Source organism: Oculina patagonica, chromosome 2, assembly GCF_052425735.1.
Source record: "Oculina patagonica isolate OP01 chromosome 2, crgOcupat, whole genome shotgun sequence".
Taxonomy (NCBI): domain Eukaryota; kingdom Metazoa; phylum Cnidaria; class Anthozoa; order Scleractinia; family Oculinidae; genus Oculina; species Oculina patagonica.
In genome coordinates this window covers 8,628,570-8,696,847 of record NC_135759.1, presented here as the reverse complement: position 1 = coordinate 8,696,847, position 68,278 = coordinate 8,628,570, and the positions used below count along the sequence as shown (strand labels likewise).

Below are 68,278 nucleotides of genomic sequence, written 5' to 3'. Positions count from 1 at the left end.
TAACGAAAATAAATAGAATTACCTAAAATACCGTGACCTAGCCTCTTTAACCATGTTAAGATACGTTTTCCTGACACTTTATTTTTAAAGGATCTATTCACGTCAGGGGAAAAGAAAAGAAAAGTGTTTTGGAAACAAAGTCTTCGCAAGGAAGAACTAACACGTATCTTGAAACGTAATTATTATCTGAAAATGAAAGCAATTATTTCTGTCAAAAAATAATAAAAGGAAAATAGATGCATCCCGTTTAATTAGAAAATTCTGGTACTTAATTACTTCAAGGTTGGCCAACCGTTTAATTTTGTCCAAAACAAAGCCATGAATCTTTTAGGACGTTATATTTAGTCTCATGAAATTGCTTTGAAGTAGACACAGAACGTTTTTGCAGTGACAACCACTCGAAGTGCTTATCGTTTGGACTCCGGTAAAAGAGAATTAAGTTTACAAAAAGAGTGTCGTAAGATATAAAGGTAATGAATCTTTCCAAGATTCTATCGACCATTCTTCTTCTTTCATTGTGGGATCTGGGAAACGGGCAAGGTAAGTAATATTTTTTCTTTTTTTTTCCTTTTTCTTCAGGTCTGTTTCGTCTGTCAGTTGACTATTTCTTCAGGTCTTTAATGAATTAAATTTCCATGAACTATGGTAGATGTCTCTTTGAATCCTGAACTTGAAGCGCGATTTATTTCACTGATGTAACGTATTTTTCAAGACAAAATATACTACGGTTAATTTTTTTTTAACAGATGCCAATATTTTTTTAATCTTTTCCATTCTTAAATCTTGGATTTAGGAATAAGACTGGACAGGCAGATTGCAGTTCGTTTTTTTATTGATAATATGGCTTGTTTGTCTGTTTTCTAAACAATTTTTGTTTGAAATAAACGATGCTCAAATATGAAAATTATAAACAGAGAATCTCCAACTCAGAACATGAACGGGTAAGTTCATTTTTCTCCGTGGTCAAAAAGCTATTTAGCGGCATCAATTATATCGGTGTACTACTGGTGAATGTACGTACACATCCCCCGAGAATTGTTTGCTAAAAAATGACACATTTTTGTTAAAAGAGGCCACTCACATACAAGATACGTTGTCTTCCAACAATCCAAACATATATTAACCCTTTTTGCACCTACTTTAACCTTTGTAGATTTGGGTTTTTAAACAATGCTGAGACCTGCGTTCGCCCTGGTACAGCATTTTAAACACGTCCATTTTTTTTATAATTTTTATTGATATTATTGATATTGTCGTCTCGATCATTGCCATTGGATGTTGGTTGTTCAGTTTTGATAACGTGGCTTCTATGTTTAAAACTAATCAAATGAAATAGATGCGCGCATTATATACGTTCAAGAACAGAAAGTTAGATAGCTGTCAAGTTTAAGTGGCTCATACAAGAAAGAGCTAACAGGTACATTGATAAACGTTCTCAGTGACCAGCAGGGACATTATGTTAGCAATAAACGACTGTCATATTGAGCAAATAATTGGCAGGTGATCGAGAAGAAACACAATGGCACCCATTCACAAACTGTGTCAATATATATCGGTTGTCTACCTTGCCACAAGTTAATAACCATTCTGTTGCCTATATATGAATCTACCGATATTTAACACCTTTCCATATAACAATATGTAAAATAAGGATAGTTAGATAATAATTATATAGATTTAGGCACACCTAAAATCGGAGCTCCCCATTTATTTATTTATTTCCTCACTGGAATTTTAATATAATGTTTCCATTCTGACAAATAGGCGGCCAAAGTATTAAAAGTATACGGTAGCTCATAGGTGCTAGACAAATTTAAACCGCCCATGGTGTCGCGAAACAAAATGCTCGCAGCAAAACGAGTTATCTTGAGGCAGTTGAGGCGCAGAAAAATAAACTCGTGGCGCTTTAATAAAATAAGATAAGAGTTAATTCTCTGCTTTCTATCAATGTAAAGTAGTTTCGCGATCCTCTTATAGATTTGTTTTCATAAGAGACGTTAAAGCTGATTTCCAGTCCGTACTGCGCAGACTCGGGGTTTGTTTACGTTTTTGTTTTGAATTCGTTGAAACGTTACACTTCGGTGACAGCATACATGAAGTTTTTTAGTCCGCCATTACAGTTCGCTTCGTTCAAGAATTTCCGATGAGCTGAAACGTCGGTTTGAAATAGCGTCAAGGTTCTTCTACTTGTTATTATTTGTTCTGCAAGGATATCTGGCGTTAATAATGAAGAAACAGGTAAGTTTGTCACGTAATTTTTAGTTTTGCTTTGTTTGTGAGGCTCACATAAACATTGCAGCCGAGATTGCGCAGTACGGACTGTAATTCATCTTTAATATATAATATACGTTAATTTGGCTTGTTTTCCTGTTTTCTAAACAATTTTTGTTTCAAATAAATGATGCTCAGATGGGACATTTATAAGCACAGCTAAACGAGTCAACTACATCAAAGCACTACTGGTGAATGTAAGTACACATCCCCCGAGAATTGTCTGCTAAAAATAACAAATTTTAGTTAAACAAGACCACTCATACACAAAATACGTTGGCTTCGAACAATCCAAACATTTATGAACCCTTTTTGCACCTACTTTAACCTTCGTGGATTTGGGCTGTAAGCAATGCTGAGACCTGTGTTCGCCCTGGTACAGCATTTTTTAACGCACCCGTTTTGTTTCTTTTGCAAATTTTTCTGTCTAGGAACTCATCTGAAAGATTATTGATATTGTCATCTCAATCATTACCATTGGATGGTGGCAGAAACCCATAAGGGTTGAAACGTGTAACGCGCGCGCACAGCGTTTGAATATTCATTTTGCTAAGTACCATATTTGGAAACACGAAGAATTTGTACGCGAATGCTTTATACACGTAATGACACACGCAACATAATTTTTGGTTTTGCGGTAAGTTGCTGAAATTTCGACCTAAACGCCGTAAATTTCTTACAGAAACTAAAGAAGTACATTAAGTGTATCAAAGCGAAGTTCTCTAGACTACTTCAAGAAGATGAAACAGGAGAATTTAACCAAATTTACCTTTATTCAGCCAAGCTTGTTCAAAAACAAGATTACGCCATCGAGCTCGAGCTAGCGCCCGCTGTGAATTTAATCCAAATATGGTAATTTTGATTGGTTAAATGTTTCTCGTTATTTTCCAAATATGGTGTTTAGTGTAAATGAATGTGCAAACGCTTTGTACAATGCGAATCATAGGGGGTTACACGTTTCAACCCTTATGGGTTTCTGATGATGGTCATTCCGTTTGATAACGTGGCTTCTATGTTTAAAACTAATCAAATGGAATAGAGGCGCGCATTATAAAGTTCAAGAACAGAAAGTTAGAACGCTGTCGAGTTTAAGTGGCTCATACAAGAAAGAGCTAACAGGTACATTGATAAACGTTCTCAGTGACCAGCAGGGATAATATGATAGCAATGAAACGACTGTCATATTGAGAAAATAATTGGCAGGTGATCAAGAAGAAAAACAATGGCACCCATTCACAGACTGTGTCAATATATATCGGTTGTCTAACATGCCACAGGTTAATAACTAACCTTTCGCCTGTAAATGAATTTAGCAATTTTTTTATAACTTTCCATAGTAGCTTAACCCTATTCAGAGCGGGCTTTTTTGAATCTTTTTAAACCGGGGAAAGAGGGATACGCCCTCCCCCCCCCCCCCCCCCCACCGTAACTTCCAGAATATTAATCCAGAATAAGCAAACACGAAGAAACTAAGAGGATATATAGTTTGTCCAAAAATCTTTATTTTGATATATGTCATGTGGGATGATGACGACACATCACGTGACAACAACATCATGATGTCAAAACAGCCGCCATCTTGGATTTCAAAATTTTTCCAAAACGTCAGAAAACCGCCCAAAATTACTGAAAAGTACTCAAACTAAATTTTCTTTACGAATTTCTTCTGCGACCAAACTTACGGCTTAAAGTTGGATTGAACTCGTACCAATAAAAATGAACTCTGACAGGACGTCACGGGGATCAGAAAATCAACTTTCGGTAAAAGAAAATCAACTTCCGGCAATTAATAACCAGAAAACCCATAGCGAAATAAAGGCAACTCAGGGTACCAAACACTTGACTTAAATAGACTTAAATTTTTCGTTTTTGAATTTTTTCTGCGACCAAATTTATGGCTTAAAGTTGGATTGAACTCGCACCAATAAAAAATAAACTCTGACAGGACGTCACGGCAAGGAATCAAAAAATCAACTTTTGGTCAAATAAAATCAACTTAAGGTGGCTCGACCCAGTTTTTTTCTTGCGATAACTATCAACTTTGAAACCCTCATACTTAAAGGAATTAATGTCAAAGACATATCCACTATATCACATGGATTACACATAGACTGAACTGCAATATGATATAAATTTTTGGGAGATCGGAATGAATATCACGTGACAATGACGTCACACAGGTTTTTGCTCTGAATCGAATTTTAGCCCTTAACCGCATTTTCTCTGGAGATCCTCCACGCTACGTCTACCTTGGGTCTTTGCCTTCAACTCTGCGGAGTTTCATCGAAATCTACAAGAGGAATTTTGAAATATCTTGGAATTTGTTTTTAGATGGTATAATTTATGCGTAAAATAAAGACAAGACTTCATATAAAGAAATTTGCTTCTTTTTTATGTTTAATGGGAGGCTTTAGCCCTCATTCCTTTTAAAAATGTCCCATATCCGATATCCAAACCGTAAAAAGTAGGTAGACTTGCGCGATTTCGAAAAATATGAAATATACGAATCATAGTGAAGCTCAATGTTTAGCTCTATTTACCAATTTTACGCCTACTTTCGCAAAAAACACGATTATTTCAAAACTCGTCGATGAATTTTCCCCAAACTTTTTCAGGGTGGCAATTGATCAGCCAAGCGTAGTCATTTTACGCGTGGTGCACAGGAATTCGATGTTGTGCTCAACTCGAAACAATAGGAAATCCCAGAGCACAAAATTATTCAAAACTACGAGATCGCTTCAATATTTACTCAATTTTGCGTTTATATTAGACAACCTTAGAAGTTTTCAATGAGCATCAAATTCAGGGATTGTGTAGTGTACTGATCAATTGCCACCCCGAAAAATTTTGGGGAAAATTCATCGAAGAGTTTTGAAATAATCGTGTTTTTTGCGAAAGTAGGCGTAAAATTGGTAAAAAGGGCTAAACATTGAGCTTCACTATGATTCGTATATTTCATATTTTTCGAAATCGCGCAAGTCTACCTACTTTTTACGGTTTGGATATCGGATATGGGACATTTTTAAAAGGAATGAGGGCTAAAGCCTCCCATTAAACATAAAAAAGAAGCAAATTTCTTTATATGAAGTCTTGTCTTTATTTTACGCATAAATTATACCATCTAAAAACAAATTCCAAGATATTTCAAAATTCCTCTTGTAGATTTCGATGAAACTCCGCAGAGCTAAAGGCAAAGAACCAAGGTAGACGTAGCGTGGAGGATCTCGAGAGAAAATGCGGTTAGGGGCTAAAATTCGATTCAGAGCAAAACCCTGTGTGACGTCATTGTCACGTGATATTCATTCTGTTCTCCCAAAAACCTATATCATATTGTAGTTCAGTCTATGTGTAATCCATGTGATATAGTGGATATGTCATTGACATTAATCCCTTTAAGTTTGAGGGTTTCAAAGTTGATAGGTATCGCTAGAAAAAAACTGGGTCGAGCCACCTTAAAATCAACTTAATTTAAAATAACCAGAAAACCCGTATCAAAATAAAAGCAACTCAGGGTAACAAAGAACTATATTAACTGTCTTTTTCTCAATAGCGGCATGTAAAGCTCACGTGGACGTGGTATTTCTTGTCTTATCACATGCCAGTATGTCCAATTATGAATACAAGCAAGAGAAGGCATTTGTGATCGAAGCAGCGAAGAGGCTAGGCATAAAACCAGGTCACGGTCACGCAGCCGTTGTTCTTTACGGTAGCTCGGCATCAGTAAAGGTAAGACTCGGCAAGCCGGCGTCTATCACCGTGGCCGATTTCGCCAAGGCTGTCAATGCTCTGCCTAACATGTATGAACCGCATCGACGAATGGATAAAGCGCTGCGTGTAGCACGCTCAGAGCTCACTCGAGGAGGACGAGGAGACCTTCCTAAGCTTGTTCTGCTAATAACTAACGGCTTTTCATATGCAGACGCTAATGACTTGCGCCAGAGTTACCAGCTTGTAAGGAATGATAAGGCTTATGTTGTTGCCGTGGGACTTCAAGATAGCCTCAAAAGTGAACTCCAATTAGTGACAGAGACTGATGACGACATCTTCATGTTGAAGAACTTCCAATTTTTGAAGGGCGATGTTGGAAAAATAATCAGCAGGGCCTATTATTTGATTGGTAAGTGTCGCTAAGGGTGCGGTGTAGATATGATCCCATGTGCTTGAAAAAAAAAAAAAAAAAAAAAAAAAAAAATCCCATGTGCTTAATTTGTTTTAAATAGGTCAAGTTTTTATTGACCTCCAAGTGATTTTTTTGATGCCATGTTTGACTTAAATTTGTTGTTGTAGTATAATTTAAGGAGGCTCACAATAGTTTTCAGCACTTCCAGCCCTCATACTTTGTTGGGTCAGTGATACAAACATTTATCAGTTACCACGACAAAAATGGTATCAAACGAATGTTCAATCATTGCTGAACAAGTTGCGGTCATTTTTGTGAAGTCACTGGTTACCATAGCAACGTTTTCTCTTTATTAAAGTGCTTATAACTCAAAAACGAGTCCAGTGACTTTCACTTTTTATTATTGAACAATGATCAGCATGTTAAGATACAACTTTTTGCAAAGTTAAAAAAATTCTCCGGAGCGGTTTCAGTGCCACTTTAAATGTTCGAAAATTTAAGGTGGCTCTGAAACGGCTTCGGGGAATTAAAGAATACTCTTTTCAGCGTCCTAAATCATCATTGGTTTGAGAAACGTTAATCGAAAGATACTAAAAGTAAATCGTAAACCTAGGTTTTCTATACACCCCCAAAAAAATTTAATCAGTGCAGCAAAAACAAAATATTACATAAGCTTTACTTTAACCATTTTCACAATCCCCGGAATTAAGGTTTCAATGCACTTGTAAAGATCAACCTTTACAATAAATACAGCATAACAATAAAGATTTTATTTCCTTCTTATTTTCAGACAAATGTGCGAGCAATCCATGCCAGAATGGAGCTAAATGTACTAATCTTGCAATGAATTATCGCTGTGATTGCAAATCAGGATATTCTGGAAAGAACTGTGAAACAAGTAATGTATACCTTACGTTTGAGAAAGTGATTAATCAGGGCCGTACCTAGCGGGAGGGGGGGGGGGGAGCGGAGGGAAAACAGAAAAAAAATTAAGAAAAATAAAGAAAAATAAATAAAAAGTAAACTAAAAACACCCAGTTGCCCTCGCTGGGAAAACTTGCCCCCGCTGACAAAAAATCCTAGGTATGGCTCTGTTAATATTTTAGTCACCGTGGAAAATTTCAAAACCGTTCGCAAAAACTGCATATTTGGTTAAAAGGTCTTTACAGACATGAGATTTAAGCATGACACACAAACGGAGCTTCAGATACACGCTTTTTATGACAGGCGTTTTTATTGGTAACAATTCACTACATTCAATACAAAATGTTATCAGTTATGAAGTTACGAGAGAATAACATATAAGCTAGTCAAATTTAAATTAGTCATACGATCACAGCGTTTGTTTAACCTTGGAAATATGAGGAAATTGTTTCATTGGTGAACGGATTTCTCTTATTAAACAGGCCCCTGTCCAAAGTGGAGTGCTATAACTCAAAAGGAAAGCCTTTTTGTGGTAGTTGGAGGAACCGTGTTTGAAGATCCGGGCGTCTCTGGTTCGGATGGGTGTTACGACTTGATTTCTTAGCATGTTGTTGGAGGATAACAGACAATTACTCCAATCCGGTATCATGTTTAGGGATGAATTCCTGCCCCTAGATTTGGTAGTGGGAGTGGAGAGTCATTTACCGGGGAGAAGGTTAATTTCGAAATTTACCAACAGTTTACGAGATGAAACGATTTATATCTTACTGACGATAATTGCAGATATTAACGAGTGTGCCTCCGCGCCGTGTAAGAATGGCGGGACATGTGTAGACCTTGTTGCAAGTTACCGCTGTGATTGTAGAATGGGATATTCCGGCAAGAACTGTGAAGCAGGTGATAACTTCTCATCTGATCTCATTTCTTCTCATCTCATCTCATCTCATCTCATTTCATCTCATCTCTTCTCATCTCATCTCATCTCATCTCATCTCATCTCATCTCATCTCATTTCATCTCATCTCATCTCATCTCATCTCATCTCATTTCATCTCATCTCATCTCATCTCATCTCATCTCATCTCATCTCATCTCATCCCATCTCATCTCATCTCATCTCATCTCATCTCATCTCATCTCATTTCATCTCATCTCATCTCATCTCATCTCATCTCATCTCATCTCATTTCATTTCATTTCATTTCATTTCATTTCATCTCATCTCATCTCATCTCATCTCATCTCATCTCATCTCATCTCATCTCATCTCATCCCATCTCATTTCATTTCATTTCATTTCATTTCATCTCATCTCATCTCATTTCATTTCATTTCATCTCATCTCATCTCATCTCATCTCATCTCATCTCATCTCACCTCATCCCATCTCATTTCATTTCATTTCATTTCATCTCATCTCATCTCATCTCATTTCATTTCATCTCATCTCATCTCATCTCATCTCATCTCATCTCATCTCATCCCATCTCATTTCATTTCATTTCATTTCATCTCATCTCATCTCATCTCATCTCATTTCATTTCATCTCATCTCATCTCATCTCATCTCATCTCATCTCATCTCATCTCATCTCATTTCATTTCATTTCATTTCATTTCATCTCATCTCATCTCATCTCATCTCATCCCATCCCATCTCATCTCATCTCATCTCATCTCATCTCATCTCATCTCATCTCATCTTACATTATTTTACCTTAAATTACCATATATTTTCTTCAGGGGATGGCTGTACGTCTATGAGTGTTGGAGATCAAGCATTCAACAAGGATGTTGACTTCGTTCCAATGGGCTGGTTTGAAACACCTTCAGTTGTCCATGATGGAACAGGTAACACATGAAAGATTGATCGACCAAATGATTGATCATTTGATTTTTTACTATTATTATTTTTTACTATTATTGCCATGTGTTGACATTTATAGTTCTCATACTTTCTTTTGGTCACATTCTGATCTAGTTTAGTGGTGACAAGTGCATGTCTTGATTGACATTTGTTTAAAGTAAAAGTAGTCACTAAATAGTTCATACAGGGTGATTTTACAACAAACTAATTGCTGTAATTCCCATAAATGCTGGATGCGTAATGTTGAGGCCGTTAGCATAACGGTAAAGTCAGTAAATCAATGGAACTTAAATAGCAGAGGTCGCGGCAGTATCCCGAAACGTGACTTTTTAACTGACTTAGCTCACATTTTCGTTTTAAACGAAGTTTTCAAAATCATGATTTCATAAAGCCTGGTTTCATAGCGAGATGACGAAATAACAAGCTCGACTTAACGACTTGTAAGAAAAAAATGTAATTTTTTCTCACCCTTTTTTGTTAGCCACGTGACACTATGCTCCTTCTTTGTTGTAATGCTGTATGATTTACACAGATGACACAAAGAAACAAGAAAGGTAGTTTTGCGTCTGTATGACCTTGAAATTACATCGTCAAGTCTTGTACTTAGTCTTCGCCATTTTCTCGGCCATCTTAATTCGGACATTTCCAATGTTAAAAAGAAATTCTTGTCCATCCTTGTGCGTTTGCCAAACCGAGGTCTTAAACTGCCATGGATACTTTTAAAATTATCGGTGCTTATTTTTTACAGTTATTTTTATCGTTCTTTTAATTTGTTTGCTTGAAGTGAAATTTGTCAGCTAAGCGTGAAGGACCTAGCCAGCCTCCGCCATTTTCGATGCCATCGAAATTATGGATGGCAAAGGAAAATCTTATTGCATTGCTATAAGTCATGTTTCTGGAATTCTGTTTTTAAAATTACTTTCAAGCAGTTTCACTGTGATCTTTTTCGTTTAGACACGCTCCGCGAAAAATTTAATACCAAAACTCTTGTATGTAAACAAAAACAAAGGCGTAGCTGACTAAGGTCCTTAAACAAAAGTCTGTAGCGATTAGGTGGAATATAACGCAACATTCGTTCATATTTTAACTCATTCTATTATCTCACTTCTAAGCCTAAAAGTGCTTCTTGTTTTTATTTATAGTAATACGTTTAAATCCCCAAGTTTTTGATTATATTCTTTTTTGTGTTGCCCATGCCTAAAGGTGGCTACCAAATACTTGGTAGGCATATCCACATGGATTTCATTCAAGAACATCTCAGAGCAAAGAAAAAGATCAAAATTGGAGATACTCAAGCGTCACCTAATAATATTCGGCTAAAAATTCTGGCCGACACGGTGTATGTGAAGGTAAATTTAATGTTGTTAAAATAATTTCTATCTAAACGGCCTAAAGCGTACATTTTACCTCGTCCACATATCAAACGTTGGCTAAGAAAAAAGAAACATGTTTCTATGACAAAATTAAAGCCTGTCTTCTTTGAAGAGACGCCAGGGTTAAGCCTTACTTAGCCTGACTTTTTTTTAAAAAAATAAAACAAAGGCAGAGACGTTCCAAAACAAACGCATGTTAAACGGGCATAAAAAATCCTTTAGGGTGCATCTCTTTTAGTCCAAAATTTGAAATGATAAAGCTAACTTGAATTTGTTGTTTCCTATAACTATTTACAGTCTATTCTGTAACTAAATACCATTGAATTGGAAATCTGACTTCAAGTTGGGGATATAACAATGTTTTATCGGATTGTGACAAAAGAAAACAAATTGAAATCTCACTTGCCGTTCAAGCATTTAATGAGTCTTTTTGTTTTTTCCATTGCGTTTATCTCTAGGGCAACGTCCAAATCAAAGGGATAAGGGGGGGGGGGGGGGGGGGGGGAAGGAAAAAAGGGATAAAGAACTGACCATTTTCAGTCGAAGAGTGGCATTTGTAAAAGGGAGCCAATTGGATCTTAGTGCACCAAATTTGTCCCAGAGATTTGGGAATCTCCCTGCTGGCGCTAATGGTGGAAACGGAAAACAGGGAGCTAACGGACCAAAAGGTTGGGCTATGGGCGGGAAGTTGTTGGCACATGACGGGACGAAGCATTAAGCATGCAGTTTCTGTAAAAGCGGTTTGGTCGATCTTGAAAATTGACCGCTCATTTCTTGTGTGTTGCAAGACTTTAATTTATGTACTTATACTAGATAATATACGTATACATCGCATCGTCTTTAAAAGGATTTTCAGTTAACCCGCGTACGCTCGTAATAATTAAAGCTACACTCCGCGCCATAATTCCTTGGACAGTCATCTTACCAACAATAACGTGACATTTCGTTACGAATTCTTAAAAACTACTGGAGAACCCCTTGTTGTAAAATAGAGGGAAACAGGAGGCAATTTTTAAGTACACAACATCGTTGCAGCACTACGTGTAATTTGCTTTAAGAAATTCCCTGACGTTCACCCGAGTACTTGGAAACGGTTTTTAAATAGTTATATTTCACCTTTTGAAGGGAGCATTTTTCTCCACTGTTATTTTCATACTGCAAAGTTAAAGATACACACCTACCGAAATACCATAGGGATGCCTTAAAGCATGGTCATCTTTAAATGGTGGCGGACCTGTCACATATCGTGATATCATGAATTAGATAATTTGGAACATTCATTTAATATGCATCAATAAAATGTCGGTCTATATGAACGACTTAATAAGACTCGGTATTCTTAAAATTGGAGACCTAATAAATGAGAACAATGTCTTCTTACACGAAATTGCTGACGTTCAACTCTCTCCTGAGCAACCCCTTTTTATCATGGGTTTTGTGCATTTCCTTCCAGCAAAATGAAAAAGGACAATCGAAACTTCCACAAGCCCAAAATTCATTATTCCCCTCCCTTGTACACCTCTTTTAAAATTGAAAAGTAGCTCTATCCCTATCAGTGAAGCCACTGCCAAAGAGGTCTATGAAACTTTCTCGAAAAAAAAAAACAAGTCCCACCAACAGCTAAACAAAAGTTATCGCCAAAGTACCCAGACACAGTTTATAATTGGGAAAAGGTCCACTCTCTTATATTTTGTGTTACAATTGAGTCAAAAATCAGAGAATTTCAATACAAAGTTTTAAACAATATCGTCTTTACTAACAAAAAACTCTTTCCTTCCTTTGGTCTGGTACAATATCCAAACTGGACCTTCTGTCAAGAAGAATCCGAATCCGGCCTCGAGTAGTTACTCTTCCCTTGTAAATTTTCATCTGAATTCTGGAAGCAAGTTCTAAAAATATGAATTTTTAACGCTTCATATGACCGCGTGCTTTCACATCAAACCGCCTTCAAAATTCACGAAATCCTGTCTTAAAGAACCTTAGTTTTCAAATTTTTACTGGCAAGGATACTTCCAATATCCTTATACAAGTTAGTGACAGCGGCGCCCATAACATCGCTGCTACGCCTCCCCTTTCCCCTCTCACTCTAATTAATCACATTTTTAAGTGTGAGGGTGACCTTATAATTTATATGTGATACCCACAAAACAAACATTTATGGATATTTTTTATACCACACATTGTGAACTTTAGCGCAGATACTTTCGAGAAACAAACGCCATGCCCACGAATGCATTGTTCCTTCAAATCATTGGTAATATGGTATGCTGATTTTATACCCGCATATGTAAAAAAAATAGGAAGACGATGATTATGCTTTTGGCTGTGGGTGGTTTTCCTTAGCTTCGATTCTTTCGTTTTGATTTACCTTAATATTTACATCAGTGTTTCATTTGTTGTTTCACAGTCGAGTTTTACGCCGATTTGTTGGAAGGCTACGTAAACATTTTAACAAATGGTGGAAATGGACTGAAAGGACAGAGTGGCGCAAATGGCAAAAGGGGCATCAGCAGCTATCACAAGGTAGAAAAGTTAAGGAGAAAGATCCAGTATAAAATGGATGGCGCCTTTTTTCCTCCATTTAAGTGCCATAGTCACTAAAATTCAACAAAATTGTGCCAACAGTCAAAATATCGGATTTTGCTCATACTTTAACTGAAAGATATGAAGTCAGTTTTTCCAAATATTCAATTTAACGGCAGAAAGCCACGAATAACGGTTATCGTACTGGAAGCTCAAATTTCACTTGTCGACGACCCGACCGGTGACCGATAGCGCTTCAAATCTTCTAATATTTTAACCAAAGAGAGTCCAGTCGTTGAATTTTAGGTTTATGGTTACAAAAGTGTGGGATCTAGTAACAGTTTTGAACGAAGGTCGATCAAAGGTCGACAAAGTTACAATTCCGCGCGATTCACAGCGGTTTAAACGTCTGGGTATTACGAGGCTGGAAAGCGTGAAATTTCGGATTGTCGAGAACTGAAATTTGAGCTTACGGTACGATGACCGTTATTCGTGGTTTTTTGCCGTTAAATTCAGTGTTTCGAAAAACCAACTCCATATCTTTCAGTTAGGTACCTAGGCTTTCAGACTGACAAAGTATGAGCAAAATCGAATTTTTTAAACAACCACTTTTTTGGAATATTCTTTGATTTTTAGTGACGCTCACTCTTAATTTTTCATTGCATTAGCATTCTTGCTCTATTTTTTAATCATATTCCGTTATTTTCTGAATTTCTAAGCAAATAGTAAAATTCAAGACTGTGTATTCAAGATGGAGGATCCAATGACGTCATTTGATGGCATATGACGTCACGACCAATAAAAAATACGTCATCTTGTATAGCTTCTACTCACTGTAAAATAATTTCGCCGCGACCGTAAACTTTCAAACAAGAACTGCCGACAAATATTTTTAAAAACAGTCTTTATGGTATTTACTTACAATCTTATAAATATATTTTACTTTAAAAGCAAGCAGACCGTAGTTTATCTGAATGTAAATATGGTCTCACAAAATGGGGATGCACAAGGTTTTTTCCGGGACATCGCGGGATACAAGGAGGTGCTGGTGGAAACGCCGGGAATGCTGGGATATCAGGTAAATAAGTTAAATAAATGGGAATCTGTAGTGTCATTTCCACAGAGTGGCTCTTCATCCACAATCAGCTCAGGTAACAAGTTTACGGAAAACCGACTTGAAAAATAGCTCGTTGGTTCATGGCAAGCGTTGTATTAAGAATAAAAAAACCAAAGCCAAATGCAGTGTGTTGGGCAAAATTGAGTTAAAGATAAAGAAATTGCAAAGAGACAGCTGGAAAGTGGTCGTGTTGGAAACTTTATTTACGCCTTATAGTTTACGACAACTGAACTGTATAAATAAACAGAAGTTTATTTTAAATCAGGAAACGGTGGTAATGCTGGAAGCCTAACGTTCCACGTCCGGAGAGTGCAAGGAAAAGCAGCGCTGAAAACTTGTCCTGGTAAGGGAGCCGCAGCAGCAGAAAGTGGAAAGGGAGGGGCTGGTAAGCCACCTTTTTTCTCCTCTATTTTTTTTCCTTAAAAAGTATCTTATTGACCTTTACCCTTGCCGTTGCTTATTTTCATAGCAAAGGCAATTCTGACCAACAAAGCTAAAAAGAACAAAGTGAGAGTATTTTTGCAGCTAAGAAAGCTAAGAGACCAATTTGGGGTTCACGTCATTTGTCTTTCTTTGTTTTGTCGTTTGTAATTTTTTTTTACCGTGAGTAAAGTATGTTTTGCCGTATGTTAAATTGTTTTGCCGTGAGAGTTGTGGGCCACTATAGGGGCGGGGAGGGGGAGAAGCTTAGTCTTTTTATGGCTCGTTTGTTTTTAAAGTTAATTAACATAAATATGACTTGCTTCACTGTTTTACTCATACATTGTACTGACTCATTCCAGGTGGACAGGGTGGTCGTGGTGGACGCGGGGTTAAATGTAGATATGAAAAGAAGTGCAATCATGGCTTTGTATCCTCTAATTGCTGGGATGAGTGTTTGCCAAATGGTGTTACGGGTGAAGCGTCCCGCGGGCCAAGTGGAAGAAAAGGGAACGATGGACAAGGTTAGTATGACATTTCAAATCCACACCGCTTTGCACAATGAAATAGTCTTCAACTTTGATCGAAAGATCGATTGATTGATTTATTTTGTTAGTTTGTTTATTGCTTGTTTGTTTACCCCTGACTGCACAAGGAAGATAGACGCAACCATCTTCATCAATGTTATCATCATCATCATCATCATCATCATCATCATCATCATCATCATCATCATTCATCATCATCATCATCATCATCGTCGTCGTCGTCGTCGTCGTCGTCGTCGTCGTCAACGGACAAATCACACAGGCGTACTATCCACCAAATCATAAATTTATAGCTCTCTAATCAAGGATAATTTTTTTAGTAAGTTATCTCACATTTTTCAGTTTTCATTTCATTTTTTTCCTATATATTGCTTGTGTAATTATTACTTTTAGCTGGTGTTGCTGGCTCCGATGGTTTTCTTGTAGCCCCATACATCCAAAAGTCGTTATTCGGCGAGAGTGAAATGAAGAAATATCCGTTAGCTTTACTTAAACTGATGACGAGATATGCGGAAGACCTTATTTGGGCTAACAAGATTTCTAGCAGCGAAGCTGTGTTGAACTTCATCATTCAACTGACGGAAGGCAGAACGGATGCATCTCACCTGAGAAAAGGTTAGTCTGTCCCGGAGCTGCAAACTGGTTGGACAAAGTGGACAGGAAATTAAAAGTGAACCCATTTTCATATGCGTATTTCAGTGTCGCTACCAATCAAACAATTGATTAATAAATTATTAGATCGCTTTAGCAAGTAAGACCGGCACCTGGACTCTCAAGAAAAAAGTGTCATGCGTTGCTGATTTTAAAAACTTTTGATGAGAAACCGTCATGAAATAAAATTATCAGAGTTTTGTTTTGTGGCTATGGCACGAGGTCATTCTCCAGTTTCGGTCTTAGCTATGCCATACAAATACTTAATCTAGAAAAAATATTGCAATGAATTAAATGTACTCTAAAGGGAAACTGCTTTGATCTCTTAACAATTTTTCCCAATTTATGGAGCACCAGTCAGAAGAATTTGCATGCGGAAAGAGTTAAACAATTTTCCAAATATTGAGGAAACAACACCGCAATGACACTGTTGATAATCCTAATGCATGGCTCTTGTCTTTTATCCTAGTTGCAAAACGAAGGTTATATTTCCTTAACAAAGATGGGTTTGACAGATTTGGTAAAAACAAGCTGTTCGCCCCTTTAATGAAATGGGATGCATTGAAGAAAAAAATGGCAACCATTAAAGTTCGCGCAAAGTCCTATGAAGATGCTTACAACAGCATAGCGACATCGATTCAAGATGAAATTTCTGAGTTAAAGAAAGTGCTTCCAAACGCGACGTTGATTCAAGTCCGTAAGGAAAATGAGAGAGTTGTAGAGTCCAGAAGAATAGCAATAAGCCAGAAGGGAAATTATGTCGCAGTAAGTTGAACGATCAAACGAAAAAACATCGAAAACATTTTTGTTCTTAGGTCCCCAATGGGCTTCTTTCGATATGTTTAAAGTTCAGCTATAGAGTTCTATGTTTCCGTCTTGCTTCAGAAATATGGAAATGTGCGATTTCGTCCTGTGAAAGCATATTTCAATTGCCTTCGTTTAAATGTCGATGAGGTGGAATATGTTCGATTGCTTAGGTTGTTTGGTACAGGGTGCACCGCTTGCCACTTGATTTCAGGCACATTTCACGCCAACGGAAGTAGTTTCATTTGACATTTCTCGCTGCAAAAAGATTTGGTAAAGCACCATAAAACTACCTAATAACACTTTCCCTTTTATGTTAGCATAGTTGTTGTTGTTGTTGTTGTTGTTGTTGCTCTTTTTATTACCTTTCATTGAACGCTTGTTACCACAGGCCATTAGGGAATTGGAAGCAAGTATGAACAGCTCTTTCGCGGCCATAGACGTACTGTTGCCTGATGTGTATGAGAAATCCAAGTTTAATAAAGAAGACCTGTTTGTAATACTACAAGGTATAGCTGGGTTTTTAAGTGCAGTTAAAGGAAAAGATCCACTGGCAGCAACCAATGAAGTTGTAGGAGTAATTGGCCATTTTACTACTAAGTGTAATACTGGTACACTCCAGAGTATCAAGGGCAAAATTAGCAAATGGGTGACATTTGGGAAGAAATACGAAGCTCTGAAAGATTCGAATGATCTGGACTTTGACCAAATGGACGTTACAGCTGTCCCAGAGATGATGAAGGTAATCGATCACTTTTTGGGAAATACAACAAGTTGAGGAAATCGTGATTAATAGGTACGAGCGATATTTTGAAAGTTCCCAAAATTGCAAGAGCCTTAAGCCGAGTGCAATTTGAGAAATTTCAAAACATCACGGGTGCCTATCAATCACGAAGAAGTTCGAGAAGTTCGCGAGATTTTTTTAGTATACTCAACAAAATTACAATTCGGACTAGTAAGCTTTACAATTCCTCGGTTCGTCTTTAGAATACTTGAGTAAACTCCAGCCTTCCTACTCTTCTGGCCGACATCGAAAATCGTCGGAAGACTTCGGTTCAACTCCAAAAGTCTTCGAATCACTTCGAAATCATCAAATTCGGGTCAGTGGAATCTCGCACTGTTCGGGTCAACTTCGGAAATTTTCGAAGTGTTTGTCTACTTTGGAAGACTTCGAATTATTTTTGGAAAGACAAGCAATAGGTACTTCTGGGGAGTACAATTTGAGATTAATTAATCTGCTCTCGTCCTATCAGAATCCAGTAATTTTGTTGAGTGTACTATAATTTTACTTATAAACTTTTTTATTCCTGTTATTTTTTTAACTTAGATTTCCTTCGTCTGTTTTCAAGTTAACGTTTTAAAAGTTTATGAGGAAATCGAAAAGGGGGTGCTCGTAAGATTTCCAACGTTCTAAAAGTAAACGAAGTCACTTAACAGATATATCCTATGACGTCGCACGACAGGTGTTGTGGCAGGCGTTAAAAGCTGAAAAGAATTATAATGTCCTATCCTAGAAAGAATCCTCCACTGTTGGAAAATAAAGCTTTTAAGTTGACGGGAAAATAATCTAAAACGAAAATTTGTTGAAAACAAGTTAAAACTACTTACTACAAATATCTGCGATTTTCGATTTTGAATAACCCGCCTGCTTCCATTTTAGATTTGATGACTTCATATGGTTGCCCTTTTGTTGCAGAATATTAAAATTGTTATGTTCCGGTTGTTTAAATGTAACGAAATAGTTCCAAGCTGGTGGCGTGCGAGAAATTTTAATCCAAAAAAAATGGTTGATATTGGTATCGGATTTTTGTCCTACACATATTTCAGCAACGTTTAAAATAAGACTATATTTCCAATACTTTAACCGCATTTTTTTCAGTGATAGAGATTTTCTTTAAATAGTATGGTGGAATGTTGGCTTAATACATTTCATGGTTCGTAAAAACCTTTTAAATTCTTTGGTAAAACTGGCAAGGTGACTAGTTCCAGTGTGGCAAGCCGTTAACGGGGTTTCGAGTTATCGGGGTCGATTGAGTATTTATTTTGCCAAGTAAACAGCACTTCAGTTTACATTTAAGTGCAAATTGAACTTATCTCGTCAGAAACTCTAACGCAATCATATATTCCCATGGTAAGAGTGGAAAATTACTGTCAAATAAGTGATCTATCCGTTGCTCTAGTCAGAACCGGAATTCCAATTATCGGGGTAAATTTGATCCAAATTTTGATCAAAGGAAACGAAATTTAGTTCACGTTAGCAGAGTTTTCGAGGTATCCGAGTTCCAGTTAACCGAGTAAAAATGTCTGAAAAGTGGGTTCAAATCCAAGGGGAATGGATGTTAGTTCGAGTTAGCAGGGTGTTCGAGTTATCCGAGTTCGAGTTACCGAACTCTAAATCTATTTTCCGGCTAATTACCATTCTAACTTCCAAAGGCTAACCTGGAAATGAACAAGGCAGGACTAGCAGCGGACCTCGTCTGCATGCTGGAGGAGAGATCATTACCTCGTAACAAGGCAAAATTGGAGGCACAAATTGAGCGGTTCTTCATTGCTGGCTCAGCAAGGATTGACCTCATAGCAAAGGTCATCGACTTAGACAACGACATTGGCGGATATAACTTTAATATCCGCAACTTGAATGAGACAGCAAATGATATTGAAAAGCTTTTTGATTCTGATGGTAAGGACTAGTTGGTGTAATTTTGCTGTGAATTCTTGTCATCGAATCAGCGACACTGAGATCTGTGAACGTATTTTCTATAAAGGCAAAAGTGCGATCATATCAGTAGCCGCATAAATAGTCGAATTATATTTATTCATCACTTCTGACGAGATTACTTTTCCCTGGCCATAAAGGTTTTACTTGTAAGACACCCCCCCTGACCCGGCTAAATTTGAAAACGAATATTTTTTTTCACCGGTTAGGCAAACCGTCCACACTGAACCGGCGTTTTCGGTCACCGAAAACGGAGCTTTTCAAAAACGCTCACCAAAGAAACGATCCTTTTTTAAATTTACCCCGGTTAATGTGGACGGAAAACATTTTACGCGGCGTTTTTAAATTTCCGTTTTCAAATTTACCCGGGTCAGTGTGGACAAGTGTGCAAGCATGCAACTCTCTGAAGTGTTGACAATTTTTAGTGGAAACTGTATCAACTGAAAATACGTTTTTAACTTTTTTAATTTTATTCATCATCATCTTCATCATCAATTTACAGGCTCGCAAATTGAAGATACCGTCAAACAGATGCTTCTCGATGATCTGTTGACTTCTTATCAAGAAATAGAAACAGGCTTTGCTGAGCAACTGTATCAGCTCTACAAAAGCTTTGAGTTCCGCTCGCTGTGGAACGTCAACGACAGACTGACAGCATTTCAGCGACGTGCAAGTGAAGCAGCAAAAGGCACTGGAAAGCTCCAAGGAGTCGTTGAGCTAACCAAGGCTATGCAAGAATTGGACAAGATCGAAAGTAAAGGTCAAGACTGCTTTACCAGGATGCACTACTCCACTGATACACACAAATGGCATTTCGACAATGTAAAAGACAAAGTGGTATGTGAGCAGATGCCACAACAGATTAATTTTGTAAAAAAAAAACTTTCAGCAAGATCACCATTCCTTTCTGCCTTAACCCTGTTCTTTTGATTACCATATAAATTTCGCGTAACAACGTAATCATTTTCCTATTTAGACCGGGTATATTCATTTGCAGTCGAACCTATTTTACACTATTTAGACCGGGTTTTTTTTGGACTTTCTGGGACCGGGGGGGGGGGGTCCCCATGTAACTTCCAGAATATTGAAGCAATCGTAATGAAACTAATAGGATGTATAGTATGTCCGAACATTTATCTTTTGGTATATGTCACGTAAAATGATGGCGTCACATCACGTGAAAATTACAACATGATGTCAAAAAAGCCGCCATCTTGGATCCGCCATCTTGGATTTCAAAATTCTTCCAAAACACCGGGAAACAAACAAATTACTGCAAAGTACACAAAATCAATAAAAATGTGTTTAAAAACCGTAAAACAAGGTAAAAATAATTGGATTAAAATTAATTTTCATTAATAGAAACCTGAAAATTACATATTTGGGAAAACATGCATGTCAAAATGCCATTTCCATGGTGATGTCAAGTTCCTGACACAACAACCTATCCTACCAAACTATTTCCAGATAAATTTAAGATAAACGCACAGAGTTTGGCAGCGTTTGGTTTAATCTTGAAAAAGTTATAAGCGTTCAAAGTCAGCGCGGGCCTCAAAAGCACCCCCCTCCCCTGGTCTGAATAGGGTTAATACGGACACCTAAGGGACAAGGAAGAGCGTTCGTATTATGGAGTGTCTGTATAACAGAGGTAGAGTTTAAGTGAATTTTGGTTTCTATTGGACAAAGTGAACTGTCCGTATTAACCCTCGGACGTACAAGGGGGGGGGGGGGGGTGGATGCCACCCCCCCCGTAAGGTTTTTTCCAAATTTTGAAAAAAGCATTTACCCTACAATGTTGAAACTTTCGGTAGCTGTTCATTCATCCTTTGCGGAAATTTTGATATGTCAACCATGTGCCCATGGTATATGACGTTGCCATGGCAACGTCATAAATACAAGCAGGTCTTGCCAAAAATCGTCATTTTTAACATTTTTCTTGATTTTTTCCAGTTTTTTAAAACAGAAGTGCAAGATTTGTTTATTTTTACATTCCATAAGCATTCTAGCTTCATTTTGCATCAATTTCCGTTATTTTGTGACTTTCTAAGAAAATGTTGAAATCCAAGATGGCGGATCCAAGATGGCGGCTCTTATGACGTCACGTGACGTCACGTGACGTCATATGACGTCACAGCCAATTAAAATTATGTCATCTTGTAGAGTAAGCTAAGGGCTTTCTTGTCAGAGCAAAATAATTTCGCTACGCCTTAATATAACGAAAACTCCGGGGAGGGGTTCCATCCACCCCCCCCCCCCCTTGTACGATGATGGGGGTATGAGTTTGCTTGTACGTCCGAGGGTTAAAGAGGTGTACGTATTATAGAGGTGTCCATAAAGAGGAGGTTAGACTGTACTTCGAATGTATGTATTTTTTCGTTGAGCAATTCATCAACAGGAGTAATACTTTACCTAGTGTTTGTGCCCCAGTTTTGCGTCTTAACCTAGTAGTCCATCAGTAGACAAGAGGAAATCCCTGCCCTGTTGGTTTTAGCGACTGCGATTTTTTATTATCCTGCCGCTAGTCCATTGCAAGGCTAACATAAAACTCTCCGCTGCGAATTTGTATACTTAGGTGGAGAGAAAGAGCTTGAAACATTTTTTTAGAAAAAACGTGTCTTGTCAAAGAACATAACACAATTACCCTAACACAATAATTTGAAAAATACCATGCCATGAAGTTAAGACAATAACGCAATTAAATTTACTTTAGATATAACGACAGAAATGGAAAAAAGTGGCAAAATCCCAAAAATGATAAAAACAACTAACGATGATAAAATTAAAGGTAATGTCTAATCTCTCCTTATGGACACCTCACCGATCACTTGGTGCAAAAGAGACAAAAATTCATATTGACTCTACCTCCGTAATGCAGACACCTCAATAATACGTTCGCTCTTTCGTGTCCCTTAAGTGTCCGGTTTAAAAAGGTTTGACTATAACAAATGCACCTTAAAATACAAATTGCTTTTGCTGTATTACTTTTTTTTCAGATGTTTGATGAGATACACAAGGGCAAAACAAAGTTTTCTTTGCAAATAACGGATAGCTGCAAACATTGTTACAATGATCGTCTTTTAAAGGTGAATGATTTAAAGCCATTTTCATCGCTATGATAAGCACTGCTGTCAAATCAATTACCGAGGGCTAGCAATTTTTTTATGTTATTTTCATTATAATCGTTTCTATAACAAAATTCTCGATTTTGATTGGTTTTGCGGACGCCTATTTCTCGCGAAATCGGTGCGCGATCACGTGGGTTTCCAATTACAGGTATACAATTTGAGCAACTTCAAATTGGATATCTGTAATGGAAACCTACGCCATTTGCGCATAGATCACGCGCATTTGGATGGGATTTTTCTTGCTGTTTTTGTACTTTTTGTACAACCAATTGAATTTATCTTTGACCTTTCTCTCAAAAAGGTTCTCAAAGACGTCTTATCTCGAATTTTGTTATTGACACCATTAATTAGTTTTTGGACCGCGTGTCGTTCAATTCAGCGAGTAATCGTGCTCGTTATTTTGAAATTACTCGCCCAATTACTCCCTGAATTGTACTCCACTCACTTTGACTTATCATTTACGTTATTGCTACCGTTATCAATGTTTTCATTACCTCTTTGACGTTCATAACTGTTTACTTTATTACTTCCGCAAACTAAAAAGGTTAACTATCACGATCCTCATTCAAACACGTTTGTCTCACTTTCAGATGTACGTGGAGCTTTATGGTGACAATACCCAAAGTGGTAACTACCCGGCTAAGGTTTATCTGAAACTGCGTCATATGAGTGGTTCGTATTTCAGAGATGGAAGTGGGAACATCAGGGAATTCCGTCAAATGTTGGGATCTTTGCGAACGTTTGAATTCAACCGTTTTGCAATTACTAACACCACTAAATGCAATGAGGAGAAAAAGAAGGGTATCAGTAAGTAGCCGAGGCTGTGTTGTTGATGCTGTTGTTCTTATATTAAAGGCACTTGGCAAGTTACTTACCAAGCACGACATTTAATTTTTTAATTAATTTCGTCTTTTTGTTGGTACATTGGTAAGTAAAATGAATTCCTGAATGATAATTTGAATGATGATTTGATTGGATGATTTTTCCTATGATGATTTGAAGAGTTTTCACCCAGGCGGGGTACTCGAAGTATTCATGACAGGGAGGTCCGACGTATTGTTTTGGATTAATTTACACGCTCGGTATTTTTTTTGGGTCAAGAGATCTAGATTGTCATATATTTTTTTAGGTCTTTAAAAATACACGTATTTTTTTGGTCTTATCTCCGAGCGAACTTTTCGTTTCGAGTTTTCGTTGCGATCAGTGGATCAGAAAAAATATGCATTGGAACTTTTTTTCAGCGACATGCATTAGAAAGTTCTGCTTAATTGAATAAATCAGTATTGAGGTATTTAAGTCTTGTATTTTTTTGGGTTGGAAATTTTGATGCCAGGTATTTTTTAGGACTATAATTTCAGGCTTGTGTATTTTTTTTGGGTTTGCAATGTGAAGCTCCGTCGGACCCCCCCCCCCCCCCCGTCATGTATACTTGGAGTACCCCCCTGGGAGTTTTCAACTAGATATATCACTTTCAAATAATTTATGCAAAAAATCATAGTGGTGAATTAACATAATCAATGCATTCTTCCAGAGGATTCCCTTTACTGTATGCCGAAAAATGACGGTCGCTTTCAACCGATGTGCTGCCACTTCCTGAGCGATTCGCCATGTGATGACAAACTTCTTGGGGCAGTGGAATGTCAGAGTCCATTTGGAACCTACGAACTCACAGTACCGATCGATAACGACGCTCCCTGCAAAGCTAGCAGTACGAAAATGACGGATGCAAACTGCAAGGATTTTGATGTAAGAGATGTTACATTGGACAGAATAGACCATATTTGTATTCTGTTTTGGATGTTCACCTGGTGTTTTTAATAGACAATTGATATTTGTATATTCTCGGAGTTGACGTTGTGGCAGCAAAATCTCAGGCGAGTCTCATTTCGCGATCACTTGTGGGACCGTTACTGATCGACCGTTACTCATTTTGTCATCCCAGTGACCCTCCCACAAGGCAGCTACTGCAAGATGTGCCTTGCCAAAGATTATTCTCGTTTTAAAAGTGGAAGCTACAGCGAGAGGATATCATAACGAACCCCAAGACTCAGAGGAGTCAAATTTTTTCGTACTTCAAAACTTCGACTGTGCAAAGCTATCTTCTTAGAGATCCTGTACGCGTAAGTGATCCAGCGCCGGCATGTGATACTTGTTTACCACAGATCGTACACTCGTGCGACACTCACAGACAGCAATGTTCGTGGGCGTTACCCGAGAGCAGCGTCGCCCTTCGGGTGACAAAGATTTCGCCCCAAGCGACCATTGTTAAAATACGATATCACAAGACACTCTGCAAACAGATATCCCATGACGGCCTGTATCACGTACTTCAATTCACTCTCACTTTATTAATTCAAATTTCTGATTTACGCTTACAACTTAGACGACTTTAGAAGGTCGTTTTGCACGGTAGAAATTTTGAAGTGCGGACAAATTTGACTTCTCTGAGCCCTGTGTACGAACTTCATGTCATTTACATTGCGAAATATTTGCTACGCCACGTTACATTGGTCTCCACTCGCCACTTAAATCGTTGGCAAGGCTCATCTTGCAGTAGCTTGTGGGAGGGTTACTGGGATAAAAAGGCAAGAAGCCATATTTTTACCAGTAACGGTCCCACAAGTGATCGCGAAATGAGAGTCGCCTACGATTTTGCTTCTACAGCTTCAATTCCAAGAATATGAATAGCTGCGAATATCGATTATCTATTAAAAAAATCAGGTGAACATCCAAATCATTATACGTCTATCCAAACAAAGGTAAATACACGATAAAAAAACTGACAATCGATCCCTCAAACTAATCCAGTATTAAAGTAAAGGTAATACAGTATTTTAGGGAGGTGCAGTGGCCTAATGGTTAGAGCGCCGGACTCCGGATCGAGCGGTCCGATTTCGAGCCCCGGCCGGGGTCACTTGTGTTGTGTTCTTGGGCAAGACACTTTACTCTCATAGTGCCTCTCTCCACCCAGGTGTAAAAATGGGTACCGGCGACATAATGCTGGCGGGGAACCCTGCAATGGACTAGCATCCCATTCAGGGGGGAGTAGAAATATTCCTAGCCGCTTAATGCCACGGAAACCGGGATAAGCTCCGGCAGTGTGGGCCGCTTGGCCCGTGGCTTCTCCTTTTAATACAGTATTTATTATTTTGAGCAATTTCATAGTAGGTCGATGTGGGTAAAAAAGTAACTCTGCTACACATAGCATGACGTCAAAACTTGTTTCTATCTCTTTCTGCTGCTCCATTATTTGTGGCTAATCTCGATTTACTCTTTTTCATGCAGCGATCCCAATTAACCAAGATGAACGTCTGGATTCATTATATGCGCTGGACGCGCAACTACCCAACCGGACCAGATGATGTGAGATGCAGCAGTTCCATTTCAAGGTCCCTTCCCAGTGCTCCAGCAGAATACATTGAACCTTCTTTAACCACAAATCAAGAAGCATAAAGTTGCACCGAGAACGAAAACAAAGGAAGCGTAAATGATTACATGATTTTGAAATAAAAATTTGTTTCATGGAATAGTTTCATTGCTAATAAGTTCCCCCATTTAAAATTCTTACTCGGTGAATGGCGAAACAGAATACTGCAATGTAAAATCTAGGTAAACATCAAAAAAGGTAGAGTTAGAAAAGGCTATAAGTTTTCTATAACTGTAGAATTAAATTAACACTGAAATTATACACAGAGCAAATATAATTATAATTTCTAACAATGATAATGAATAAATGGATGATTTCATTGCGAAGCCAATGTTTTAGTCGTTTTCTTCTAGTCTTTTTCTAGTCGTTCACTTCGAGTTGAAGAATATGGTTTACTTTTTCCACTATGTAATAGATGTGCACCAAGTGAACCCTATTCAAACCATTCAGCACGGGAGCGGGGAGAAATGCCCGCGGGGCGCTTTCAGACGCCGCAACAACTTTGAATAAGAGTTCAGTATTACCCTGATGATGACGAACATGTCAGAATTAAAAAAAAAAACCTTTTTAGCCAAAATGATGTGGACAAAAAAACATCCCAGCTTATAAGATCAACACTCTGCGGTTTTTATAAACTTAGCTAAAATCATCTAGTTTACTTCACTGCCTTTTGCCAGAATTTCATTAACCCTCCTTGAAAGTGACTGATAAACTGCTTCACATGAAATAACTTTGAGTGACGCAATAGGTGGTTTTAACTGTCAGGGCGCAAATAAATACAAAAAAAAAAAACAAAAACAAACCAACCAAAAAAACACACAAAAAATAACAATAAATCAAAAACTATTGAATCAAGAAAATAAGAATATAACAGATTGTAAAAAGAAATCTATGTAAATTTTCTGTCCAAGTCAAAGGTCTGATAATCGATTTTCCCGTCAAAATGTTCCACACAAATTAAGGAAGCACAGTATGTAGACACCGTGCTGGTGCCCATTTGCTTGAGCACCAGCATTGGACCCAGAAATCAATGAAGACATCTTGAATTCACTTTGCTACAAAAGAAGAGTTAAACGGCTATAAAGGAGAGGAAATTGCATTTCGAACTGGTGCTTTATCGCTAAACGCTGGAGTATAAAATATTTTTGAGAATTATCACCGATTGGCCATAAAAAAAAAGAACTGTGGCAGCCTTGTGATCCTGTAGGAAACAAACGAGTATCAATCACAAAGAGAACAACAGAAACACTAAAAACTTATATATAGGCTGCACTAACTAGTACGTACCATTTAGCAAGTCCTTGTGGCCTGGTGATACCAGTGAGGGTTTCTTTATGTGCTGGGCAGACTTGAGAGAAATCCAAGATATTTATCCTGTTCACTTTTTGAACTAGAAATAGCTGTTTTGTTTACTATGAGACGGCGCTTAGTTTACTTATATAATTACTGGCCTTCCCGTGTAGCTGAAGAGGAACTTTGTAGTTAAAACAGTGATGTTTAAAAATGCATCGGTGATTGAAAGTTTGTTCCTGTTGTGCTCTTTTGCTCAAAACAGCATAAAAGGAAGTCCTTGGAGGTTGCAAATGAGTACGGAAAAAATATTGATCGGTTAAAATCTAATCTCAACGATCCCTAAAGCTCATCGATAAGAGATGATAAGACAGTGTGGTACATTTCGTTCTTCGAAAATTCCTCGTCTTTGTTTCATTGCTGATATGAACTCATTGACATTTTGTTCCTTTATCGCTTAGTAGATATATTTCCTTGCAGTAATTTAAACAGAGGTGCTGCTGTGAAACAGTACTTTAAAAGAAACTTGAAAACAGTGAAAACATTTTGTGTGGAACTCTCTGGCTTGATGGTTTTAGTCTAAAATTTTGTAAGGACTTTTTTACGTGCATTGCAAAGCCTGGTTTTCATTGGAGACGCAAGCACAAGCGCAAGCATAACAGCTATAATTATTTCACCGTGAAAACGGCTTCGACGCAAGCATAAGCGCAAGCACAAGGACCAAAACTCTTCCTTTTCTTGTCCTTGCGCTTGTGCTTGCGTCTCCAGTGAAAACAAAAACAACACATAAGCACAAGAAAGTTGTTTACGTCTGCCTTGTCTTCTAAACAATTAAAAAATTCCTCCGCGTCTGAGCATTTGAACAAAGTGTTGGAGGCCGCGGTTGATTTTGATAAAAGTTTTTTTTTGCGAGGCTGTTCGAAAGAAAGTAGACAAAAAACAAAAAAGGCACAAGCGTGGGCTCGCGTAGCAGTCCTAGTAGCGAAAGAAATGGAGAAAATTTCTTTAAAAATATCTATAACCCCAAATGTTTCGTTTTCCTTCTTTTTTTGTAGTCACTTTCGCGTTCTTAATCACAAGAGTAGAAGAGACAACAATACTCGATGCCTGAGAGCTTTTGTCGCCATATTTGCAAGAGAATGAAGTCGAGAACGGAGCCCTCCCCCCTGGTCTGAATAGGGTTAAGTAAATGGCTAAGATATTACATGGTAAGATATTACTTTCCAGTTGGTTGTGTTCGCATTTTCTGATTTCACTGATAAATCAATCGCTATTATAATTTTTAGCACGATACTAAGGAAACGTCTTCGTTGAAAATGCGACAAAATACCTCGCGAGAGGAAGATTATATCTACCACAGCCAGAGATTTAAACAGATTCTCAACCTGGTTTTTATCGTTATCCACTTTTGTTTTATTTACTTCTCTTGTGTAGATTGCTAACGTCCCTAAATACAACTTAACAGGCCAGTTGCAGAAAAGCATGCTTTGCCTAGGCACAATTTGGGTTGGCAAATCGTAATTCATAAATATGTAGGATGGCATATAATGTGGCATTGAAAGCATATGGAAGTGAAATTGTTAGTTCTTTTTATTTTGACACATTTCTTGGTATGTCGACTTATGATGACTCGTTATGGGTAGAAAAACAATTTTGCTACATGGCGTCATAATTCGTTTATCCTCCTGAGGCTGCGTCACTCTTTGTGGCTAATCTTATTCGCTCTTTGTTATTCAGCGATCCCAGTTAACCAAGATGAATGTCTGGATTCACTGTATGTACTGGACGCGTAACTACCCAACCGGACCAGATGATGTGAGATGCGGCAGTTCCATTTCAAGGTCCCCGCCCAGGGCTCCAGCAGAATACATTGAACCTTACCTTAACAGCGATCACGAAGAATGAAGTTGCATCGAGAAAGAGAAAGACCAAATAACAAACAGACAAAGGAAACATAGATGATTAAATGAAATTAAAGTAATCATTGGTACATGAAAAAATTTTATTGTTAATAAGCCATCCTTTTAAAATGCTTATTCGCTGACACATTAACACCTCGAGCAAAGCACAATAAGGAGTGTGAAATATTGGTACATATCAAAGACGAAGAGAAATTATATACCAAGCAAGATATATCGAAATATTTATGATAACGAAAAAATGGACGAGTTTATTGACAAGACAATGTGCTACTCGTTTACTTTATCTTGAGTTCAAAAAAAATAAAGAACGGTTTACTTCCTCCATATGCAACAAATGTACATTACTAGGGAACTCACTACTATGGAACTAACTTTTAGGGAACTCACTATTAGGGAACTCACTACGATGGAACTCACTACTAGGGAACTCACCATTAGGGAACTCACTGCTAGGGAACTCACTACTATGGAACTCATTACTAGGGAACTTACCATTAGGGAACTCACTACTAGGGAACTAACCATTAGGGAACTTACTGCTAGGAAACTCACTACCAGGGAACTCATTACTATGGAACTCATTACTAGGGAACTCACTACTAAGGAACTCATTACTAGGGAACTCACTACTAGGAAACTCACTACTAGGGAACTCACTACTAGGGAACTCACTACTAGGGAACTCACCATTAGGGAACTCACTGCTAGGGAACTCACTACTATGGAACTCACTACTATGGAACTCATTACTAGGGAACTCACTACTATGGAACTCACTACTATGGAACTCGCTACTATGGAACTCACTATTAGGGAACTCACTACTATGGAACTCACAATTAGGGAACTCACATTAGGGAACTCACTTCTAGGGAACTCACTACGATGGTACTCACTACTAGGGAACTCACTACTATGGAACTCACTACTATGGAACTCATTACTAGGGAACTCACTACTATGGAAGTCACTTCTATGGAACTCACCATTAGGGAACTCACAATTAGGGAACTCACTACTATGGAACTCACAATTAGGGAACTCACATTAGGGAACTCACTTCTAGGGAACTCACTACGATGGAACTCACTACTAGGGAACTCACTATGGAACTCACTACTATGGAACTCACTACTAGGGAACTCACCACTGGGGAACTCACTACTATGGAACTCACTACTAGGGAACTCACTACTATGGAACTCACTACTAGGGAACTCACTACTATGGAACTCACTACTATGGAACTCACTACTAGGGAACTCACTACTATGGAACTCACCTCTATGGAACTCACTACTAAGGAACTTACTACTATGGAACTCACTACTAGGGAACTCACCATTAGGGAACTCACTACTAGGGAACTCACTACTATGGAACTCACTACTATGGAACTCAGTACAAGGCAACTCACTACAAGGGAACTCACTTCAAGGGAACTCACTACTACTTACTGAAGCTACGCAACAATTAGTCAGCGGTGATCCAAGAAAAAATGGCGTCGTTTTCCAAATTGCATTAAAACCACGAGATTATGGACACCGCCATAATGTCATTTATGTAGAGGCCAACATTAGTTTAGTAAACATTTTAGTATAGTAAACATTTTAGCATTATCTTATCGTAATTGCCATGTGGCTGTTCTGAAGGATGGAAATCGGCATATATTCGTTCATCGTTAACCAAATTGAGAATATCTTGAATTCCGCGGTTTTATTCCCATCATACAAGGAGAGTGTAAGACATGAGTTCGTCCTCATTCTTCGTAACCTTCGAAGAGTACACATCAGATCCGTCGTGGTTTTGGTAATTAAGACGGAATCCACTAGAAAGTCCAGTAATATTTATTAAAGTTGGACAAAAATCAAGTACCAGAATAATTTAAATCCTATTGCGTTATTTCCTACCCTTAATAAAAGGTAAAGATGTAAGTAATTATCCGTGATAACACCAACAACAATTTCTTATCAGAGTCTAAGAAAATGAATTTCAAAGTTCACAAGGTATAGTCAAAATCTCACGTGTAGCCATTTTGTAAATTCGTCTTAAGCGATTCAGTGGAATTCAGCGGAACTTCGAAATTTGTTTTCGATGTTTGGTGTTGTTAGAAAAGATTTCTTTTGATAAGATATTTGAAGCAGTAACAAAAAAGTTTGCAATAAGGTGGAAATAATTCTGGTACAACAATTTCTTATCAGAGTCTGAGAAAATGATATTTAAAGTTCACAAGCTATGGGCAAAAGCTCATATCTTTTAAGCGATTCATGGGAATTTAGTGGAACTTCGAAATTTGTTTTCGATGTTTGGTGTTGTTAGAAAAGATTTCTTTCGATAAGATATTTGAAGCAGTAACACAAAAGCTTGCAATCAGGTGTAAATAGTTTTGGTACATAATTTTGTCCAATAACTACTCGAAGTCCTAGCGGATTTCCTCTTAAGCTGTCACTAAAGTTATTTTAGTCAATAAATCGCCACTCTCGTGGCCAAATTATTCCATCTTGGTTATCTCACTTTTAATCTGGGCTGTCTGCCGATAAACAACTGGCGGCTAACAATTAAACGTTCTCGTTAGCATCTACATAAAAACTCATACTTTTAAAATCATTTCAAAACTCAAGAAAGAGACGCAAAGAAAAGAATTTCCTTTTGCGAGTACGGCAATTGTTCGTTAGCCCGACTGGTTTCCGAAAACTTGCTTATTTCAGATTTAGCCCCTCTAGCTTCTTCTTCACCCTGCTCCCTGCTAGTGTCTTCTTCTTCGTTGAATGAAACTCCTCGACGTACTTTTTAGCAAAGAAAAAGTAATAATTGCGCATACTTAACCTCGTCCCCAGAGTCTTCCCTTTTCTCAAAATGGCGGCTGAAAACGGAGAAGACCCTGGGGACAAGGTTGTGTGTATATTCCGTTTAGGAGAATTATTCTTGGGTTTCCTCGTAACTCCTCGCGGGGAACGTAATCCACTAGAATACATTAACCCTATTCAGACCGGGCTTTTTTGACCTTCTCTGAGCGGGGGGGGGGGGGGGGGCTCCCCCCATGTAACTTCCGAATATTTCAGCAATCACAATCAAACTTATAGGATATATAGTATGTCCGAACATCTTTCTTTTTGTATACGTCAAGTAGGATGGTGACGTCAGATCACGTGACAAAATCATGATGTCAAAACAGCCGCCATCTTGGATCCGTCATCTTGGATTTCAAAATTTTTCCAAAATGCCAGAAATCCACCCAAAATTACTGCAAAGTACTCAAAATCAATAAAAATGTGCTTTAAATCCGTTAAAATGGAAAACTAAGTCCGTTTAAAGTTAATTTTTATTAATAGAAACATGCAAAATTACAAATTTGGGAAAACATACCTATCACAATGCCGTTGTCATGGTGATGTCAAGTTCATGACACATCATCCAACCCTACCAAATTATTGCCAGATAAAGTTTAGGAAAACTCAGAAAGTTTGAGAGCGTTTGGTTGAATCTTAAAAAAACTTATAAGAGTTCAAAGTCAGCGCAGGCCTCAAAAGCTCCCCCCCCCCACCCCCCGCTCTGAATAGGGTTAATGTCATTTTTTTATTTGGTTTGGTGCGGCGACGTTTGAACCGCTGCCCTGCCAGAGTCGTGAAGCACGACATGACGCGTCGAACTAAATTGCTGTGCCGAACTCAATTCAACAGTTTGATTCAGACGCTGTGCTCCTGCCGTGCTTTTGTAGAACTAATTCCTGAATTGAGTTCGGCACGGAAGAAGCAAGACGTCTGAACTAGGCCTAAAGGAATCTATTATAGCAGCTGTCACGGCGTGGTAAGAATTAGAAAACGATTTTGCCGGCTTAACGCCTCTTTGACGCCTGCTCGAACAAAGACAATACTATTTTTGCGGTTCCAAATTGCATATGATTTTAAAGTTGCAGCGGAGCTCAGGCCACCGATGTTTCGAGAAGTTTGCCACTGGAGTATTGTCGTTTTGCCTGGGAAAAGATGTAACATTGGGTACTTTTTTCGGTATGTATCTATGAATGACTATCAAAGCCCTTTAATTTGAGACGTTTTGTGGAAAAATGGCAAACTTTCTCGTAATGACAGCTCATTTCATAAACACCGGTCGGCATCCTGGCAAGTCAAGTGTGCGACATTTCGCTCTGCTTTGATGGTTGAGAGCAATTTTACAATATGCTAATTTTCACTCATAGAACAAAGCTTACATGAATATGTAATATAAGATTGATAAAACAATACACATTTAATAATTTCAGATAATTTTATTTCTTTTTAGGCGTGATGTTTACATCTGCATTTTAAAACCGGATGAAACTGAACGGTTTACAGATCCCTACAAAGCCTACAGTGCTTTAGACTGTCGCTCCACTTTTTACCCCTCGCTGAACATGAAAGATTTGTACCTTTTACTGTTTTGAGGTTTAGCGAAACAAAGTCCTTTTAGACAACTTAAAGATTGTTTATGCGAAGAAAAGTTGTCCCTTCATTGTACCTTTCTCCATATAAATTGGCCCTTAGCTACAAAAGAGTATTCTTTACAAACTGTTAACATTAGTGATCGCTCGGGCGAAAACTATGGCAGACATCATTTAAACTTTATTGACGGAAATACTGGAAGCGTTTCTACTGGTGTTCTGATTTCTAATGTCGCGTATCAATGGAAACGGCGATAGCATTTATCTCATGGTGTTGAGTTGTCACAACTAGATTAGTCATGGGAAGTGGGAGTACATTTTAGAGAGGTACGGTGAGATGAAGAGAGATAAGCTCATTATCCGTAACCAGAGAAACCAATGTAATCTGATTACAAATTTGTGCTATAATCACTTTCAGTTTCCTCTAAATTTGAATAACGAACTCTGCAGCCAGTTCCCAGCCTAGATATTCGAAAAAAAAAATTTGGAAACTAACTTTATGGTTTTTGCTTTACATTTTTAAATAAGGCAACATAGCCAACAATATAGTATCATACAATCCAGAAGTTGAAGCAAATTATATATCACATGCTTGCTCGCTCACTCTAAAAGAGAGTGCAAGTCAAGATGTAACTATATGAATCACTTTTATTGATCTATTAAGCATTTATCTCAATGCCGACCGACCATAAACTGTATTTACTCACATTGCATTCTCATGAATCGCGCTTCGAGGCAATACAAATGAGGCAATACAAATGCGAGAAAAGTGTTCTGTAATCAGTTTATCGATGTGAAAAGACAATAGAAGTTGTGTTATAAAAAACAACAACGCCAAAGCCAGTCTTATTCGCAGCCGTTGATTAGGCTCGTCACGCAACGCTTGCTTGCATTATTTTTATTCCCCTTTCTTTTTTGGACTCTGCCTGGGGCTGTCGATCACCGGCAAGAAAAACAAAAAACACAATAATAAGCTAATGAAGACACTTTTTATAAAACATAAGTAATTCTGTTTATCATTTATAACTTCGATTCTCTCCTACCAAACATATCAACGATCGCGGCTTCGCCGCTCTTTGTCGCCCCCCCCCCCAAAAAAAAAACCCTCTGGCACCCAGGGTAACCAAAAATCCATTTTAGCGGGAACTGCATGTCTCGATGTCTCTAATTCGTCACTATTCGTCACTATTTGCGACTTTTCGTCACTATTCGCGACTATTCTTCACTATTCGTCACTATTCGCGACTATTCGTACTATTCGCTATTCGCGACTACAGTCAACTCTCGTTAAAACGGACACGCTTGGGGCGTCGTTTAGAGTGCGTTATAGCGAGAGTCCGCAATAGCGGGAGTCATTTCCAGTCAAACCTCTTTCGCCGGGGATCTGGATTTTGTCCGTCATAGCGAGTGTCCGCAATAGCGGGGTGTCCGCAAGGCGAGAGTTGACTGTATTCGCTATTCGCGACTATTCGTCGCTATTCGCGACTATTCGTCACTATTCGCGACTATTCGCACTATTCGTACTATTCGCTATTCGCGACTATTCGCTATTCGGGTTTTCCAGACACCCGAACCATAAAACCAACCTCCATAATATATATTCGGATAATATTGCTGGGACCACAGATAATAGACTTATCGTCAGCTTATCTTGTCCAGCATATCTTATTATCTCCATAAGATTTTGCGTGTCTTTGTCATAAGCGATGCCGCTAAAGTTATCAGTAGCCAAAACAATAGGATAAAATAAGAAGATTGTATGGAAACATGACATGATTATGATTGTTACAGGTTTCACAATCCAAGAGACAAATGAAAAGTTCCAACCTTTCTTTTCTTGAATTTTCGATAAAATATCCCATAGCTTAAAGCACATGCCAAGAAAAGCATTACCGAGAAACGTCACCATGAGTATCATGTCCCAGAATATGTCGTCGTAGATTATTTTTCCCGGAAGTGCCTGTAACATACACCAGCTCGCTATTACCAATGGCATTTCAAATGCTATTGTTATAAATATCTGCACCATATGTATCTTCTTTGGCGTACAGTGCTTGTGGTAGAAATGTTTTATCCACACCGTGAAATATGAAATCTCTGCTAAGGTACCAAGTATATAAAGTACGACATAACCACGAAATGAAGACTCATAATTATTAAATGGATCGGTACATTGATGATCAAATCTAGGGACAGTCCATGTCAAGATTCTATCAGCTGGCAGCAATTTCTTCCTTTTCGCCGCATCAACAAGTGTTTTAGTTTCAAACACAATTTCTGTTACCGTAAGAATGCCAATTACTGTTAATGTGACTTTCGAACGACCAGCTTTGCCGACGAAGTTCGAGCAACAAGCGGTTATTAACTGGCTGCGCAGTTCTTGCTCTGCACGCGGTTTATTATTATTATTATTATTATTATTATTATTATTATTATTATTATAACTGCGCTGCGCAGTTCTTGCTCTGCACGTCCTTTTTTTTTTTACTGCGCTGCGCAGTTCTTGCTCTGCACGTCCTTTTTTTTTTTTTTTTTTTCTCAGTGACCAGACTGATGCCCCCGCTCGGCCAGGCTGGGGTCACGCAAGGTTTAAAAGCTAGAAAACACTTACTAATGGGAAATTTTCAAATGCTTTGGTCTTAATAAGCATGTTTAGCGTGAGATGTCCGATTTTTAAGCGTTTTATTCAAACAAAATTCTAAATTTTCATGCCTCGAAAGAAAAATATATTTCAGCGGGCCAGAATCTGTGAATAAATACCATTACGTTGGTGTTAAAGAATGTGCTGACATGAGAAGTTTCACTTTCGATCGGCTAGACATCGAGTCACGTAATGTAAAGAGAATCCTTTGGTCTTTACTTAACAAATATATTGTGAAGTATTTCTCTCTTAAGTGTAATCTATTTTTTGGCTGTACCATTGAAAGGACTTTAGAGATATGAAGAAAAATTCCGTTCACAAACATGCCCTGACTTGTAACGCTTACGTCATTTGGTAGGCTAGGGAAATTTCCAATACCATTACGTTGTTGTCAAAGAATGTGCTAGCTGACATGATAACTCTCACTTTTACAACTTTGCGTATCCTCTGATCTTTTTCTCCTTTTTTGTCTTTACAAAGACTGTTAAGTGTGAATTATTCGATTTTGAAGCGTTTGACTCATGGAAAATTATAAATTTCCACGCTTTCAAAGAGAAATATAATTTAGCGGGACAGAATCTGTGAATAACTACAAATACGTTGGTGTAAAAGAATGTGCTGATATGACAAGTTTCACTTTCGATCGGCTAGACATCGAGACCCGTAATTTTTCAAAGCTATTATTAGCTACCTTTCTTATCTTTGCGAATCCTTTAGTCTTTAGTTAAAAAATTAAGTGTGAAGTATTTTTTAAGCGTTTGAATCAAAGAAAATACTAAAATTTCATGCTTTAAAAGAAAAATACGCTTTAGCGGGCAAGAATTTACATTTATTTACATTACGGTTGTGTCCTGGAATGTGCTGGCGTTAGTAAATTTTTAATTTCACAAGGCACTGATCGGCAAGAATCAAGCAATGCTCTGAAAGCTTTAAACCTGCTACAAATGGAAACTGAACAAATCCTTTTAACCTAGCATGTTAAGTGTGAAATGTTCGATTTTTGAGCATTATGTATGTTTGAAGCTGTATCATCTAGAGGATTTCTGAAATCTGAAGGAAAACCACTGAGACAAACAAGCGAGCCACTATTTTTCTGCCATATATTTTTCCTTTTTTACCAAAATAAAATGCCAATTCACCCATAAACAATCTTTATTCTGTTCAAACCATACGCATGCACCTTGCAGGTCCTTGCAATTTACCGCGAAACCGGGTTGCAGCGCCATTTCAGCAGATCAGCTCATTTAACAGCAAATAATCGGGAGAAACATGAAAGGGTTACAGTCGTTTATAATAAGCAGTTTTCATGTATTCTTTGCTTATCTTAAACAAATACATGATCTTTGCCAAAGATATGGCGATTTTTGAGCGTACGATCGTTTTTCCAAATTTTTATATCGGCAACTTTGTTATCGAGATTATACGCTGTTGTTATTCAATATTCGTTTCACAAGAACTTCTGTTGCTCGCATTTTCCAAATTACTGTTTAAGAAATTACCCATTCCGTGACAGAGTCATTCTTAATTTTTCTTTACAAATTACCAGGAAAGCAAGAATGTCATAGAACGGTTTTATACTAGTGAAAATACCTGTCAGACATAACTTCAACTGTTCGTGTTATCTGGCTGTTTTCACACTGTATGCAAATTAAGGAATTCTTAAAGTGCCTATCTTTAACTATTTCACGCTTAAAGATTCCTTTAAATCTTTTCGCCTACCTTTTGGCCAAACGAAGTTTTGTGTCTCCAGGCAGAATGCTCGTTATCAGCAATGAAAGTCGAAGAGATACAGAAGCTCGAGTAAAATTAAAACTGCTGTGAAATGAACATCGTTTGAGCTTGACGTGTATTTATAGATTGCGCTCCGTTAATTAAGTTTATTCATTTGGCGATCAGATAAAAATCAATGAATGATCAGAGTTTAAAAAGTCCATTTCTAAGCACGAGAGACACGGATATTTGTTTCAGAAGCATTTATGCATAGAAATACAGGTTCAGTGTCGAAGTAACAAGAACACCTTCGATCCGCCATGTTGGCGGGCCGTCACGGACGCTTCAAATCGGCCTTCTCGATATTTTCCAAAATAAAAAGAATTGAAACTTTTTAATATCCATTTGGTAGTTAGGACCCTAAAACAAGACTGCATGCTAAATTTCAGCGAAATCGGTGAGGTACGGTGGCCGGCCAAAGTTCGAATCTTACAGACTATGACAATTAAGATCTTTTTACGTTCGCGTGAATGCAATTTTTCAGATTTTTAGCTTAAACGTGACCCGTGAACGAAGAGTTAAATTAGACGTGAATCGTGAATCTTCTTCTTTTTCGTGACTTAATTTCTAATTTTTTAGGTAGTTCTAGAAAAAATAAAATCTTTGTTTTAGCTCTGTGGTTGGGATTGGGACTTTTGTCGGCTATTTTGTCGTGTGTGTGATCTTGACAGGCATAATATCCGGTCTTACACCTTCAGAGCGAAACAGTCTAAACAGGGATCGGCATGATCTTTGCGTGAACGTGAAAACATTTTTAGAATTGTTCGTGATGCGAGAAAAGCCAAATATTTTCACGTGATTCCATTTCGCAGAGAGATATAAGGGACCCTGTAATAACTTGATTACGATGAAAAAAAAAAAACGGTACAAAGTTACTTTAATTTTGTGTACAAGAAGGCTGTTTATTGCTTGCTACATAAACCTGCTAGTCTTCTGATGTTGCTCGCGCGATAGCTACCTGTTTGACGCTGATTCATTTCAAAGTTTACGATCAGCATTACATTGTGGTCATTAAAAAATGTTTTAATATATTTCAATGTTTCGTAAATATTAATGAAAAATACATTACACATCCTTATTTTGTTGCTTCAGATCATTATGTCACCGTTGCCAACTTTAACTCGGTGTTCCATCTTTTTTTAAACACTTTGTTTTCACCAAAGGAGCAAAATGTATTTCTAGGCCTGTTTGCTTACTCTGTCATCCATTACGCAAGCTAAATTCAACTTCTTTTTAATGTGGGTTTATTTGTACCTTAATATATGTTGTTTATTATATTATGCATTGTCATTATATTCATTGTTACTACACTTCGTTTTTGATAATCAATTTCTTGTAGCTCGCTTTGAAAGTCATTTCTATGGATTTATATCATACAAGAAGTTTTTTGTATGATATTAATTTACTTACTACTTATTAACTTTTTGCAGTAAGCGTTGCACATAGTGTATCAGTTGAAATTTTCAATTCACAGCATTGTTCTACTGGAATATGTAAATTCCGTTAAATTGATTTTATTCCTGCCGTGACAATATATTTTTAATTACTTTTCATGTTTTGTTTACTGTTTCTTTTGCAATAATCTAACTCACTATTTGAACTGGGTTTCAATAATGAACTTTAATTGTTAACTTTGAATAAGGTTTTCTTCTATGTTGTACTTTTAACATTTTTAAACATGCCGCTATTGGCCAAGCTTCAAGGGAGTATATGTAACTTAACTTAAAACTCAGTATGCATTGCATTGGTTATTAATTATAATATGTCGTTTTCATTTCAAAAATTGTAAAATGCAATATATAATTATCGAGACTTTATTGTCTCGCAACCTTTATCAATAATTAACGAACTTCTTTGGCAAACAAGAGCGTCACTTTCAATTTAAAAACCTCTCACGCTATTTCGCTTTTTTCTCGTGTTAGGGGAGAAAAGTAACTACTGATTTTGAAAAAAGGATGGCTTTTGTGATGCGAGGAAATAATAAGATTCAAAATGCTGAAGAAAGTGCAAGTGAAGTACAGGATGTAAACACAAATTCGAAATCGAACAAAGGCCGCCAAAATACACCTGAAACCTTGAGGTCCTTTGCGGAAGACACTTCTCTACACGGAGCTCGATTTTTGTTTGTTGGAAACGTTTTCAGAAGACTTGTTTGGACATTGGCGGTCACATCGTGCTTTTGTTTTTGCATCTATCAAGTTTCCCAAACTATACATGCTTTTGGGGAACGACCCTTTAACACGAAGATAACAAAAAAGATTGCGAAGAAGAACATGAATTTAACATTTCCCGCAGTGACACTTTGCAATTACAACATTCTGAACCGGCGAAGGTACATGGACTCCGAAAAGGCAATGAACGTAAGCAAGGAAGATATCGAAAGCAAACTTAACGTTTATGCAAAGATGTTGGCGGGATCGAAGGATGTGTTCAATAACGAGTCAAAAAAACGCCATGAAGAGTTGTTTTGGCGTTTTTCTGGCGAAGCTCCTGAACATATCTATCTCAAAGCCTTTAGTCATCAAATCGAAGAAATGCTCCTACCAAGTTCGCTGTTTGATTCTTGCTACATAAACGGCGTAGTCTGTGGGGCTGTGAACTTTACCTCGTTTACAAGTTCGTTATACGGTCAATGTTACACGTTTAACTCCGGACTTGATGGTCATCCTGTGATAAATGCCACCATGGCTGGTCACCTGAACGGATTGAAGCTGTTGCTGAACATCGAGAGAGACAGTTACCTTGATAATCCATTTTACCCATTTGCTGGGCTTACAGTTCTCGTACACGATCAAGACACTTTTCCTTACATGGAACAGTTTGGTTTCCTTGTTCAGCCAGGCGTTCGTACACTATGCGCCATAAAGAGGAAGGAGGTAAGCTAAAAACAAATTTGCTCAAATCATAATAAGCCCCTTTTACTTTTCTTCATAATTGTAGTCACTTAGTTTCTAATAGACTTATTAACCTGCAAAACTAAAAACAAATGCTACTTTTCAAATGCTTCTTTGTGAGAATATTGTACACTTCAATTTGTCGCCACAAATGCCACTCAAGCTATAATCGCTTACACCAGGCTTATTGACCTTAGGAATTCATCGAAGACTCTCTGTATTGCAATATACCTTCAGTTAGCTTTATCTCTTCATAGATAAAGAGCTTGGAGTCTCCCTTCTCAACCGAATGCAATCCAAACAGAAGCCTGGACATGTTCAAGAACACTCGTTACAAGTATTCAAAACCCGCCTGTTTGATGCAGTGCCTGAGCGAGTTCGTTACCAAAAAATGTGGTTGCCGCCCTATAGAATATGAAGGTGAGAACTGTAAAGCAACTAACATATATAAGTGAGGAAGGGGAAGCATTTAGTGTTAAGTATTTGAGATGCGTACTTACCAAGCTCAAAAAACTATTCTCTCTTGCTCTTTTTGAAGACTGACCTTTTTTTAATGTTAAAAACGTTATTCCACCAGAGAATGACAATAAATTAATTTATCCATGATTTCTTTGTAGATCTAAAGTTTCCACTCTGCGCCCCAAATGATACAGTGCTGTGCATGCTTCCTGCATACAGTAAGTTTTGATTTATTACATATTTTGCCCCCTCTACGGATGAAATAATGGATTTTTGGGAAAACGAAACAATGTTTATTACACAACCCGCTCGATTTAAAGTCGGCCTGTTGGTCTGTCGGTTTGTAGATGAGTGAGTTAATGAATGAGCCAGCCAGCAAGTCATTCAGCATTTAAGTCAGCCTGTGAAAACTGGATCGCCCGCCAATCAGTTAGTCCGTCTGTCTGTCCGTCCGTCCGTCCGTCCTTCTGTCCGTATGTCTCGTCTGTCCGTCCGTCCGCCGCCCATCGGTGGATTCGTCTGTCAGTCAGTCAGTCCGTGCGTCTGTCTGTTAGTCAGTCAGTTAGGTAGTCATTCCTTGCGTATGTCAGTCAGTCAGTCAGTCAGTCAGTCAGTATAGTGCGTCTGTCAGTCAGTCGGTCGGTCGGCTAGTCAGCCAATCCCTTTAACAATGTTGTGTCACATTAAAGTTAATTGTTTGTCAACTATAATTGTGCAATTAATGTTTTATCCGTTTATTTTTACATATTTAGAAGCGTTTGGGGCATCTGAAGAAATGGACGGTTGTGAGGAGAAGTGCACACAGCCATGCGAACACATCGAGTATGAAACTTCTTTGTCATATGCCGGTCTACAGAGGAATGTTTTCATCCAAAAATTAAATTCGTCTGTGAACGTTACAAAGGAGTTTCCATTCTACGAACATTTCCTTAAAATGTCAGTCCCGGAAAAGATGGCGTACATAGAGTAAGTATTGGTGTTGAGAAACTTTCTGCGCCTTGGCCAAAATGACCAGCACTCACCGGAACTTATCTCTGTTTTTGTTTTGGGTGACTAAAGATGTGGCTTTCTCCCTTGCATGAGGATATGTGAGCCATTCAAAGGTTATCCCCTAGCTAGTCTGTAAAAGTTTACCCTGACGTTGTCGGGTTTCCGGTGCTCATCCGACTAAAATAACGTGAGCTGATGTAAGGGTAAAGAACACAAGACGGTGACCCCCGTCCAGTGCTCGAAGCCCAAAGCGATAGCCATTCTGTTACCGCGCCTTCCTGAATACTGTAAAAAAAAAACCCTGAGAGCTAGTTAGATTTTAAAGTCAATAACGCTGGCACTAGGACAAAAAAATGAACAATATTTGGAAACTTTCATGGATCCGAGTCAAATGCATTCGTGCTAAACGCAGTATGTTCCAAAAAAATAGTGGTTTATCCACTAGGCAAGCACCGTATTTATATCACAACTTTCAGCGTTGACGTTTTTCTTCACAGTGACAACATTATTTCCTTGGACATCTATTTCCAAGATATGAGCTTTGATGAGATTGTACAAACTCCAGTTTTTGAGGGATGGACTTTGATCGGTAGGTCGAGTTTGTGTTAAATTTTAACATCAAATATTTCGAACATTAGGGATCGAAAATTGTGAAATGAAGTAAACCGTTTTCTGTTTTATTTTCTTCCCAGTCTCAGAGCCAAGGTGTTTTTTCAATGTCTCGAAATTTGCCTGTTATTGAACGAAAACACATGAATGTATTATTTATTGATTCTTTTGTTTGTCTTTTCAGCAAATTTGGGTGGTAACTTCGGTCTCTTCCTCGGGATGAGCATCCTCACAATTCTCGAATTCGTCGAATACGCGTTCAGGAGAATTTTCTTTTTAATCTGCAAACAGTAAGACACTTCAAAAAGAGAAAGACATATTCTATATGAAGAAGCACAATCTTATTATTGTAAAGGCGTCGTTCGTAACATTTATTAAGCTTTTCTTTTTTGGCCAGTCTACAGATAAGCAGCAAGACTTGTGAGCTGTAAGCGTGGCAACAAGGGTACATTTTTTTGTCACGCGACTTGATGATTCCATGGACGCTGTGTTTCGACAGACTGCTGTTAACAAGCATATACGAGAGAGTTTTCCGGGCTTAGCGTTTTGATTTTATTGATATAACGTTTGGACATTTAAATACAAACGTGGCCGTTATTGCGGCCAAAGCCACAAAGGTTGTTATTACGTTTCACTCAAAAAAATAAAATTTGTTGGGCCTAAAAGAGAAAGAAAAGAAAAAGACGAAACAGACCAATGGATTGCAAACAATCAGGAAAAATGTTTGTTTTGCGCAGAACCTTTGATGAAGCAAAACTTTAAAGACTCTGTCAAAGACCATTGTCACATAACAGGCAAGTACAGAGGAGCCGCGCATAACGCGTGCAACCTGAAAATGCGAATAAAACCAAAGACGGACCAAATACCAGTTGTATTTCACAACCTCAGGGGCTATGATGTACACCATTTAATGCAGGCGATGTCAAAGCTGTCGCAAGCGACTCAAAAAGAGGTGAAATGTGTCGCTAACAACATGGAAAAATATATCACATTTTCATTGGGGGGTCTGCGTTTTATTGACAGCTTAAACTTTTTACCAGGAAGCCTTGATTCCCTTGCAAGTGCAACACCAAAGGAGTCATTAAAAATAACAAAATTTATATCAAAAAGAAACTGTGAAAAAAAATTCAGAATTTGTAACAAAAGCAGAAAAAGAGCAAGAAAAAGAAATAGAAAAAAATGCAGAACTTCTTTACAAAAAGGGTATATATCCCTACGAGTACATGGACTCATGGGATAGATTTATCGAGACAAGTTTGCCTGAAAAAGAAAAGTTTTACAGTAAGCTAAACGACGAGCACATAACAGATGAAGAGTACGAGCACGCTAAGAGGGTATGGGAGGATTTTGGATGCAAAACGCTGGGCGACTACCACGACCTTTACGTTCAAACAGACGTGACCATTTTGGCTGATGTTTTTGAAAACTTCCGCAATATATGCCAAGAAAAGTATAAGCTTGATCCGGCCCATTATTTTACTTCTCCTGGCCTTTCCTGGGACGCACTCTTAAAAAAGACAGGTGTAAATCTTGAGTTGTTAACAGACTATGAAATGCATCTTTTTGTCGAAAGGGGAATAAGAGGAGGTATTTCAATGGTAAGCAAGAGATATGCTAAGGCAAACAATCCTTATGTCGAGGGCTATGACTCAAGCAAGCCAAAAAAATACATAATGTACCTTGATGCAAACAACCTTTATGGGTGGGCAATGAGCAAGCCACTGCCAAAAAGTGGTTTTAGATGGAAAAGAGTTATGCCGACTGAAAAAAGAAATAATGAGAAATACGGAGTTTGCAAAAACTGGCTGGATATTGGAGGTAGACCTCGAATACCCTGCAGAACTTCATGAAGAGAACAACAGCTACCCATTAGCTCCTGAGAAAAAGAAAATAAATAAGGACTTGTTTTCACCCTACCAAAAGGAATTGATAAAAAACCTCGATCTGGACCATCCACCAGACAGCGAAAAGCTTGTTTTAACTCTTGAAGACAAAACTAATTATGTTGTGCATTATCAAAACTTGCAGTGTTATCTGAAACAGGGAATGAAACTGAAGCGTGTGCACAGGGTGTTGGAGTTCGAACAGGAATGTTGGATGGAGCCGTACATCCGGATGAATACAGAATTCAGGAAAAAAGCGAAAAACGACTTTGAAAAGAACTTTTACAAGCTAATGAATAACTCAGTTTTCGGAAAAACAATGGAGAACCTACGTAACCGTGTTGACATAAAAAATAGCGCGAAGCAATGAAAAAAAAAAACAAAATAAGAAAAATGGTTGCCAGCCCATTGTACTCAAGACACGTTCTGTTTTCAAACGATCTGGTCGGAATCGACTTGCGCAAAAGCAAGCTTTTTCTCAACAAGCCGGTTTACACTGGAATGGCCATACTTGACTTGAGCAAGATTGTCATGTACGATTTTTATTACAACCACCTAAAAAAAAAATATACGGCCAAAAGTGCGAGCTATTGCACACAGACACAGACAGCCTTTTGCTCGAGATCGAAACAGAAGACGTTTACGAAGACATGTGTTGGAACAAATAAAAATACGACACAAGCGACTATCCCAAAGAACATTTCCTTCAAAGCGAAGAAAACAAAAAGGTTTTGGGAAAAATGAAAGACGAATGCGCAGGAACCCCCATAGCAGAGTGTGTTTGTCTCAGACCCAAAATGTACTCGATCATTTACGGCACGCAAACTGCCGACCAAAAAAAAAATCAAAAAAGCGAAGGGTGTAAAAAAGAGCGTTGTCAAGAAGCAAATTGTACATGAACAGTATAAGGAAACGCTTTTTAGCACTAAGCAGTTATGGCATGGAATGAACATACTTAGAAGCGAGGGTCATGAGATTTATGGAATGCATCTCAACAAGGTCTCGCTGTCGCCTTTTGACTCAAAGCGATGGATAGCGGATGATGGGATACATACAAATGCTTACGGGTATAAGTTAACATAAAAATAACTTTTATAGCTTTTCTGGTGGTAACTGTGTATTTGGAGGAATAACAAGCAATTCTTCTCGCACAAAGCCGCGCTTGGGGCCATCGTGCAAGTAATAAAGCACCGGCTGATCAGGTTTAGTAACAGACCTTTCGATGCTGTAGACTTTTAATGACCAAATTGGATCTGTTGCCCTTTTTACGCCGCCTTCCAGCTCGCCAGGTTGGTAGAGATAACGCACATTAACGAGAGAGGGCATTTTTTTTTCTTTCTTGCCAACAGGCCTTGCATATTTTGACGACGGTTTGGAAAAAACAGCCTCTTCTTTGATTGCGGCGGCAGGTTTTTTGCCAGTAAGACTGGTTACGTCTTTGTTCAGAGCAGCAACAACTTCGGGTAGCTTTTTTACTCACGCTGTCGACCGCTGGCCAGATGGCAGGTTCATCTCGACACCGTACTGATAGCCAAACAGGCGCTCTGCCAGTGTTTGAGTAAAACGTTCAACGATGGCTTGATCTCTGTGGATATTAACACGCCCGCGCCTAATATAAGTTTTGTGATTTTCCATTTCTTTGGTAACAGCTCCCATAAATTCGCTCCCGGGGTCAACTTGCAGCATCTGTGGCCATTTCAGTGAACTTCGCCTGTAAATTGTCTGAAAACCTTTTGCAACCTCAGTTGAATCTTTGGAGGTCAAAGGCTCGGCCTCTTTGTAACGGCTGGCAACGTCAACAACAGTCAGCGCGTATTTGTAAACTTTTCGCCCTCGCAGCAGTTTGTCGTGTGGCAGAAAAAGAAGGTCCGCCTGGTGGACCGCGTTTGGAGTAGAAACATCGAATTTTGGGCGAGGAACGTATCGTGGTGCCGGAAGGTAGATCTGCCAAAGGGCCTGCTTAACTAGCCACTTTTTAGCAGCATCTTCGGAAACCTTGGCCGCCTCGGCTAATTTTTTTTATCGCGGCAATTCCTTTCCAGTAGCCCTGGGGGCTATAGTAGACTTTCGAGATCTTTGCGTTTTGCTTCGCAATGTCCATGCTTCGCTTTGCGAAAAACGTGTATACAAGAAAAACAAGAAAAGTTTAAAGAAACCGAAAGGCAGCGTACCCAAGTGCAAGTGCGCCAGCGCCAACGAACATAAGTTCACCTTGTTTCTGCTGCTCGCTTGGCTGATAAAAATCAGAAAACTTTGGCTCTTTCGGAGGAATCATTTGTTTGTCAGGATGTGCCTGGTTGTAGAGTTTGAAAGCGTAGTCTGTGTTCGTGAAGTTTTGTTTCGCTTGCTGTTTGATCTCATTGTTGGTTTCGATCCAGTCGAGAAGCTTCGTGCGGTCTCGAGAGTATTTCGCGTAAGCTGCCTAGTAAGCCTCAAGAGCTTTGTCGTGTCTTTCTTTTTCTTTCAAAGCGGCGTCATCTCCGCCCCCGAAAGCTCGAGCAAGGTAATTGCCGCCAATGAAAGCAAGCAGCAGCGTTCAAGATAGCTCCGCCAGCCATAATCGCGATGCTTGCCATGGTAGAACTTTGTTATTATATTATGTACAATTGTTTTAATTGTCTGGGAGAATTTTCTGGTCCTCGAGATACTGTTTGAGTGCAACGCTGCCAGCCATGACGGCCGTGAACTTTGCATATGTGACCCTCCACGGGAAAACAGTGAAAAAGGTGAACGCACGGGCACGCGTGTCATGGCACGGCACGTAAGCGTGTCACACATCGCACGGATATGTGCATTTTAGACAATGGCCGGGATATTGTTTCGCAGTGCTTCTGGAGTGTGCTTGCACGCTTAACGCGATATGCCGCGTGCGGGCCGCGCGAGCCGCCGCGTGCGATAGACACGCTTCCCAAACCACCTTCTTTGTCTTTTCATCCGTTTAACTTCTTTGCACGAACGGGTCGCAGCTATCTAGCATGCTTGAAGGCTTTCATTTTTTGTTTCTCTCCTCGCACTCCCCCGTGACGTGCACAGTTAGCTACTAGTCCTCGTCGGCATCATCACTTCGATTCCACGTATTTTTTCTTTATGTTCTCGCATTCATTCATCATCTTTGATCTCTTCGCATCGATTTCGTACTACGCAAATCCATCGATCGCAAACTCCTCTCACCTCCGCTCGTCGCTCTATTTCTGTGCTCGCCGCCCGAACTACACCTCATCGCTCGCTTTTTTCGTTCGTTCCACGGATTTTTCTCGTAGCTTTCGCTGTTTCTCCGATTTTTCGTTACTTTTCTCATTGCTCGGTTCGTCGAAATCTCGTCAATTTGTTGTTTCGGTCGCTTCGGCTGCCGCTACAACTACCTTATTAGCCCGACCTTCGCTTGTACGTGTGATGTTCCACACGGAACAGTAAGTAACGTTTCTCGGCCAGCTAGCGTGCCATTTGCACACTCTGCTTGACACGCTGGCGTGCCATTTCGCACAGTCAGTGCGCGACACGAACATTGTTCGATGACACGCGCCTTTGTTTTTTCGTGCGTCTACAATTTTATTAGGTATCAGTACCCCAATACAGTGTGCGTGAGCTGCCTCCGTCTCCCCACTTTTTCCGGGCGGGTCATTGCATTTTTTCATCGCTCCGGTTCGCACGGTCTCCTTGTCTCCCCTTTCTGTGTCTGTGTGCCGCAGTCTCGTGTTTTCTCTCGCTCTTTTGGCGCCACAGTTTCTCGTGGCAGCTGTGCTCATGTCACTCTCTCTCTGGGGGCTCTTCCGGTGTTGAGACCCGTGCAGGCGTTGAGCGTGATGAGGTCTCCTTGTTCAGCAGTGTCACGCGAAACAGACTGTTGCATGATTTCATCTCTCCGCTTGCGTTTCAATTTTCGTCTCATCACAGTTTTTCTCCGTCGTGGAATCACGTCCTAAAGTGTCAGTGCCGAGGAACTGCGGGTCGTGTTCCGTCGTGCGTTCCCCTTCCGGCGCCCGTCGCTTCTCTCGCATCTCCATCTTTTGTCCTTTCCCGTTTTGCACATTCTTCCTTGAGTGGATGGGAATGTTTCTTCACTCGTCTGGCTTGCTTGCCAGCGCAACACCTCACTCGTCGAAACCAGAACTCTGATGTCCGCAACGGTGCATCGCCGCGCTCCTTTCCCTGTTGCGCTTCATCTTTTTGCAGAGTTTTTTTCTCTCTGTGTGGTGTCTTTTCCATATTTTTTTTTGTGAGGTCTTGGATCTTCCGAAATACAAAATATTTTTTCTTTGAATGGTCAATTTTGGGGTATCTCCTGCGTGCCTTCTGCCGCTGCTCGGAGCCGGCGTGTCATTTGCACCTGCCTATTGTTTAGCGTGCCATTTTGGCGTGCCCGTGCGTTCACCTTTTTCTTTTTCCCGTGGAGGGTCACATATATTCATAAAACTGCTGCTTGGGTCGGATGTAAAGTACCCTGGGTGCCAGAGGGTTTTTTTTTCGGCGACAAAGAGCGGCGAAGCCGCGATCGTCGAGAGAGTGGCGAAGCCACGATCGGAAAGAGTGAAAAAAAACCCTCTGGTCACGGCGGTTACAAGCCTCACTTCCATGAGTACAGAATTTGAACTTGGTCGCTGATTGGTTATCGTACTTAGTACCAGTCTTTTCCGAGTTTTAATAATCTAACGCAAACGCTCATTGGTTGAACTACTACAAGGCACCCTAGGAACGTCAAAAACCGGTTTTTTGGCTCAAAGAAACAGTAAACAAAGAAAATGGCGACAGGGATTAGCAGTGATTTCGAACGAGCGTTTCGTGGAGCAGTGCAGTATGCGTTAGACACAGGGTTTTCAGAAATTCGAGAACTGAAACCGGTTCAAGAAGAAGCCCTGCTTCACTTCATCAACCGTGAAGATGTGTTCGCGGTCCTTCCGAATGTCTAACATTCTCGCACATGAACAAGTTGCGCTAGCAACTAAAGAAAACCAAATACCGGCAACTGATGAGATCCACATGGAGGATCGAAACCATGGTCTTGCCTGAACTAAACTATATAGTGGCATATACAAAACGCAAAACAGTCAGTAGGACTTGCGCGTGATAGATTTCAAATTTATATTTGAATCATGTGGTGCCAACGTAACGCAACGAGCAAAGAAGGTAGTAAAATTCTAAACATCGGGCTTAAAAGACAGAGCGCTCGATCAAAATAATGCATAAGCATAGCCTTTACAACACAGAATGTCTCTCTGAAACCAACTTTCAGCTTTTTCATATAAAAGCTGAAACAGTCTCTGGCCAAGCCGGACCAAGATTCCGTGATAAGACAATACATCTTGCAACAGTATTGATTAAAATGCCGGGCCCGGCATCAATAACAGCATGCAAGTAGTTTACATTTTTACAGAACATTTCAGATCTTGTCCTTCCAGAGCGAACATTTTGATAGCTTAAAGCATATCTTGCAATTAGAATTGAGCCAAAACAAACTAAACTAGCACAACATGTGACAGAGTACAGATTTAGAGGCGTCATTTAACTCTACAAACGGAAACCACGCAGCGCAGACTTATGACCTCTAGACACTTCCTTGGCCACAATCGTACGGCTCTACAATCGGCATAATGCCTCCAAATAATAACAGTACCCTCAGAAAGAAGTCAGAAGCAAATAAGGTCGAAAGACCGAACTCAACATAAAACAGCAAAGGTTACAAATGTCACGAACGTAGGAGTCGTGTAGGCCCGTCACCTTTATTTACCAACATAGATGACAACTTCGCGGCTACATTTTGCTCTTTCGACGCGGCACCATCGAACAAGTTGAACTTTCCGTATCCAGATATCGACAAATTTATATTACATACTCTACAAAAACTATTTACACTATTTACAATATTTACACAAGCGATTCTCTTCACCGGAGTTATCGAAACACTGCTTACGAATTTCGCCATTCCTCAATTACGCGCCGTTTTACGCATCGCTGCGCCATGTGCAGACATGTCGAATTACGAAAACAAACAGACCCCATACAAAGCCGACCACAAAACCGGTTTCGCGAGCTATCTTGTCTCAAATTAGCATGGAAGTGAGGCTTGTAACCGCCGTGACCAGAGGGTTTTTTTTTCGCTCGTTCGATCGCGGCTTCGCCACTCTCTCGACGATCGCGGCTTCGCTCGCAAAAAAAAACCCTCTGAAACCCAGGGTAGATGTAAAGTTTTCTTTCACAACTTTTTTGGCAACCCAGCCAATTCCGGCGACGAGACCGGTAATAGTGGCGGCATCCATTAGCGTTTTCACTAGCTTGTTGTCGGACATGACGGCTCAGTATAAAATAATAAAAAAGTATTCAATCGAAAATTTATTAATCCATCGGACGAATACCTCTTTTTGGACGCGGAATTCTTGATGATAGCTCTGCCGCTTGAAGCTTTGGAGCACTCGATGGAGCCGCAAGCGGCAACGCTGAAAGCGCACCCGGCGTCTCAGATTCTTGCACAAAGTTGCTCTCGCTATTTTTTTGCACTTCACGGCTCTTCTTGAAAAAGCTTTTGATGTCTTCGCGTTTGACATAAGTTGCAAAATTGCAACGCCAACACTTAGCAAAGAGATCCATTGATTAGTGGTGAAACCGCTGGATTCCGGCGGAGCTGGTGCCGAGCTCTCAGGAGCGGGCGAGCCCTTTGGGCTCGGAGTTACACTGCGTTTAGCAGAAGCAGATTTCTTTTCCTTTTGTTTTGCAATTATTGCAGCGGCCTCGATAGCAGCTTTTTTCTGTGCTTCACGAGCCTGTTTTGTTTTTTCAGCTGCAAGCTTGCCAGCAGCTACTCGCTTTTGATTTTTGGCAGCAGGCTTTGTTGCTGGAGTTGTTGAAGTAACTTGGTTCTGTACTTCGTGAGCAATCGGAGTTTGTGATTCACGTTGTTCGAGCTCGGCCATTATATAATGAGAAAAAAAAAATATTTAAATGAAAAATTGCTCAGCAAGATTTTTTGTAAGCAATTGCTAAGCATTGCTCAGTAATTATTCAGCAATTGCTAAGCATTGCTCAGAAAAATCTTCAGTAGTGAGTGTGTCAGCATCTTTTGAAGCACCTTTGGTGTGTGTGTGTGCGACTTTGTCGCTTCGTTTAAATCAATGTGCTTTGTTGTGATAAGCACAGCATTGGCAAGGGAAAGAAAGCGGCCGCATTTCAAAGCCAGACCGCCTGCCACAGTGGACAGCTCTTTGCTGATGATGTAGTCGTTTTTGAGTTCCTTCTGATAATCATTGACGCCCTTGATATTTACTGCCATACCAACGACTTTGGTTGCAAGAAAAATAAAGCTGCCAATCAAGCTGTCGGTTGTTTTGGATCCAACATATGCCTCATATCTCTTGAAGTACTTTTCAACGTCTTTATCTGTCAAGCGCTTCACCTGCTCGTATGTTATCTGCACACCGATTACTTCTTTGGCTTTTCCTGTTGAAACAAGGATTGCAAGCTGTTCACGCATTGCAGGAATGTCGGGTCCTTGCTGAATAATACTGGTTTCAGCTGCACTGCCCGGTTCATCTTCAAGCATTTCCATTACGGAAGCTAATTCCGCGACTTTGTCGCTTTCACTTGCAGCGATCACAGAAGAAGAAATTTCGCAAAGCGAAGCGAACGGGTCAGCCATTTATTACTCTAAAAAAATATGTTCAATAAAAAATTTTGCTCCGTAAGGGTGGCGATGAGAAATAACAAGATGCGAAAACTTATTTTTTTTCAGCTTAAAAATGAGTTCTTTGTAATCCTCATGGGAAAGTTCTCCAGCGTAATTCTCGAAGATTGCCTTCGTGGTCTTGGCAGAGGGGGTGTAAAAGAAAACGATTGCCGCTACATTTTCGCGGAATGAGGCTGTTATACTTGTCATTTTTTGAGTGAGCACCCATACGCTCAAGCCTGCGTGGCGAGCAGAGAAAGCAAGATTCACCAACTCCCCTGTTCTTCCCTTTACATCTTTTGAAGCGGCACAGTCGTCGAGGATGATAAGCGTGTTCGCACCCTCAAAAAGAAATCTTGAAAGCCTTAACCAAGATTCAACCTCGTGCTGCTCGCAAATGAAAACATAAAAGTGAGGATCTTCCTCAGCAAAGCGATAATAAGTCTTGTTGTGCGCGAAATTCGGGCAGATGAGCACGATATAGTCAAACTTGCCGCGGAAAGGGCCACAAAGCTGATTGACCACGTACCTTGTTTTTCCTGAGTTCGTTGGTCCCACAATGAGGGCGTTGAAGGGTATATTGGCAGGATCCATTTAAGAACTTCGTTAGTATATATTAAAAAAGCACAGATTTAAACTGCCTGCCAATTATATTCATTTGGGCGTCGCTGATTACGTAAATGTGGCAGTTCAAATTACCTGAGCCGCTTGCTTTCCTCTCTAGCTCAAGCTGAACACCGTCCTTTGTGTTCACAAGGCGCGTGCCACTTCCGTGCATCGAGTGGTCAGCCATGGAACGCAGATCAATAAGGAGGCCAAACTTGTCTTCTGTGTAAAACTTTTGCAGAGTCATGTGCTGCGTTTTATTTTTTTCTTTCATGTAGAATCTTTTAACTTCTTCCCAAATGTCCATTCCTTCGATGCCGTTGTTGTACAGCATGTTTGGCGAGCCGTTGACAGTGACGCTTACCTTTGTAAGGTCCGGGTTAATGTACTTTTCCGAGCTCCTCGCACCTTTGGCATATTGCTCAACAAATAGGAGCAAGATACCTTTCAGAGACCTCCTCTGCGGGTTGACCCTTAGATTCAGACGTGTGTCGGAGCCTTTTGCAAAAGTCACCACTTTGTCCCGCCGGATGTGGTCGTAAGCGAACTCTTTGCCGCCCGAATAAGCGCTGAACGCCTAATCTGCAATTTCCTTGCTTCTTATCATCTCGTACTCCAGCTGTATGTTTGTCAGCTTGTATTTCAGTTTTGTCGGATCTGAGCTTCTGACAACATGTTCGGCTGCAGCGAGCTTCAGTTCGAACACAAGATCATTGAATAGAGCCTGAGGATAAAATGCCCCGTGGTCAGTTAAAATCTGGTGATGCCGACGGATCCGGTATTTATTTCCATATAGCTCATTCAGCTTTTTTTTCTGCGTCGACTCCTGAAGTTTTCTTATCGCCAGCATTTGAGCGAAATTTGTTGAGGTCCTCACCCTGAATGCCCTCTGGCACCCTGTCGTCGCGCTCCTCCTACGAAAGGAAAAACTCTTCGAATATTTTGTAGATTTCATAGCCAACCGTGTCCTGCACGACGGTGCCTTCGTACTTTACAACAAACTTGTCGACGAGAGCTCGGCTGACGTTGTTAACCAGAAAGTTGTTGGCATGGCTGCTCAAGTCGATGTTGAAACGCAGCGCCAGCGAGCCAGGCACAATGACCTCGTTTTCGTTCAGCTTTGGCACTGAAACATACAGCGTTTCCTCTGGATTGGCTTCTGTGCGGTCAAAAGTGATTCGTTTTACAACGCGCTCGGCTTTCAGTGCGCCGAGGAATTTCTCCGTGCGTCCCAGTCGAAGGTTTTCTTGAACAGCCATCACTCGATAGGTTTTATTGTTAAATTGAAAAGTTTAATTTGAAAATAGATATAAAATTACGCGATGGCAACAGGTGGTGGTGATTTTGGCTACGAGGACCCTAATTTGAACCGAGATCTTGACAATGACGGTAATAACGATGATGATAAAAAAAAAAAAAAAAAAAAAAAACCAAAAAAACCCATGTTAAACAGAACAAGAGGTCGACACAACCCGACCATTTCAGCCCGGGAGGGCATCAACACCATACCATGGGGGTGAAGAACATGAAATGCAAACAATGCAGCACGAACAGAGCGGGCTGCCAGACACATCCTACGACGAAACACCTTTGTTGGGAAGCTTTTTTCATCAAGATGACCAACCGGCAATGATTGAGAAAGCTAAAGATTTTATCAAAAGTAAATTCCCCAAAGTGGACTTTGGAAAATTAGGCCCAATTAACAATTGGTTCATGCTTTAGCGTGCTCCATCGAGTTATGGAGCACGCGGGAAGTTTGGAGAGCACGAAAGAAGCGGAAGAGTTGCCCGAGGCGATAGCCGAGGGCAACTCTAGCTTCTTGAGTGCTCTCCAAACTTCCCAAGTGCTCCATAACTCGATGGAGCACAGCTAAAGGCATGAACCAATTGTTTTATAACATTGCCGGTGGAATTGTGCATCAAAACCGGCCGCGGGAAAAAACTGTTTATTGTGTGCAGTGTGAGAACATAAACTTAGCGGTCGAGCAATAAATTACACATGTACATTAGTTTACACGATTGGAGCCGTTTGTGTCAAATGGCTGATAAATTGACTAAGTTTATACGGTGGCAGAGCGAAGAAAAAAAATGACAAAAACAGCAAATACTGCTGTTGATTCTGAGACAAGTTTTCGCTGAATTAAAATTAAAATGTTTACTCCCGCGTGGAAGAAAATTAAAACAAAACAACCTCGAACAGCCGAACAGATTCCAAGGGTTAAAAGAGTCAATGCTTAGTTTTAAGTATTTTTGTGGACCGATTTTATTTGTAATTGATGTAAATAAACATTTTTGAAAACGGTAGTTGAATGAAGCGCTCGATGAAGTTAATTTTTCCCGAGCGGCAAAATCACAACAGAGCCGTAGACGCTTTGGTGTAATGCTTAAAACGCGAAAACTTTCGTCAGGCAGCTAGTTTTTAGTGCCATCGAGCTGTTGTCATTCATGGTTGGCCCATTCTTCCACGTTAGGGCAGTGAAAAAAAATGATTTTCGTCCTTCGAGACTCGCACGTTAGTTGTTGTTGTTTTAATGAAGGAAAGCACACAAACAACTTTGACGGCAAAATCGAATTTATTTTCTCTTTCGCTCTCCGTCTCGTAATAAGAAACAGGTTACCTTGTAGCTCGTATCCTTGGGAAAATATTGAAAGGATTCACTTTTCATATTCCGAAGATAATATGTCATCGCTTTTGCAAAACACCCGCAGCGTATGAGCTTTTATACTCAGTGAGATTTTCGCTCGTCCATTACGTCATCAGCGGGCTCCATCGGGATTTTGAGCACGCTTACGTATACTGAATTTGATTGCGCAGCTCTGCTAGCTATGTTATAATAGGTTTTAGCAAAAGGAGTGGCAATGAGACTACAATTGTATCATTTGGCTCAAAAGGTGGCGAGACCGAAATTTTCAAAAAAGACAGAACTGGCCTTCTCAAAAAATTCACAGACAAGTTTAAAGCCCCCCCTTGGGCCAGAAGCGGAATCTCTGATTGTTCAAGACAATAAAGAAATACGAGAAACTACACAAAGCTTAAGAGAAGCTGAAATTCAACTACAACAGGCAGAAAGAATTGGCACGCAAAAAGAAAAAGCCGCCCAAGAAGTGCGAGATCTGAGAATAAGAATCGAGCGAGCTCAAACCAAGATGGATCAACTTGGGTCAAATGTTGAAAATGAATCAGAATTGCGCGAGCTGCAGCAACGGATAAAAAAACTATCAAACGGACTTTGAAAACGCAAAAAAAGAAGTTGCTGCTCTTGAAAAACAAGCAAAGCAGAAGGCAAAAGAACAAACACGAGTCGACCAACTAAGGGCAAGCCTCGCTGCCAAAGAGAGCAAAAGAAACACTTTGCAAGAAAGGCTCAACGACACAAGAGCGTTGGATGATCTTAAAGAGCAAGAAGCCGAGCTGAAGCGACAAAACGAGGAAGATCAGGCTGTAATAGAGGATGAGAATGCCTCCCCCACTGACAAACAAGCCGCGGAAGAAAGAGTTGCGGAAAGAACCGAGGAGCTCGCGCGTTTGCAAACGCAGATTGCGGAAAGAGAAAGGGCGCTTCCACTTCGTGAGAGGATCAAAGAAATCTTCAAAAAAATGGCGTGACAGTTACAGCGATCTTTCTTGCTGCAGGTGTCACGATTGGTGCTGTAATTAGTGCCATTACAAACTCTTTGAAGGCTACCGGCAAAGCGTTGGGGAAAGGCCTAAGTGATGTTGGCTCAAAGGTGGCATCAGCTCTGCCTGGTCTCATTGGCTCGATTGTGAGTTTTCTTTTCAAAACCGCTGGTCAAGTAATTGGCTTTCTTGCAGAGCACACATGGCTGCTTATCCTTGCTGCGGTTGCTTTTATTGTTGAAAGATACATCAAGAAGAGACGTTAACGCATAAAAGTGTAGAGCAAAGCTGCAGCTCCAACCGCACCAACAGCGACAGTTGCTTTGTTTATTTCGTGTGTATCATTGACTTCGACCTTTGTAGCTTTAGCGCTTTGCGCGCTTTCAGCTTCAGCACCTTCTGTGCTCGTTGGTGCCGGATTTTTTTGCCGCTGCGGCCTTGTGTATAGGATTTGAAGGGTGGCTGTTTGGTGGGTTTACCTTTGATGGTCCTCCAGCCATCAGTTTAAGAGCTGCTTTTTTGTGGAGGTATTAACATCATTATTTACTCCAACTTTCATTCCTCCTACAGCCTGCTTAAGCTGGTTCTTGTAACCAACAACGCGTTCTGTATTTATTACCATCCTGGCGGGAATAAGCCAGGCACCCGGGCAGACGGCTAGGTTGAGCCGGACCTTTGCCTCATCAATGGCAAGCTGGTATCTTTGAACTGACTTTGCCAGATCTGGTTGCCTTATAGCGTCTTCAACCAACACGAGGAACTCACTTTGGGCCTCTTTTGCGCGTCCACCTGAACCAAGTATGCTACTTAGAACGTTCACCTGCGAACCGAGAATACAGTAAACAAACGCCTCTATCGACTGGTTTACTCGCGACAAACCTGCCTGAGTCAGCCCTTCCGCGGCGCTAGCGCCTCCGTTAGGACAAAACCAGTCTGCCTGTGCATATGCAGCGTCATCCTGCTCGATGTATTGAATCAAGTTACCTTTGCTTGCAGCTCCCCCTTCATCCGAAAATTTATCGTAATCGGGGTATTTTGCTCCAGAATTTTTTTGGACCAATATTTGTGATCCAGATATAAACGTCACCAAGTCCGTGGTTCGAGCCTCTTGTGAAACGAAAATCGCTTGACGGACCGACACCGAACTCAGCGCATATTCTTTTGTACGAAGCCACGTCGTACTTGTTGTCGAACTGGCTAAATGTTGGATCGCCAGGCAAGGCGCTTACGCTCTGAATTCCACCCATCTGATACAATATTCGCCTTATTGTAAAATAAACGTGAAAAAGGTAAAAATTTCGCCCAACTGAGAGCTGAGAGCTGAGTGCCCTTCATCGAAAATCTCTCGACTTATCCCACTGCCTGTTGTCGCGCACCAGACAGCAAAGTTTAGTTGCTGCAGCCAGTAGCTCATGTTAGGGCCGGCAAGCCACCTTTTTGACTCTTTTCCTGATATATGCTTAAGTTTTGTTTTTTGAAAAATCTCTCTTAATTTCGTTGTGAAATATTGATATGGTGTGACGTAGATGTTTATTTTGCTGTTAAATATTTTTTCAAACTCGGTGCGGCTTCGTGAAATCCAACCGCGGGAAAAGGCAAAGATGAGCCTTTTGCACCGCTTGGTGACAGCTGTTGAGGAAAACCGCCAGCGCTTTGCACACCGAGTGCTTTTTTCATATCTGGACTTCAATATTTGCTGTCAGAGCCTAAAACATTTATCAAATGGCCTTGCCCTGCCTTGAAATAAATGTCTGCCGTTGCTGTATGATTGTAAGTAAATTCAACCTGTGCAACAAATTTTGTTCGGTCAGCATTCAGATATTTTGCAAGAAAAGGTTTCCATGCCTTGTCTTTTACCGCTTCAGAAATTTTAGAAGCTTCAGGGGTTTTCATCCACTTCATAAGTGCGACTTTCTCCAAAAATCAACTAATATCGCCTTTCTCCGGCACAAATTGGAAAAATCGATTTCGCTCATATTTTGCCCATAGAAAGGTCCTAGTGAGAAACCAAACGGACTGCAGTTAGTTTTTCCTAATACAGCTTCCTTTCGTAGAAATATGTCAAAAAAGATTTCGCCCCAATTGGGCTCAAAATCCACTTCCGGTTTGACTTATTTTATTGAAAGTTTGATCGCCTTGCGCGTTATACTGCAGCTGTTTATTGATATTTCAATAATATTTATAATGTAATTAGGTCTTTATTGTATGACTGAGCGAAAAATAAAACAAATCGAGATTAATTTTTAGCCTGAAACGGGGATAAATCCAAAGGCAAAATTGGCAAATGAGTAGCGAGAGAAATTATGCAGTAAAACTCTGCCATATTTTTCTATGTGCGATAACTTAAAATATCGTAAAAACAATTTTTATGGGTTAACTAGACACTTATCTTATAGGATATCCAAAAAAAACTCTGGGGAAAAGGTTTTTAGTGGCCCGCTTTGGCCTTTGTTTATCACTAATTTTGCCGTAAATCAGCTAAAATGTAAACAATTGCGTTACACGGCTTGTCACAATACCCGTAAACAGTTTCACAATTTCTGTATTTTAAATAAGCTAATCATTTAAAATACACGAAAAGGAGTAGACGTCACATGCCGATTGTAAATGGGTACTTAAAGTAAAACCTTTACTTGCTATATTACCCTATAATGAATACATGTTTAACCTATCATTGAGGTGTTGCTTTTCCTGCGAGCTGGCTATGCTGTTTACTACTCTTCAGCTGAAATTAAAAACAAGGCAATGTACTACGTTTTGTCTGCTTTTAATCACTTGAAAGTGTATCTACCTTTAATAAGACAATTCAGAAGAATTCAAACGGGCTCAGTTATAAGATCTTTATTTTTCATGCACCCATCATGACGGAGAGTGTCACTGGGCGCTCTGCTACACGGGAATTAATTGTCGTTTCTTTTATAATTCATAAGATAATCCTCAAAACAACGAATAGGCATACTAGGTTCACATTGAAAAATGCCCCTACTTTCACAACGTTCGTTTATTCATGATCATTGTAGGGTATTAGTTTTTAAATCTAGTGTTATTTTTGTTCTAGTACAGTTCGCTGAAAGTTAGTATTTTCAAATATATTTACGTTAAATCGGTAGACATGGTGAATCCAGCGGAGACAAAACAAAACTGACTATTTTGTTCTAAAATCAGTGCCAACTAGACTCCACCTCCCACTCCATTTTAAAGAAACGAAAGGCGAATGCCTACCTCCCCTCCTGCTGTCAGGCCACTGATGGCGGTTTCAGTTGCATAAGCCGATAAGGCAATTGTTTTCAATGTAAAGCTTGCCAAAAAATCTTATCCTCTTTATGGAGTATAGTTTTGTTTGTGCCACTAAAAATGGGCAAAACGAGGTGAGATTATTGCAACAACTGACAGCGGCAAATCAAAGACCGGAAGGGAGGTTGAGAAGGTTGGGGGGGGGGGAGGGAGGGGAGCTTGCAGGGTGGAATTTTAAAATTTTTCAACAACGTACAGGTATGTAATTTATGCGATTACTGCTCTTTCTTAAATGAACATAATCGTCTCCACCAAATGCTGGTATAACGAATTTGACAATGCTCAAATATTGGGTGGAGAGCAGACGACTTATTTGCAAGTTTTCACTAAGCTTGAAATTTTGCACTAAAAATAGCTGGAGCCGGCTGGGGTTAAGGTAACAACTATCGAAGATAAGAAAACTGAAAGGAGTAGGGAGAGGAGGGGGCCTATCGCTGAGCCCATAACGAGGGCTGACAATAACATCAAGTGTCACTGGAGCATTTCTCAGATATTTGTTAAAGGATCCCTGTGCTGTGCCCAAGGGAGATACTCGGGATTTCAAGTGACAGAAATGATGGAAGGGTTTTTTGGGGGTTTGAAATTTTTAATTCTGGGAATTGTTTGTCTAGGAAATTTTTTAAAAGTATTTTATGGGTGTTCTGAATAAAGAAGGGATTTTTGGGGGAATATAAAAACAATCTAAACATTCGTAGTGGTGCATTGGTTGTATAGTTTCGCGAATAAAGTACAAACAAATGGTTTTTACTGATGATTAATCTTGAACGATGGTGTTCCAGTCCTTTGCTTTGCATATAAACTCGAGCGTTCCACCTGAGTTTCCATTTTTTTTTCTTTATTTGTTTTACCATCATTGTCTCTTTCTGGAAATCTAATGGACAGAAATTCGGCATGGGATATTTTCAGGGTAAATGTTTTTGTCCAGGTATTTTTTAGAGTGTTTTTGGAAGCCCTCGTTTTTTTTTTTTTTTTTTTTTTTTTTTGGGGGGGGGGGGGGTTCCATTATCCACATTACTTGAAATTCCAAGTACCCTCCCCCCCCACCCCCTCGAGGTGCTGTGCATGTCTGCGTGATCTGCACGGGCTGCACATACCTTATGGAAACAGAAGGAAAACTGTCAGACGTATTTGTATGTCGAAATGCCTGCATTCAGACAAAAGCGAGTGAGATGTCGATATCTACCTGATCCAACGGGAATCAAAATGTCAAATGTTTACCCCTTAAGCTTCCTTCGGCATTCGGACATTTTCTTCTGACGATTCTGACGATTTTATGCTTTGGTATCTCCTAAGGTACCCTACATCTTTAGGTTCCTCTTGTCCAGCCGAGACCATGGGTTTAGCAGTCATTACGTCGACACTTTGAGGAATGTAAAAAATCGTAGCTCGAGCAAGAATTAACTTTACTTCACTCTCCATATCATGAAACTCCCAGAGTGACTTGTGCTGTGCTATATTTTCAGTGCACGATAATAGCGAGACTTTCTCCGTAGGCTGATTTCTGTCGTTGCGATCAAAAGAGTACTGACTTTAAAAGAACAACAAGCATTCATCTTGTTTTATCCACAAAAAGCGAAGAGTCGTGTTTACTGATCGAAGTGTGGAATTGGATAAGGACTTGTTATCAAAATAAAAATAATTTAATTATACAATTTGCAGGTCGCAAAGACACTGGATTCAGTACTGATGCAAATATTGCGTTAAAATCTGGCGCTAATCATATTCGAAGCTACGATCAGTTCCTTGAAACGTACTATTCGGGCACAAAATACATAGAACTTTGTACATAACTCAGAAAGGCAATGCTATGTTTTATCTGTCTTACGGTATACCATAAAATTGTTTAAAATCCTCAGTATTACCTTCAATGTTGATATCTATTGGCCGTAAACAATTCTCCCCAATAATTTCTTATGCTTTATAGTTTTCTCCTTAAAAGGACATGAATTGGAAAAAATATCGGCAATTTGAGACAAAAAGGAAACAACAACACATCAACAAACAACAACGACAACATCATCGCACTCGACAAATACTTAAAATTTAATTGTTGCGCTGTTTCCTTCAGATCACGGAAAGAAATAATATTGCCTTTACCTTTTTAAATAGTTCACCACATGACTTGTTTCTTTGCATAGGTTGTTTGACGGAATTCTCACAAGAGCGTCAAACATGCATTGAAAACGATAATTTCATTCGCTGTTTACTACCTGTGTCACGCAATTGCTGTCACGCAAAAACAGCAGATTATCGGCAAAATTAGTGTCAAATACAGGCTAAAGCGGGCCACTAAAAACCTTTTCCCCAGAGTTTTTTTTGGATATCCTATTAGATAAGTGTCTAGTTAACCCATAAAAATTGTTTTTACGATATTTTAAGTTATCGCACATAGAAAAAAATGGCAGAGTTTTACTGCATAATTTCGCTTGCTACTCATTTGCAAATTTTGCCTTTCGATTTATCCCCGTTTCAGGCTAAAATTAATTTCGATTTGTTTTATTTTTCGCTCAGTCATACAATAAAGACCTAATTACATTATAAATATTATTAAATGATCAATAAACAGCTGCTGTATAACGCGCGAGGCGATCAAACTTTCAAAAAAATCAGTCAAACCGGAAGTGGATTTTGAGCCCAATTGGGGCGAAATCTTTTTTGACATATTTCTACGAAAGGAAGCTGTATTAGGAAAAACTAACTATGGTCCGTTTGGTTTCTCACCAGGACCTATCTATGGGAAAAATATGAGCGAAATCGTTTATTCCATTTGTTCCGCTGCCTGGTTGATAATTCTAGAAAGTCGCACATAAAATCTCTTTCATTCTGAGAAATGTCATCAGCTCTCGGAATAGGCGGGGCCATTTTTATATTAAATATTTATTTTTCAAAAGATAATTATAAAACATGGTTGTGCTCACTGTCACCACAACAGAAAATCCTCATACTGTGAATTTCGATTATCCTATTCCAAAACCGAGCTATATCAGGCTCCTGTCATCTCATATCCCTAGCTCTTGGTTTAATCTTAAAGAAAATGGATTCAACAGGTTTTTGGACGATCATGAAAAGCCTGTCGATGTGCCATTTTTCGGCTGGTCATTACACTCTCAAAAGGTTGGCGAGTGAATTGAAAAATAATTTTTCCAAACTTCGTATTGAATTGCCCACAGATATTAATACTCCACTTGGCCAGCTTGTAATCACAGATGCCCAGTTTAAGAAATTAGTTGTCGATCCAAATATGTCTAATTTACTACTAGGAAACAATTATAGTAAGCATTTGGGAACTATAACTTATATAAGAAGATTAAATTCTCCCATAACTTATTTCATTCATTGCGATTTAGTTGACAGAGAACAGAATCTCTTTATTGGTAAACCATCTTCTGTTTTAGCTTGTTTCGACATCCGAGGAAAGGCTTACGAAACAATTAAATATCAAAGCACACAACTCAATGTCTTGCGTGACGTTGCGGCTGGTGCACAAGTGACATCTCTGACTCTTTCGATTAGAGATGAGAATGGAAATCCATTCGATTTTAACGGCTCAAATCTTACATATGAGCTGGAATTGAATTAAATTAAATACAAAAATAAATTTTATGTATACGACCATGCCATCTGCTAATGTGCTCCGGAGTGCCCCTGAATACGGTGTTAGTGCAGAAATACAAACACTGTATCCCGCTTTGCCAACTCAACCGGAAAACTTTAGGTTAACAAAAATTAATCAAATTTGTTCAGATTTTGACAAAGAACTTGCAAAATACCGAGCTGTTTTAAAAAAGTATAAAAAAAAGAAGTCTGTTTTCCATTATTCAGCAATTTCAATAGGTGGTTTGTCCAGTGTTCTCTCTGCTTCCAGTCTTGGCACCGCGGTAACGGTCGTTGGTTTGCCTGTAAGCGTTCCTCTCGCAGCATGTGCTGCAATTACAGGCGTCTTGTCTGCCGCTTTCACTGGAGCGAGCAAAAAACTTGAACCAAAAATTATGAAAAATAATGAAATTACATCGCTTGCTGTTGCCAAACGTGAAACTGTCAATATACTTGTTTCTGCCGCTCTCATTGACAATAAAGTTGATGATAAGGAGTTCCAAATTATTTTGGATGAATATTCGCGTTACATGGCCCTAAAAAAGACTGTTCGCAGACACCTTACAAAACATTTAAGCCAAAAAAAGTCATCCCCACAGCCAGACATTGAACAACTGAGGCAACAGATAAAAAAAGAAGAACTGGAAAAATTAAAAATGCGATTTGCAGCCGAGTCGAAATCAGATTTGAGAAAATAAACACTGGATTTAATCTGACTGTGCAAAAAAATAAAATGAATCCATGACACAGAGCTTGACAGTCACGCGTGACGTTGCGTGACGTGACGTAAAAAGGGACAAAACCCTAGTCGGGGGTGCTCGTTGGCTGTTCTTGCCTAGCCCCGGCTAGGACTTTTTCCCCGCCGCTGACAAGGCGGCTGTCCCTTGCATTTTTACCTCTACCTAGGTTTGAGTTCCCTAGGGATCTCTGAGCACTCCCTGTTACCAGTTGGGCCGGAGCGGGTTCACCCGGAGGTATCGTCCACTGGCGGACATCCCCCACGACTCCGTAATTCACCATCCGCACAACCCCTAAAACAAGGTTCAGATGGCGGCCAACCATCACCCCTCTTAGGATTCACCGGAATTTGTGAACTAACGATATGTTAACTGCCGCGTCACTTATATATTGCTAACTGTGTCACGTGTTTCACTTGTGGTGCCATCTCTGAGCCAATAAACACATACGCATGTGCTTTGAAAAATCAAGTAAGAGATATTTTTTATATATATATATATAACCAGATCGTGCCAAGGTCTTAGGCAAAACAATGTTTGCTACGTTCCATGCTTTTTTTTTTTGCCAGTTAACAAAGAACTTCATTCTCTTTCTTAAAACAAAAAAATTGATTTTGTTATTGCACAATACAACTTAATATCGGCACTTCGCCTTCACTTCGCGAAACCCGCTAAATCGCCAATGCTTTATGCTATTTTGGCAACTTTTCGTTTGCTTTCTATATATTTGTCCCTTTCTGTGCCATGTTTAAGTTACTGTTGCCGTAAAGAGTTTATAAAAAAGCATGGGTTTTATTTTTATTACGTAAAGTGTTAATGTAAACTAAATTATTCAACTTGCGTTTGTGATAATGATTCCGTCACACAAGATCGATCACGGATAAAAAAAAACATTGACAATATTATCGCTGTCTTCAATGCTATTTTCACCGAGCTTTAACGCTTGCTTTGCAAAAAAATATCAGAAGATTAACACCGTTAGGCGATGTAAAAAGCAAAACAGAATAAATCACATCCGATTGATGCTGCCGTCTTAAAATATTTTACATAAAAGATAATTAAATTACGTCATAGGGGTTTTCCGGTTTCTGCTTGCGGGTACCCATAGGTGACGGCTAATTATTCAGGTTTCGCTTCGCGAAGCTGCCTTCTTCTTTTGGGCGACAATTTTTTGTGTCTGTAAAATTTCGGTAAAAAAAAAACGTTTTTGCACTTTGTCAGACAATGATTTGCATGTTTTTAACACGCGTTGTTTGTTAAAAAGTTTGCAAGAAGCTTTTTGTCAACTGATTTAAACAATTCGATGGTTTCTTCTCTTATGAAAAAATCTTCTTTTTTCTATTTTTCTGGTAATTAGGACGCATGATGTCTTGTTCTTTTGTGTTGTTTGTGATTTTTTTGGGCATGTTGATATAATCGATTTCCTTCCTTTTCCCATTTTATCTTTATTGGGCATTTGTTCAATAGGAAATAATTCTGGCGCAGCAAGACCGCTCGCGATTTTTGCACACACATATACGGTGGGGGTTTTGGACGCAAATAGCGAAAAACGAGCGAAGCGAACCGGTAAGCCAAGCGAGTATTTCGCTATTTGCGCCAAAACCACCACCGTATATGTGTGTGCCGAAAATCGTCATTTTCAGTGTCTCTTGTAGCTTTTCCTTTTTCGCTTCTTTTGGACCTGGAATGAAAATTAAGATGAATTCACGTGATGGCGGATTTCCAAAAAGACCCAAAATGTACCTTTCAAGTCTCAAACGGGCCGGTTTTGCTGGATCCGGAGTGAAAATAAACTTTAATCTAAGTGATGGTTTTTTAACACAAGGGCCGAAAATCGTCCTTTTCAGTGTCTCATGTAGCTTTTCCTTTTTCGCTTCTTTTGGACCTGGAGTGAAAATTAAGATGAATTCACGTGATGACGGATTTCCAATAAGACCCAAAATGTACCTTTCAGGTTTTTAACTGGCCGATTTTGCAGGATCTGGGTATAAAATAAACTTTAAACTAGGTGATAGTATTTTAACACAAGGGCCGAAAATCGTTCTTTTCAGTGTCTCATGTAGCTTTTCCTTTTTCGATTCTGTTGGAACTGGATTGAACATAAGGATCAATTCACGTGATGGCGGATTTCCAAAAAGACCCAAAATGTACATTTCAAGTCTCAAACTGGCCGGTTTTGCAGGATCTGAAGTGAAAATAAACTTTAATCTATGCGATGGTTTTTTAACACAAGGGCCGAAAATCGTCATTTTCAGTGTCTCATGTAGCTTTTCCTTTTTCGCTTCTTTTGGACCTGGATTGAACATTAGGATGAATTCACGTGTTGGCGGATGTTCAAAAAGACCCAATATGTACATTTCAAGTCTCCAACTGGCCGGTTTTGCTGGATCTGAAGTGAAAATAAGGTTTAATCTATGTGATGGTTTTTTAACACAAGGGCGGAAAATCGTCATTTTCAGTGTCTCGTGTAGCTTTTCCTTATTCGCTTCTTTTGGACCTGGAGTGAAAATCAAGATGAATTCACGTGATGGCGGATTTCCAAAAAGACCCAAAATGTACATTTCAAGTTTTAAACTGACCGGTTTTGCATGATCTGGGTATAAAATAAGCTTTAAACTAGGTGATAGTATTTTAACACAAGGGCCGAAAATCGTCATTTTCAGTGTCTCATGTAGCTTTTCCTTATTCGCTTCTTTTGGACCTGGAGTGAAAATTAAGCTGAATTCACGTGATGGCGGATTTCCAAAAAGACCCAAAATGTACATTTTAAGTCTCAAACTGGCCGGTTTTGCTGGATCTGGAGTGAAAATGAACCTTAATCTATGTGATGGTTTTTTTAACACAAGGGCCGAAAATCGTCATTTTCAGTGTCTCATGTAGCTTTTCCTTTTTCGCTTCTTTTGGACCTGGATTGAACATTAGGATGAATTCACGTGTTGGCGGATTTCCAAAAAGACCCAAAATGTACATTTCAAGTCTCAAACCGGCCGGTTTTGCTGGATCTGGAGTGAAAATAAGGTTTAATCTATGTGATGGTTTTTTAACACAAGGGCCGAAAATCGTCATTTTAAGAGGCTCCGACTGAGAATATGAAGAATCGGTCGACAGGCTGGGGAATTCGAAAATCTTGAAACTTTGCCTGAATAACACCTTTGGGGAACTATGTTCGAAAATAATATTCTCATCTTCTAGGAATTTATGGTTTTCGAGAGATTAAGAAAAAACGAAAATAACGGTTTTAGCTCATTAAATATGCAAAAAATATGCGTAAAAATGGCAAAGTTCTCGATATTCCTATAAGAGCAATTTCCAATGCTTTGAATCGAAATAAACTTAGAATAATAGCTTAACCTTTCTTCTTTCAGGCAACATAAACTTTCAATTTTTTCCGGCTATTTTGAGGTTTCCTTCGCCTTTTAAAATATTGCTTTATCAAGCACTTCGGGAAAGGGCAAAAATTGAGAAACGTTAGAGGCCAAAAAAGCACCTTGATATGTCCGATATCGAGTCAAAATAAACACTGTGCAAAAGCTCGATGTCTCTTCTGTTATAATATCGAATAAAAAATCTGGGCACTCAAGATACACACAACTAAGAAACGAAAGTTTACGACCTCCTCGTGTGTAATTTGCATAAATCTAATTTTTGGATTCGCCCTCCGCTAAGTGATCTGGTCCGCTAAATTTACATTTGGGAGCTATGATTTGCACAAAGAAAGCAAGTTTAAACTTTATTTGACTTTGTTGACGTCTTATGCCTATCAACAGGTTATATAGACGCGACGAAAAAGAAAAACAGTAAAATCATCGACTGAGCTCATTGCGTGACCTGCGTCGTTATGAATTTTCTTGTCAATAATTGAATTAAAATGATCGGAGGAAAGATTTGTTTGTTAGGACTCTTACATTTCAAATTTAAGATTAAAGATTAAGATAATAATATCATTCACTTACCTGAAATTGGGAATGATTTGTATATTTTATTTACTCGCGTAACTTACGACAAAAATATAAA

The 68,278-nt window shown here is 39.3% G+C and overlaps 2 protein-coding genes and 1 long non-coding RNA gene across 4 annotated transcripts; all 3 read left to right on the top strand.

Annotated features, from left to right (window-relative positions):
- Positions 1-15,048: 15,048 nt before the first annotated feature.
- On the top strand, positions 15,049-26,136 carry LOC144641766 (uncharacterized). 2 transcript variants are annotated; one of them, XM_078500793.1, is made up of 10 exons: positions 15,049-15,139; positions 15,557-15,778; positions 16,284-16,579; positions 17,010-17,360; positions 19,052-19,298; positions 19,837-20,171; positions 22,328-22,417; positions 23,050-23,260; positions 23,991-24,205; positions 25,745-26,136. In XM_078500793.1, the coding sequence occupies exons 2-10, from the start codon at positions 15,628-15,630 to the stop codon at positions 25,910-25,912; spliced, it is 2,064 nt and encodes a 687-aa protein (XP_078356919.1). In that variant the 5' UTR covers positions 15,049-15,139; positions 15,557-15,627; the 3' UTR covers positions 25,913-26,136. The 2 variants fall into 2 exon arrangements, with proteins under 2 accessions (XP_078356919.1, XP_078356917.1); XM_078500791.1 differs by having other exon boundaries at positions 23,050-23,266.
- A 6,606-nt stretch (positions 26,137-32,742) lies between these two features.
- LOC144642989 (uncharacterized) lies at positions 32,743-34,581 on the top strand. Its single transcript, XR_013568824.1, has 3 exons — positions 32,743-32,905; positions 33,009-33,105; positions 33,377-34,581. It is a non-coding gene; the product is annotated as an uncharacterized LOC144642989 (long non-coding RNA).
- A 5,281-nt stretch (positions 34,582-39,862) lies between these two features.
- LOC144641765 (acid-sensing ion channel 1C-like) lies at positions 39,863-43,731 on the top strand. The gene is made up of 6 exons (XM_078500790.1): positions 39,863-40,802; positions 41,078-41,240; positions 41,438-41,497; positions 42,032-42,245; positions 42,767-42,858; positions 43,063-43,731. The coding sequence occupies exons 1-6, from the start codon at positions 39,882-39,884 to the stop codon at positions 43,170-43,172; spliced, it is 1,560 nt and encodes a 519-aa protein (XP_078356916.1). The 5' UTR covers positions 39,863-39,881; the 3' UTR covers positions 43,173-43,731.
- The last annotated feature ends 24,547 nt before the right edge of the window (positions 43,732-68,278 follow it).

Coding starts and splice junctions, on each gene's coding strand:
- LOC144641766 (XM_078500791.1), top strand. CDS start 15,628: ATGAAGAAATATCCGTTAGCTTTACTTAAACTGATGACGAGATATGCG. Junction 15,779..16,283: donor TGCATCTCACCTGAGAAAAG/GTTAGTCTGTCC, acceptor CTTTTATCCTAG/TTGCAAAACGAAGGTTATAT. Junction 16,580..17,009: donor AGAAGGGAAATTATGTCGCA/GTAAGTTGAACG, acceptor TTGTTACCACAG/GCCATTAGGGAATTGGAAGC.
- LOC144641765 (XM_078500790.1), top strand. CDS start 39,882: ATGGCTTTTGTGATGCGAGGAAATAATAAGATTCAAAATGCTGAAGAA. Junction 41,498..42,031: donor GTGCATGCTTCCTGCATACA/GTAAGTTTTGAT, acceptor TTACATATTTAG/AAGCGTTTGGGGCATCTGAA. Junction 42,246..42,766: donor GAAAAGATGGCGTACATAGA/GTAAGTATTGGT, acceptor TTTTCTTCACAG/TGACAACATTATTTCCTTGG.